The sequence below is a fragment of the Centropristis striata genome, chromosome 24 (assembly GCF_030273125.1).
Source record: "Centropristis striata isolate RG_2023a ecotype Rhode Island chromosome 24, C.striata_1.0, whole genome shotgun sequence".
Lineage (NCBI taxonomy): Eukaryota > Metazoa > Chordata > Actinopteri > Perciformes > Serranidae > Centropristis > Centropristis striata.
In genome coordinates this window covers 13,788,561-13,860,053 of record NC_081540.1, presented here as the reverse complement: position 1 = coordinate 13,860,053, position 71,493 = coordinate 13,788,561, and the positions used below count along the sequence as shown (strand labels likewise).

Below are 71,493 nucleotides of genomic sequence, written 5' to 3'. Positions count from 1 at the left end.
TGTTTAGTGTACGACCTTAGTCATGTTCACAAAGTAAAAGTTTAAATTTGAAATCGACAAAAACAACCACAAATAACTAAATCTGAGTGTTTTTGTTTATTTTGTTGGCATGCAACCAGTACCATCAAGTATTTTGAAGGAAAACAATCACACTGCAACATGAAAATACAAAAATCTGGTTGCTGTTCTGTTTTAATTCTACTTGACTATATTTTAAAATAATGGCCAGAAAAATCACACTAAAAATTTGCTTCTCTGCTGTTTTCTTTTCTACCTTACAGTAAACTGTATGTATGGTGTCCAACAAGACTCAGTGTTGGGGCCATTTTGGTTTGTGCTGATGACACTCTGTTGCATTCAGGGAAAAAGTTGTTCCATCTTTTGCAGAAAATGAGTACATACATTTTTTTGTTATTTATTTATTTTTTTTAATTAATTGTTATTAATGTAATAATTTTAATGTATTAGTCAGTGTCAGTCACTATTTCCACCATTTCTACAAACCAAACAATCACTAGATTAATAGATAGATTATTTAATAAACCTCTATGCTGATGAAAGCTGGTTGTAGATAAAAAAAAATCTTGTCCCATTTTCGAATGAGTGAGTTCGACTCAGATCTCACTGAAACAAAGAAAATTATGTAATCATAAACTTGAGCGACCATCGTACCTCCTTGGTGAGCGTGGTGTTCTCGTAGATATGTCGTATCTCGTCACTGCCGAAGACTCTGGAGCTGTCGGCGCTGCTGCAACTGCTGTACGGTGGGAAGTTGGCGCCGCCACCACTGCGGTTGTACCGGGGAACATCGTCATCATAACGACGGTAGTACTGGGCAGTGACCGGGTCGCTCTCAAACGTGGGGTTGAACTTGGCGGCGCGCTCTAGCGTCGGCATGCTGTCTCCCCGTCTGGAGGGCGAAACATTTAGATGTATTAATCAAAACAAGTGATCATTAAAAACTGGACATGATACTAAAATAAACCTCTATGCTGATGACACTCAGTGTTACATTAAAACAATTGGTCTTCGTCGCCCACCTCAGGGGGTCCTCTGTGTCCTCCCCATCATACTGCTCTCGTAGCGTCCTCGCCAGGAAGAAAATTATCCCAGCTGCCACCATGAGGAACCCGGCCACCGAGGCGATGGCAATGCCAACTACTAGCGGCTCAGAGACATATTCTTCACAGTGCTCGCCGCGATACCACCAGTTCTCTCCGACTCGACACCTGCAGCAGGTTCAACAATACAGGTTCATCTCAAAAAATTAGAATATCATCAAAAGTTCATTATTTTTTGTCAATCATTTAAGGAAGTGAAACTCGTGCATTATATAGATTCATTACTCATAGAGCGAATTATTTCAAGCCTGGTTTTCTTGTAATTTTGATTATTCTGGCTTAGAGATAATGAAATCCCAAAACTTAGTGTCTCAAAAAATTAGAATATTGTGAAAAAGTTCAGACGTCCTCCAACCTGCAGATGGCGCCCTTGCCGGGGATGACGTCACATTTGCCGTCGTTGAGGCAGAAGTCGGGTTGCACCTCGCAAACGCTCTGACACGGCAGGCCGTCCACGCTCAGGTACCCGGCGTCACACACACACTCGGCCTCGCCCGACCACCTGTTCACCATACACCTGGAGAAGTCATTGCACGCCTGGAACTTACAGGGGTCAGCCCGTTCGCCTGAGGAGGAAGGAGAGTTTATTTTAAGAGCAGTAAGACAATATGACAAAATTTACATAAAACAAGAAAAGCATCAAAAGCAACACAGTTAAAAGTTAAAAACAGAATACATTAACATGAATTATAAATAACAGAAAAAACTTCAGTTGCAGCAGCCCTGCAGTTTTCTGAAGAAATATGGTGCATAATGGAAACAGCAACAAATAGACAGAAGAAGAAGTCAATTAATTGGAAACTATTTTTTGTAATGGTCTGCTTTTATTTTGTGTGCACTTCCTGCTTTAATTTGTAGTTTTGGCTGACAGTCTCTGACACTGTCCTTAAGTGCTTTGACTTCTTTTGTTCATGCGAGCACCTCATGGTATATAACTATGTGCGGCAGAGAACAACCATGGTTTGGTCTTCTCTCCATGCTGCATGTCGTAAAGGTTTCTTATTCATCACACAAGTCCGTATTTATTTGGAGAACAAGCAATTTCGAGAATGAACAATTTCTTTCACATCTTGAGAGGCTTGTCCCAGGAGCTGCAGGACTAATCTGGACCAGTCAGGTGGTGATTACATCTTGGATGATGATTTAACTCGTCAGCATGCTGGAGTCTTCCTTATTATCAGAATTAAGCAGATAAGCTCAGCCACAATAAAAATCCTTCATATTGTTAGTGTGCAGATCTTTTTCTTTGATCTAGCGCCTGTCCTATTGGGCACACAGATTATTCTTTTTGTGCAATGGAAAGCTGCCTTCAGCGTGAAGTGGAGTGAAGTGATTAATGACTACAGTGAGTCACTGCTGTAGATTATCAGGCTGTCAGGAGCTCTGATTGGCTCAGACAGATTAAGGAGTTGCAGCTCAGCAGAGATGGAAGTGACAGTAAATCTCACGTTACAGTCGACAGAAATCATCCCACATTACTTCACCTCACTCAGCTGGAAATGTGCGGGTTGGACACATTAAAAAGGAAAAGTATGGAAAGTGAAAGTACTAAATGCAGAAAAAAAAATATCCCTCACATCTATTTCAGTCAGATTTAACTATTTTTTTGAAAGACAGTATCATCAGCATATAGTTTATTTTAATATTATAGAAGTAGAAGTATATACTGTAAATGAAATATATACGCTACAAAAAGTGTGACACATCTACGAGAACCCTGAGGTACAAAAAATGTTCATGAATGATTTTACTTTTTTCCTGATATTTCATCTTTCAAAGACGGGACATAGTTTTTTTGTACGTACAGCTGAGTGTCATAAGGTTTATTTTAATATGTTCACATAATCAAGACATTCAAAACAAAAGTAGTGCCAAAATTGAGCCTTGTGGGACACCACAAGTAAAACGTGAAAAAAAAGATGTAATATAAAATAAATTAAAATATTTTTTTATAAAATTATCAAAACAAAATAGCAAATTCAATTTAAATATAACTAAAGGTCAGATTTTATAAACTCTACTTCTTTTTTTATTTTTGTAAAATCTTCATTGTTAAAGTAACTGAAGCTGTCAGATAAATGTAGTGGAATACAAGTACAAATTAAAAGTACTTGACATTTGTACTTGAGTAGTTGTGCTTCTCTCAGACAGATAACCCTGCAGATATCAGAGTGAGTCAGTGTGTGTTCTCGACTCTGATCTAATACCTGAGATAATCTGTCTGAATGGATTCACCCACTGAGCATGAAATGTCTTCTGAATACAAACACAAACTTGTAATACTTCCTGGAGGACTTGTGACAGGAGGAGGTGTTCAAAATTCTAAATACAACAAGTAGTTCTCTTAAGTCAAGAAAATTAACTATTGATGACTGTTGGTGTGAGATGAAAACCCAGGATCCAGCCAGACCTCCTGAAATTCTTTAAAACAAGGTCACACAAATTCTAGGTTTACGACTCAAACAGCTGAGCAAACAAACAGTCAAGACCAAGTCAAGTTTACTTATTTAGCCCAAAATCACAAATCTGTCTGCACCTTAACCCTCTGAACCTCGACAAGCAGTTTCAGGGCTTTTTGGTCTTTGTTCAATTTACTCACCGTGGCCTTGTATTTATATAAAATCTCTAAGTCTTGTAGCTCTACAGAATCAGCACAATTATGGCTAGAAGTGGGAACAAAATGCCAAAAATGTATTTTGTGCAGAAACAGTTATAATCAGATAAATCTTTAAAAAAAAAAAAGAAAAAAAACACTAGTTGAGTTTCTCTGACAATTTTTCTTTTTTTTAAAGGATGGAATAAAATAACACTTTTCCATGTGCCAACCGGTGTCACAATTGTTGAGGCAAAAATGCTTGCCCCACATATTCTACATTTTGAACTATTTCCATTTTTCAGGACTCTCCCCTCTGCTCTGTGTAAACAGATTTTCAGTGAATATTTGTCATGTGGTCGTTCGTCTCAGCAGAATCAATCATGGCTTCAAAGTGTCATTGAAGAGTGCAGAATTTAAGACATTTAGAATAAAATGATGACGAGAGACAAACCACAATTTTAAGCCTTGTTTCGGTTGCTTTTTCTAACTGACCTTTATAACAGACTATCCCTTCAGGGACCATTGGAAAGTTTAAAATCCAACAATTTCTTGAAAGAAAACATACTTTTCAAACCCAACAAAGGGTTGGTGTGGTTCAAAAGGTTAATTTAGCAGCTCCAGCTCCAACAAGGTGGTCATATCTTGAACTTTTTAAAGGACGTCGGAGACACACATTAAACTGCAGAAGATCTAAAACTTTTACAAATTGTTCAATAATGGAAACCAGTTAAAAAAAACGTTCTCACTTTCAGTGATTTTTTTGTCTAAATGCATTTTGAAGGTTTTATTAATAAGGAAATCAATTTTCTGTTAATTTAACGGCACGTTAAAATTCTGTCTCAGTGTCAGGCCTTTAAAACTTGTCGAGTCCAATCCCCTACCTACTGAGCTTCAGTCCTACCTGATTCTACATCCAGCGAGTACTTGTCGATGGCCAGGTTCATGGTTTGGTAGGCGTTGTTGGCGAAGTCCTCCAGGATGAGGTAGACACTGTTGGTGACCCCTTTGGGAACCGGCTTACCAAACCTCATCCTGCTGTTCACCACAATGCTGCCGTTCCTGAAGTTGAGTATCTCCAGGTTCTGGAAGTTGTTCAGGTTGGACTGAAGGTAGGGGACCAGCTGCAAGGAAAAAAAAACAAGACAAGTGAGGAACCTTTCATATGAATATAAAAGTTTATTTGTCAGAGCCTTTGGGTTCTCACCAGTTGTAGGAAACGTTGCTCCAGGGCTTTGTACTCAGGGGAGCTCTTGTTGAAGAGATCCATGGAGAACGCCATGTTGGTCACCCTGAGGCTAAAGAAAACCATCAGGGCCCTGCCGGGTCGGCTCGCTAATGCTTCCAGGTCTGACCCCTGTGCCCCACTGGAAAAGCCGCTGCTGTCACCTTCAGTTGCAATGCCACCATACTGGAACACATCAAAGCTGACATCGATGGTTGGCACGTTGGAGAAACCGGGATCAAAGGGTTGGATTTCAGAAGAAGGGGTGCTGTCGTCGACTTCCTGAATCGAGGACGTTGTTGTTTTGAGGATATCGCTACTTAATTCACCTTCTGAAGTATTCATCAAGGTGGTTAACGAGTCTTCATCCTGAGCTGCTCCACCCTCTGTTTGGTTCAAAACCACCACCGATTGAGTCAAATGAGGGACATCTGGAATGCTCAGTGGAACTTCGTCAGCATCTTCATGGTTAGGATGTTCGTGGTTGACCGGTTCCTCGTCCTCCGGTGCAGAATCCGAAACTCGAGTGAATGGTGAGTCCTTCTCAGGTGAGAGTGCAATGCTGCTGCTGTGGTCTGAACTTTCAGAAACAACAAGGACCGGAGCTAAAGTCGTTGTGGTGACAACCATCACTTCGTCCACAATGAGATCCTCACCTTGGATACCAACCGTCGGTGCCGTTGTTGTCACAGGATCAATGGCACCAATGTATTGCTCCTCTATTATCTCTACCTCATCATGATCTTTGGTTTCTGGCAGCAGCAATTTTGGTTTTTCCGTGAATATTTCAAGTTCTGACGGCTCTTCAGTGATCCAATTAAAGCTGGATTCTGTGACTGTGATGTCCTGGACATCTCCAACAGTAGGTGACACTTCAGTGGAGGAAGTGTCAGTATCAGGGACTTCAGGCACATCAATAACTTTAACCTCCTCCTTCTTGGGAATATCCTCTGATCTAGACCCAACTGTAGCCACTGCTGCTTCAGGAGTTACTTCTTCAGTGGCTTCTGGAAGCCTGACTGCTAAATCAGTGGGCCCTGCGAAAGCGGGGGCCTCACGAGTCCAAACTTCAAGTTCAGGAGAATCTGTGACTGGCACCCCAAGGGTATGTGGTTCAGTCAAGGAGTAGTCATCATACAAGCCAGATGCCTCCACCTTTTTCACTGAAAGTTCGACAGTCAAGGTTCCTTTGGGCGAGAAAATGGGTGCTTCAGTGGTAGTTGAGTACCGAGGGACAGTGCTGATGTGTGGCGTAACCAGAACCTGGTCCAAGAAAGGATCCTCAACGCCTCTGTCAGGCAATAATTCCTCAAAAGCAGTGACTGTTGTTACATGCAAAGACGGAGCATTAGTGAACTCGACTTCCATTGCAATTAAATCCTCTTTTTCAGTGATTGGCAACTCTATGCCAGCGACCTCAACCTCCTCATCTTCATCGTCGGTCTCCTCTAGATCAGGTGGCGGCAGCACCTCCAGGCTGCCGTCCCCCTCATCTAGTCCAGTCTCGTCAGATGTTGCTGCTGGCTGCCAGGACCAGAGATCAGCTCCCTGGCCGTCTCCAGAGAAACCAGAGCCAGATCCTTCGTCCAGTGTGACCTCAGAGTCAGTTTGAGGTTTCACTGGCAGTGGAGGAGCAGCGGCAGTGGAGCCTCCCAGACCAGCCACATGGTCCCCTCGGGGGATGCTGCCATCATCCGTCGGAGCGTTACTGAGTAGGAATCCCTCATCTTCAATATTTCCATCATCTGTAAACCAAAGAAGCACATGGAGAGTTTTAATGGCTGGGATCTGCCTCAGAATCAGTAAGAGTTCTAAAGGTCTAGATAGGTCTTAAATGAATAAGAGAGACCCACATAGAGCCATTTCTGTCCTCTATTAGGGGGTAGAAGGTCCACAGTAGATATCAAAGTGTTCTAGTCATAAATATGAAACAAACATTCAATTTGATGCCTATTAAAATATAGAAAGTGTGTATAAAGTCATAGAACATTAGGATAAGAGTATATGAAGTCAATTTCCATGCTCATTTACATCTCATAAGTTGTTACAGCAATTTTGGGGTTGGTACCATTTGATCATATTTAGTGGTAACTTTAATCGTTTTTTTACTGGAGATTTAGTAAAAATGTTTAAAAATCCCTCCATAGTCCCATATTAGGACAGCAAGACCTTGGGGAACACCATAGAACCTGTGATTTGGTTTAAAAAACTTTTGACATTTTGTAGATTCCTGTATTTTGGGTGATTGTATGGCGAGCACTTGTATTGTGTTAACTGCTGAAGAACCCCTTTATTGTCAATATCTATCATCATCACACATTAATAAAATTGGGCTCATTGAATCAACAAGAGTCTCAGCTTTCCAGTCGTTACCGATTTATACAACTCACTGTTTAGGGACCCTAGTATGCAGGAATATCCACATAAAATAGGACAAAATAACACATTTTACTGCAGGAGAAAAGCAGCATGTTATTAGCATAAAGTGGGCATGTCTTTAAAAAGGAGTGTAGTAGACGTTTGCTCACTCTCCCTCTGCAGTTCAATAGTCTTCCTGGGGAACTCAGCGGCAGGTGGTGGACTTGTGCTCTCGTCAAACATGAAGACATCATTCTCGCTCAACGTGTCGCCCACGGAGCCTTTCCACTGGTCGAAGGAGTCAAACAGGAAGTCATCTTTGTTGAAGAAAGTGTTGCCACTGTCCGCCTCATGGCTCGGAGCGTCGGGAGGTTTCTCCGCAGCGAGGATGTTATCCTGAAAGGAGAGAGTTTACTGACATCTGATCGAGTCTTTGTTTATGAGATAGTTTGTTTTATGGCTCAATTCGACTCACCATGTTGTCCAAAGTGTCAGCTGTTTGGCTCGTAGGTTTCACGGTGGGTAACACGTTCTCTGCTGCAGAAAAGAGTTGTTAATAACTTTTTTTTATTGTTTTTGGACCCAAGGAAAGGAACTGGAAACATTTAAACATCTGAAGTGTGAGTTGTGGTGAGAAAAACATTTCTGAGAGTTAAAAATTCAAACAAGAAGAATATTTCATCCTCTTTTCAATAAACATAATTAAGAGAAGTGTCTTGTGTAAATAAAATAAAATGTTATGTATGTTTTTTTTAATTTTAGGATTCACAAATACCATTTTCTGGACACAAGTTAGTGATTTTTTTACTAAATAAAGAAGAAAACCTTTAAGTCTTTAACAGAAATGTATGATGAAATTTGTAGAACTTAACAAACCTGTAAGACTTTTACAATTAATGTATATTTATAATTATTTAAAAAATCACAAAGTTCTGTCAATGGATGAATCCTACCGTCCTCAGCCGGCAGCGTCTCTATGCTGCTGTTGGACAGGAAGTTGTCTTTGTGCAGCGCCTCGGTGATGTAATTGCGGAAGTCAGTGATGGTGTAGACAACAGTGGGCTGCTCGGCGGCGCCAGGGAAACTCTTCTCCACCAGGTTGTTCTGCAAAGAGATGAAGTCCAGCGTGTCGTTGGCAATGCCGCTGCTGCCATCCACCTCCAGCGTAATGGCGTAGTGTACCAGGACCACCAGACCCCTGACAAGGAAAGAGAAGCATCAGTGCACCATCCAAAACATACACAGAGAGCAAGACATCAAGAATAAACTATTCATCTACACCAAGGGTGGGCAATTTATTTTCCCAAGGGGCCACAAGAGATACTGGGAAGGTTGCCGACGGCCGGACCAATACTGTGAACTTAATTCTGCTCAAAATTAATTCCATTGCTTAAAAAATACAATATTATCTGGGTTTGAGCTGCTACTGGTAAGAATACATTTCATGATAAGACTGTTAATGTGGAGTAAGTCAAATATAGCAGTGAAAATGGCAAAAACTCAATTTATTAGTGTTCCAGATGTTTTTCAGTTATTTTTTCTTATTTTCGTGAGAAAGATCCAGTCCGTCTTGGGCTTAATGTCTTTGTTCTTTTTTTAACCGTGAGATGGAATTTCGGCAACAAGATAACTTAGTGTTTTTTGTTGAATGCATTTCTGTGCAGGTGCGATGCACGCACATACATAAATTGCCTTACAAAAATATAAGCACTGCGGTTGTATTGATCTTTCGCGGGCAGGACAGGGACAGCTGCCTAATGACCAGGTCTGATCTAATTGAAATCTGTAAATTATTATAATGGGACATTTCTATTATCTTTCTTTAAATGCATTTTTATTTATTTTTTAAATACATATATTTACTGTATATTATCAGAATTATTCAAGAAGTTATCTGTAAAATAAATTATGATTGTCTACTGTTATTTGTGTTGAGCTGAGCTAATTATCCGTTTATCCGTTCAGAAAACCAGAACCATGTGGACTTTCTCCTCCTGCAGCCTGACAGTCTGTCTGCAGAGTTCAGGTGAGTATAAGACTCTCTCTGGAGGAGGTGGGGTGGAGGGGACGGGACTTTCCTGGACAGCGGGTGGGGGGGCAGCGGACCCGTCGTAAACCTGTAATCCTGTGGTGACTGCAGGTGGCCGGCGGGCACTTATCCCACTTCAGATCCGATTGTTAAGGACATTAAGAGGAAATTAGAGCGGCAGAGTGATGGGCAGGTGAGAGGGGGCTTTGGAGGGGGGGTGAGGGTGAGGGGGGGGTATGTGAGGGCACAAAGAGCAGCCAGGACACAAAGATCAGTGAGGACAGCTCTCTTAACTCATTTACTCACAGTTGTTGCAGCAATTTTTATGTTTATACCATTTGTTACAGAGATTCGGTGCTAAATTCCACCTTTTATTTTAGTCATGAATGAGTAAAAAATGTCAATAACCCCTCCAGAATCCCACATTGAGACACCAAGACCTTGAGGAAAACCACAGAAAAAAAATCCATGTTGTGATATGGTCTCAAAAAGCTACATATTGAACTATTTCCATGTTTCCAGCCTATCCTGTCCTCTCCTCTCTGCTCTGTGTTAACATATTTTCAGTGAATATTTGTTCGTCTCAGCAGAATCAATCATGGCTTCACAGTGTTGCTGTGGAGCAGAATTCAATGTTTTAACAGGATCTGGTTAGTGCAAATTTGTAATTCTTGGACCAATTTTAAATGAGACATGTAGAATAAAAGGATTATGACAGAAATATCACGATTTCAAGCTTTTTTTGGTTTTGTTTGGTTTGATTTTCTCACAGAAACTTTTGTAGCTGATAATCCATTCAAGGAAACAACAGTGCCTGTTTTTATAGTTTCTTTCTATGGTAAACTGTTGACTTTTTAGAGAAAACATACTTTTCTCCGAGGTACAAAATGTTTTAACACAGAGATAAAACTGAGATAAAAATGAGAAAAGTTTGTGAAACTCACCTCTCCAGGTCCTTCTGTGGCCTGAGAACAGAAACAAAACATCACATGAATATAAAATAAAATAAATAATAAAGATATTATCTGCTTCACACATAAGGAACAAACCTGAACTCGATGATGTAGACGTTCTTGAAGCCAGGCAGCCTCTCGAAGGCGTCTTCAATCTGAAGTCACAAAAAGGAATGTCTTTCTTTGATATTTTACATTTAATGTTGATTTTATTTGATCATTTTGTTATTATATTATATTTTGTATATATTTTGATATTTTACGTCTGTTTATAATCTATTTGTGTTTTTTCCATAATGGATTCTTTGATGGTTTTCACATTTTCTTATATATTTTCTTTGATTATGTTTTATATACCTTTAAGTTGTAGTATAACTACTATTTTAATTTTATATATATATATATATATATATATATATATATATATATATATATATATAGGTGAGAGAGTCTCTGTCCCTGCTGCTGTCTCTATTAATCCTATTATCCACTGTATGTCCCCTCATTAGTGACCCTGACCTGGGCGCTCATAAACTGGCGTCCCAGCGTCCCCGGCAGTGGAGCAGAGCCTGAACCAGTCCCGGAGGAGCGGGAACACGTCGGCGCTCTGACTTTTCCTGGCACAGCAAGTTTTTCCAGAGTGAGTCACTGCTCGTGTTGTGTGTGGAGGCTTCCAGCTCTGGTTCTGCCTCAGCGTCAGAGAGATCGATTGCTGGCACAGCAGAGGAAACTCAAGCTTTAAAGCGTGAAGATTCTTAATGCGTGAAAAACAGGCGAGGCCTTTAAACCGGAGCCAGAGTCCTGAGTGTGCAGTTTGCAGGAAACCACGAGTCAGTAATGGACGTCAGAGAGACAACGACAGGAAAGAGTAAAGAGGAGGTCTGAGCAGAACCACAGAACCTGGCTGATGGACACATTACATCATCGCTTTCTCCAAAATACCACAATGACACTAGTGTGGTCCAAATACAGAAACACTGTGTGGACAAACACTGGTTAGCATAGTTAGTTAGTAATTAACTTTAGTTTCTGTGTTTAACTTAGAGATGTTTTATTTTCTACCTGTTGAATTTCATTTACCCATTTTTTATATCATTCAAACACAATATATGCTAAAGATGCAACATAATGAATGCTAAAACATTAGCTTAAGGTCTTACTTAACATAGAATATGCTAAATTGTTAGCTTGGAGCCTTTTTAAAAATATTGTATGCTAAAGTTTGAGTTTGAGTAAATATTTTTCATTCATATTTAAGTTTACCTTCTGTGTTCAACTTTAGAGATGCTAAGGTATTATCTTCTTTACTCATTTGCTTTTATATTTCAACAAAATAAGCTATAAGCTAAAGACTGAATATTATGTATGCAAAAAAAGGGAACTCATTTGCATGTTTTCTATATTTCAAAAGAATATATTCTAAAGATGTAACTTTCTTTTTTTAGTCAAGACTAATGTGTAAGCTTTGAATAAATAAAGTCCTCTCTTACCCTGCGTGTGAATTGTCTGGCCAGCTGCTGGTAGTGGAAGCTGCTTGGGTCTCTCAATGCGACGTTGTAGGTTTCTCCTCTCAGCTTGATGCTCAGCTCCACCACCTGGTCCTTCTGGGGTCTCGGGGGCCAAAGCAAGGTGTCGTCTATCTCGTTACCAATCTGCATGAACAAACAGGTTCAAGTTCCATGTCAAATCAACACTGGGACTGAAACGTATTGGTTATTAACAAGGCATGCTATAACTAATCCATATTTACTTACAGAGTTCTCATCCTCGAAACCAAAGTTGTTGTTGTCATCTACATCATAAGGCATCTCTGTTGGATCAGGGAAGTTTCCATTGTTGTACTCCACTACGTATTTGGCTGTCACCTCCAAAGGGGCACCAGGGGTGGCCTCCTCAGTAGCCTCCTCAGTAGCCTGCTCAGTGGCCTCCTCAGGAGCCTCTTCAGCGGCCTCCTCAGCGGCCTCCTCAGCAGCCTCCTCAGTAGCCTCCTCAGTGACCTCCTCAGTGGCCTCCTCAGCAGCATCCTCAGCGGTCTCCTCAGCAGCCTCCTCAGTCGCCTTCTCAGTGGCCTCCTCAGTGGTCTCCTCAGTGGCCTTCTCAGCGGCCTCCTCCACGGTCTCCTCAGCAGCTTCCTCGGTGGCCTCCTCAGTGGCCTCCTCAGTGGCCTCCTCAGCGGCCTCCTCAACAGTCTCCCCCTCAGTGGCCTCCTCAGTGGCCTCCAGAGTGGTCTCCTCAGTGGCTTCAACAGTCTCCTCAACAGTCTCCACAGTGGTGGCCTCCTCACTAGCAGCCACTGCGGTACCTTGGGTCGTCTTTGTCTCCGTGGGGGTTTTGGCGAGGGACTCAGATGTCACCTCTACTGGGGCCTTTGTTGTGATTTCCTCTGCATCTTCTGCTGTAATATCTGGGGAGATACTCTCAACTTCCTCAGCCTGAGCACTGTCCTCACTTGGGTCTTCCTGAGGTGCAACCTCGACGTCAGGTTCATCAGGAAACTCTTGGGTGTTCTCTTTAGCTTTGGTGGTTTCTTCCTCCGTGGTTGTCCCTGGATGGGCATGAGTCACAACTTCTGGGGGCGTTTCACTCGGAGGCTCTGGAACAATTTCTTTTTCAGGGAAGGATTCTGGAACTTCACTTGCAGGCTCAACCACCTGTGTAGGACTTGTGGTTTCTGCTGGTACTTCTGCCATATTGTCTCCCAGAAGTTCCACAGTCAATTCTGGTTCAGGTGTTTCCTCCACTTCAGTCCCGGGTGATAAACTCTCTGTGTCTTCGGGAACAAAAACAATAACTGGGGTGATCTCTTCATCAAACTCTGGTGGGGTTTCATCAGTCGTGTCTGGGATAACTTCCTCTTCAACTTCTGGTTCAGATTCTTCTGTTTCTGGTTCAATCACACTATCTTCTTCCTCCAATATCTCCTCAAAGGACTCAGAAGTAGCATCTTCTCTATCCTGCAAAGGTTCCCCTCCATCTACTTCTTGAGTTTTATCCTCATCAGTTACTACTTCAGGTTCTGCTGGTTGTGTAGTAGTAGTAGTAGTAGTAGCATCTTCTCTATCCTGCAAAGGTTCCCCTCCATCTACTTCTTGAGTTTTATCCTCATCAGTTACTACTTCAGGTTCTGCTGGTTGTGTAGTTCCTTCTGTAGCTTCCTTTTCTTCTGCAATTTCTTCTACAAGTTCTGCTTCTTGTGCTGGTTCTCTGGTGGTTTCTATCTCGGCTTGAGTTTCTGGATCCTCGATGAGTTCTGTCTCTTCTGCCATTTCTTCTAGAGGTTCCATTTCTTCTGCTGGCCCTTCTGTGGGTTTTGTCTCTTCAGCAGCTTCGACTACAGGTTCGTCTTCTTCTGCACCATCTCCTGTAGGCACTACCCATTCGATAGTTTCTTCTGTAGGTTCTGCTTCTTTGGTCTCCACTGGTTCTATAGGTGCCTTAAGTGTTTCGACACCTTCAATTGGTTTTTCTGTAACCTTAACTGCTCCTTCTTCTTTAGTAGTCTCATCTGTTTCAATTGTAGTTTCCGGTTCTTCTTCTACTGTGACATGTACCGGAGGTTCTACTGTGTTCTCTTTGGTAACTGTTACCTCGTCCATTTCCTCTGGTAGTTTTTGTTCTGGTGTTTTGACCATTTCTCCTTCTGCCACAGTGACATATTCTGTTTCAACTACTGGTTGTTCTTCTGCTGTTTCACCAGTGTCAATTAGCTCTGTTGCACCACTCTCTGTTGTTATAACTTCAGCTGACTCTACTTCAACAGCAGCTTCAGTTGTTTCATCCTTAACAACAACAGAAGCTTCTTCATGTTTAACCTCTACTTTTTCCTTTTCTTCTGTTGTCTCTACGATCAAATCAACAGACTCAGGACTAATCCCAACTGCTTCTGCTATCTTGTCGGTTGTTGTCAGAATAGAGGCGTGGGAAGGAACCTCTGTTTCCATGTTCGAAACAGATTCTTGCTCTGGAGACATATTTATAAATATTTTAGCTTCTTCCTCTGACTCTGAGTCTATTAGAAATATAGTTGGAATGGCATCTGTGCTGACTTCGGTTTCATCATGGCTAACTTCTATGATGGCTTCTGAAGGATCTTCGACAGGTGATTTGTGTATGTCACCTTCAGATTCTTCAAGAATTGCCACCTCAACTAATTCAGGCGCACCTGGTACTGTTTCATCTGCTGAATCCTCAGTTTGTTGCACTACAACCTGCTCAGCTACATTTGGGGTGACATCCCAATAACTTTCTGGAAATTCTTCAACTTCTGGCCCCACAACAACCTTGAAAGTTGTCTCAGGGATATGCTCCATCAAAACTTCTGATGGAGCCTCAGCAGCAGGCCCCGGGGGTAGTTCCTGCCCAGATACATCCAGCAGGGAAGCTTCTGTAGCTAGTATTGTGGTGGGATTTGTAAGAGCCACAATAGTTGCTTCTGTGAGGCCCTCTTCAGCCATGATTTCTGAGGGCGGCTCCTCACCTTCTGGGCTAACTTCCTGAATCACCTCAGAATCAGGTACATCCACATCTTCAGGAATTATCTCATCTTCTGCTACAGCCTCCTCTTCTGTTGTGTCTGGGCCAGTTTTGTCTTCCTCCACTTCCTGAACAGTCCCATCAAAGGGCTTATGGGTAACAGAGTCAGCAACCTCCAAAGTACCCTCTGCAGTGTCCTCAACATCTACTTCTTCAGACTCTAGAGTGTCCGTGATGACCAAAGGTGGACTTTCTGTCTTTCTATCTTCCACATCATCAGCCGTGGCAACAACCACAGGCTCAGAGGTCGTATCCAAAGGAACCACGGTCCGGGATGTTGGCTCCACTTGTTCCAACCCTTTGATTTCAGAGAGCGGAGTAACCTCAAAGTCCGGAAGGTCGTCTTGGTCACTTGCGATTGTTTCCGATCTAATGATATCTTCCTCTGTCAAATGAAAATATTGATAAAATGACAAATTAGGATGATATAAAGTAAATTGAAGGATTTGCAAAATGCCAAATTATACATGTATACAGGAGCCGGAAGCTCCAGACCAGAGAAAGAGTTGTAATGCCCAACATTAGTTCTATAGAGATGATGTTCTTTAATACTTCCTGAGAGGTTTGAACATCAAAATCCATCACACCTAATGTTACATGAACTGGAACTATACAGGTCCTTAAAATCCCAGAAATAAATCAATGGTTTTGGGGCATTTGGAATCTCTGCCAGAACCCTGATTCCAAAAAAAGGTGTCACTATAAAACATAAATAAAAACAGAATGCATCCATGAAATTGTGCATTTACAAAAACAAAAGTTTATCAGTTTAAACAGTAAATATATTTTCTTTGTACAGTCTTCAATTGAATATTTGTCATAAAGGATCAGCAAATAATTGCATCCTGTTTTATTTACATTTCAGACTATCCCAACCTTTTGGGAATGAGGATTGTAAAATTGGCAACATTTTTCAATACTACATCTGTGTAATGTAAGCTAACAGGACTTTATACTATATACTGAATCGCATGCTTTTTGAATTATTCAATCTTTTTTCATGTGTTGTTGTTGTTGCTGCGGGGTGGTAAAGTTACAACTGTAACACTTCAGATAGTGTCCGACCCTGGAGAAGCTGAAAGGTGCCTTTATAGGGGTCAGATGTTGCTTGAGTTTTCATCTTTTGAGATTTTTTTCTCTTCTCCATGAACATCGGAAGAAGATGAAATTGAAAGACCTTAAATAAAACAGTTAAAACAAGCTGGATGAATTGTGCCTGCAGCTCCAAGTTGGCTTGAATACAAACAGCATCTCCACCTATAGCTGTGATCTCACTAACCCCGATACCTGTACTGCAGTAACTCTGTCACGTCTACACCTCTGGTGCTCTGCTCAGCCTCCCTCCATTGACCAGACTGCTGTCCGTAAATAAGCTTACAAATCTATTCTGAGAGGAGAGCCTGTGACAGGAATCAGGCCTCCTACACCCACTCCTCCCTCACATGACCTCAGAACAGGCTTTTAAATCCAATGGACATTTAAGTTCAGACAAACATTGCTTTTAACAGTCTGGTTCCCTGCCTGTCTCAGGGTCCTTAAAGGCATTCAGTGGTGCACCAATAAGACAGGACCAACCACCTGCCAGCTTTCTGCTACTTTCAGGTTAAATTAACCAAAGGTCATGTCATGAAATTCATTGAACATCTTGTAATTCCACTCCAAATACTTTAATAGGTATGATTATTTTAAGATTGGCCCTCAGAGCTACAGTTCAATATATGTCACAAAGTCCCAAATTTCTTGGAATCAGAGTTGAATATAAATGACTCATTAAGTAACTTATGCGATGCCAATATGTCATCAAATGTATGAAAAATAACAGTATATACACTATATAATTTATTTTATCACAGTTATCACAGTTGTTATTAAAAACTATTCATTTAATAAGCATTGATTGATTAATTAATACATGTATTTATTTATTTTTAAATTAATTTATTTATTTGGATGTATTTTTTTATTCATTATTTTCTCTTCCACATACCTTTTTTAATTCTGTCCCCAAACCAAATTTCTTTTTAAAATAACCCCCCAAAAATAATGTAAAAAACATTTTTAAAATGACCAAAAATGAAATCAATGAATAAGTCAAAAGGGACAATTAAGTATGAAATTAAATAATTGATATAAAGTTAAATAAATAAAGAAGTAAATATAAAAAATAATAATATTTATGTCAAATTATGCATTTTAACCCTCCTGTTATGTTCATTTTTCAGGAACAGCAACAATGTTTTGGCTCAATTCAACCCTGGGCCTTATCCAACAGTGTCAGAAAGTAAAAAGTCCCAATAAACATTGTTCATATTTCATTAATAACTCCATTACTAACCATTTCAATCAATATTTAGTGCAATGGTGTTCTTTACCTCTCGTAGATCATGGTTCAATGAGGATAATTCACTCATTTGTCCTTAAAAAAATGCATGTTAAAACTTTTTTTAAGGACATTGAAAAGACCTACATATAAAAATACAAGAGTTTTTCAATACATTAAATTTTATTTTACATTTTGTTTTGTTTTTTATGAAGAAATACTTTTAACTATTATTTGTAGATTTTTAAACTTTGAAATGGGTCGAATTGATCCGCAACATAACAGGAGGGTAAAATTAAGTTGTTACACAAAAAAAACATTGATTTAAGCTTCATTAGTACTTGTTTTAACCCAAAAAGAAAAAACATGTGTCGCCCATGAATTAAAGGTTAGTAAGTCTCCTAATCTCAGACTGAGCGGATTCACAGAATGAGCATCAGGTGAGTGTTTACCTGCTGGAGAAGCGATGCTCGTTGTGTCAGAGCTGCAGGACAGACGGAGACACAGAGACATTTAGGCAAACAACCAAAAGTAACAGTGACAGATTTGAAATATTCTGAATATGTGACAAAACCTGAATCAGGCAGGTTATTAACTGTAACTGTGAACAAATTATGACTAGAGAACATATATTTACAGCCTGAACTGTAGGAATATTAAGAAAGACAGCTTCACATTTAGTCGATCGAGCATTTAAGCAATCCACTAAAAAAGCAAATGAAAAGTTTCTACTGAAAAGCAGCAATGATTGATTATTGATATATTAAATTCAACAATAAACACCTAAAACTGTGTCCAAAAAAAACATTGTTACAAAAACATCAGTAAAATGAGCAACAGCAGACTTTTAAAGGGGAATTTTCACATGTTAATATGGATTTTTTTTGTATGCTTTTGCTATTTCCAGAACAGTTCAGTTTGTTTCTCATCTTGAAAACCTAATAATCGGTTATTATCAACATTTACTAAGAGTTTGGTGTGACCAAACATCTGTGAACTCTTAAAATAGCTGGCATTCCCCTTTAAATCCATTAAAGTGCAGCACAGCTGGACAGTGAGGTTTAAGAGAAACCACACGACTGTAAAAAGTGCAACAAGCCAAACAAACACAACAAGCAAGCATCTGGACCCAGCACAAGACCATTAAAACTCTTTTATACACGTCTTATATTCTTACTGCGGTTTGTCTCAAAGTTTAAAAACAAAACCATTAAAATATATATATTTGTTGCGTGTGTATATTTAGAAACTGTGTGTGTGTGTGTGTATGTGACATATATAATGATATATATATATATATATATATATACTTACTTCAACATTTGTTAATATACTTGTGCATAATTTATACACTTATTTGTAAAAAAAAAATGCACATATATATTTTAGATATTTACTTATGTGTAACATACTTATTTGAAATTTACATATACTTTTGTGTTATATAAATATAATTATTTGTAAAAATTTACAGCTATACTTGATCATTTAACTTAAGTGTAATTGACATATATTCATTTGAAAAATTACATCTATTTTTGTATAATTTAAATTTATACTTTTGCAATGTAAATAGATTTATTTGTAAAAAGAAAAATCCATACATACTTAAGCTATGTACTTGTGTGTAATTTATATAAATATATTTTAATATTTGATAATGTACTTGTGCATAATTTATACAGTTATTTGTTTAAAAAATGCACATATATATTTTAGACATTTAGTTATGTGTAATTTATATACATATATTTTATTTTAATTGAAATTAACATGTGTTAGTACAATGTATACTTGTTTTGCAACTCACTTTTTTTTTTTTTACATATATGCATTTGAAATTTACATTACTTTTGTGTCATTTAAATATATAGTTACTTCGAAAAATGTATATGTATCCTTATTATTAAATATATATATATATATATATATATATATATATATATATATATATATATAATAAGGATACAGCAATTTACATATATTCTTGTAATTTATATATATATATTTACTTGTGATATTACATATATACATACATATCATGTATGTATATTTGTGTCATAAAGTTCTAATACAAATTTATTTGAAATTTCAGCTCTGTAAGTCTGTAGGCCTACCTGCATGGAGGTGGACCTGAGGTGATGGGCACACTGCAGCAGGTGATGAAACACAGCACAGGTGTCAATACACAACCCTGTCAGTTATAATGCTTCAGGTCTGTGAGTCGTATTCTCAGGAAAACACGAAAAAAATACGTCTCTTGTAAAGAGGTTGAGAAGATTCTTCTAAACCGGTTACAATTCAATCAGATTCTAAGGCACTCTTGTCTTCAGTGTACGTTGCAAAAACGAATCTCTTCTTTCTATAACTGAGCCCAAAAATATTATTTTCTTCCAACAAGTGAACAAATGTGTCTGTGAGGACATTTTAACCAGTTTGTTTCACAACTCTTTTTACAAATTAGTAAAAATTCAAGTTCGTATGTAAAGACATGGAATGGCTGCACCACAAGAATCAATATTTGCTTGAAACAAGCTGTTTTGACAGAGATCTTGGTAAGAATAAGTTTGTTTGGGAAATCTGCACATAAGAAAGCTTCAATCAAATGTTAAAGATCAGAGTCTCATCCTTCTGGCTCAGTTTGTTGTCATGGATTAAAAAAAACAACAAATACTGTAAAACAGAAGACTTTGTGCCGTAAACTCACCTGTTTAACTCTGCGGCCATGGCAACTCTCTGAAAGACAGAAACAGATTTTCAGCAAAGAAAAGTATCTGAGTTTTAAATAATTTTTTAGCTTTTTGTGGCCTCACATTTAATCTTTGCAACATTTTTTGAGGTTTTATGATGGGCTGAGTGGATTTATATGGCAAAAATACTGAAATAATTTTGCAGCTTTAGTGAAAATGTTCACCTCTGTTTATAGTTTGTTAAAATGTATTCGTGAAACTTCTGAAAATAACAGTTTGCTAGTATTAGTACACAGTAATTTGACATTAAACACTCACACTCCTGATGAGGGTGATGTGTTCCTCTGATTGGCTGAAGTAGCGGCCGATGTCCATGACGCTGACAGAGCCATGCATGCAGCGACCGACCCAGTCCTGGTACTCTTCCCGCTCCGGCAGCCGGTCCCAGAAGATCTTGAAAGCTTCCCACACAGTCTCCTGACACACTGCAAGGAAAAACTTTCAGATGAAGCAAAATACAACCTGAAATAAACTTAAACCCCCGAACCGCGGGGCTACGACTATGTACTGATGAACAGCGGGGCTACGACTACGTACTGATAAACAGCAGGGCTAGGACTGTGTGCTTATAAACAGCGAGGCTATGACTACGTATTGATAAACAGCAGATTTAATATTAGTCATTAAGAACACATTAAGTCATGTTGTCTACAAACTTATATTAGGTTTATGAAAGTACTCCCTACTTCAGCCATTATTGTGCAGTTTTCATATCTATATTTTACATATATTACAGGTGCATCTCAATAAATTAGAATATCATAGAAAAGTTTATTTATGTCAATAATTCAATTCAAAAAGTGGAAATAACACATTATATAGATCCATTACACACAAAATGAAACATTTCATGTCTTAATATATTTAATTTCTTGTAATTATAATGATTATTAGCTTACATTTAATGAAGACCAAAAATTCAGTGTCTCAAAAAAAATTATACCAATTTTAAAAGACCAATTTTAAAAAGCATGTTTAATATGGAAATGTTGGTTTCTGAAAAGTATGTCCATCTATATGACTCAATACTTGGTTGGAGCTGTTTGACTTGAACTACTGGAAATGGACTTTTCATCATATTCTAATTTATTGAGATGCACCTGTATATAGATAAATTACTCATGCAATATATATATATATATGTATATATATATGCAACATATATATATATATGCAACATATATATATATTAAACATACATTTTACATATTGCAGTGAAAACGAGGACAAAACAGGAAGTTGGTTTCTCTATGACTCATTAGGAAGGTCGTGTTTTCTCAGCTGGCTGTGCGTGACCTCTGACCTCTGTGGGATCGGCTGCCTTTAATGACGGCAGACTCTGAGATTAGGCTCGTAAATCAGTTTGGATTAGAGCTTCAGTGAAACGCCTCAAGTGTTAAAGTAAAAAGGGACTTCCTGCAGGTCTGACTGACTCTCAGAGACCACAACCGGAACCAGTAAACCTGAACACCAGGGCCCACACACACACCTCTGAGGTGGAAGTAGTTGAGATGGTTGGCGATGGCCTCGTCTACTGTCTCCTGAGTGCAGAGTTTGACTCCGCTGGGAAACAAGATGTTCCTTTTTCTCCGAGTCACAGCGGCATGTCGTCTGTATAGAAGCTGATCCGAGTCCAGGTTGCTCAAATATCCACCACGCTCCTCCGAGTCCACTGGCTGCCCCCCAACCACACCTGCAGGAAAACCACAAAGTAACAGAGTACATTTAGTACTTCTATCTATACCGCTACACTCTACTGCACTACAATTATCTGAAAGCTACTTTACTTTTACTACATGGTGTTGAGAATACTTCTGTACTTTTACTACAGGAAGCTGAGAATAGTTCTATACTTTTACTACAGGAAGCTGAGAATACTTCTGTACTTTTACTACAGGAAGCTGGGAATACTTCTGTACTTTTACTACAGGAATCTGAGAATACTTCTGTACTTTTACTACAGGAAGCTGGGAATACTTCTGTGCTTTTACTACAGGAAGCTGGGAATTGTTCTATACTTTTACTACAGGAAGCTGAGAATAGTTCTATACTTTTACTACAGGAAGCTGAGAATACTTCTGTACTTTTACTACAGGAAGCTGAGAATAGTTCTATACTTTTACTACAGGAAGCTGAGAATACTTCTATACTTTTACTACAGGAAGCTGAGAATGCTTCTGTAATTCTACTACAGGAAGCTGAGAATACTACAGGAAGCTGAAAATGCTTCTGTAATTTTACTACAGGAAGCTGAGAATAGTTTTATACTATACTACAGGAAGCTGATATTATTTCTGTACTTTTACTACATGAAGCTGAGAATACTTCTATACTTTTATTAAAGAAAAGCTGAGAATACTTCTATACTTTTATTAAAGGAAAGCTGAGAACACCCCTGTAATTTTACTATATGAAGCTGAGAATAGTTCAATACTTTTACTACAGGAAATCTGAGACTACTTCTATACCTTTACTACAGGAAAGCTCAGAATACTCCTATACTTTTACTACATGTAGCTGAGAATACTTAGTACTACTGCTGCAGATACATACAGCTATAGAAGTTTGTGCATTAAAACTGAATGAGGACATGCAATGCAGGACTTTAACATGTATTTAAAAGTATTTTTCACTTGTGTATTTGTACAAGTACACAAATTAAAACGACCAAAAAAGTACGCACCTGTCTCAGAGTAGATGTACCCTGACAGAAGTGTCACCCCAAACATCCACAGCAGCAGCCTCGCACACTTTCCTGCCATCTCTCGATAAATCTAAACGTCCAGCCGGACTCTGCGTCTCAAGTTGGCTTCCTCAGCTCATCAGCTCCCGTCTTGCAGTCGTCCATCCACCACGTCCAATCTAACAGGAAACTGGAGGTCGAGCACCTTCCAGCGTCGCCGCGCCGCTCGCTGCTCTTTCAGGTGAGCAGATGGGAGGTTTTTTCTCTTTGCTCTAATCCTATTTGTTAAGCTGCTGGAGTGGATGAGTGTCAGAGGCGGTGCAACAGGTCAGTGTTGTTCAAAGGAAATCAAACAAACACGCAGGGTGCTACTTTATATAAACATCACAATTAATAAACAACTTAAACTCATCAGGCAGGACGGACGTGGTTCATTACCCATGATTCCCCTGTGACACTGATGCTTTTAACACGTAGGACTCCAAAAACAGGTTAAACCGAAGCTGCTGTCTTCAAAGTCTTCAAACCTAAAACATGCAATAAAATTTTTTTTATACTAACATAGCAAATCTCAGTGTGTAATTAAACTGTAATAAAAGTTTTTATTACAATGTAACAGATCTCAATGTGTAATTAACATGTAATAAGTCTTTTATTATAACATAGCAAATCTCAGTGTGTAATTAAACTGTAATAAACGTTTTTATTACAATGTAACAGATCTCAATGTGTAATTAACATGTAATAAGTCTTTTATTATAACATAGCAAATCTCAGTGTGTAATAAATGGTTTTATTATAATGTAGCAGATCTCATTGCGTAATTAACATGTAATAAACGCTTTTTATAATAACGTAGTGATCTCAGTGTGTAATAAATGGTTTTATTATAATGTAGCAGATCTCATTGTGTAATTAACATGTAATAAAAATAAATATTATAATGTAGCAAATCTCAGTGTGTAACTAACCTGTATTAAAAGGTTTTATTACAATGTAACAGATCTCAATGTGTAATTAACATGTAATAAAAGTTTTTATAATACATAGAAAATCTGTGTGTAATTAACATGTAATAAAAGCCTTTTATAATAACGTGGAAGATCTCAGTGTGTAAATAACATGTAATAAAATGTTTTTATTATATTGCAGCAGATCTATGTGTAATTAGACACAGTGGTCATAATATAAATCATGTCTTTACAAATGCACTAAAATGCTAACCAGAATCCATCCAGAACTCAGCCTTGATAAAACCAGAATCCAGCCGGAATCTAACTGGAACCAAACCAGAATCCAACCAGTATCCAGCCAAAATCTAAGCAGAACTCAGCAAGGATCTATCCAGAATCAAGCTGGTATCTAACCAGAATCCAGCCGGACTGAAGCCAGAATCCACCCAGAACTCAGCTGGGATCACAGTCAGAGCCAAAGAGGTAGTTAACAGCCAGGTGGTCGTTCGGCAGACTGATCTGTGGATTACCTGAACTCTCTGCAAAGTCAGATTAAGCATTGAGGTCAAAGGTGATCATGGGCCGCTGGCTTTCCCCTGACTCGTTTTCACTAAACCAGTTTAATAATCTGGTTTGACAAAACTCAAGTGAGTAAATAACAAAAAACACAGACTAAAGGACTTGCTTGAGTATTTTAGCTTTTAAAACTTAAAAAAAAATGGTTTTTAAACTACTAACATGTTAAAACATTTGTATAAGCTTGTAACTTTAACTGATATTAATAAAAACAATAAGATGATGAGCTGTGACTGAATCCTCAGATGAAGGAAACATGAGACGCTGACTGTGGACTCACAGCAGACAAACCAGACTCTATAATTAGACTTGTCCAGACTGTTACCCCCCGCTGCATCACAGTCAACAATGGCGGACGTCTTTTATTGGATAATGGGATTAACGAGAGGAGACAAGGAGGTGAAGGGAAACAAAGAGCGTCTCAAACCCTCATGTGACGTGTTTTCAATCACGTATACAGTCATTACTGTTGTTTACGGTGTTTTTGCTATAAAACTGTTGACATGTGATGGGACACTGTTCCTGGGACAGACCTGGTTCTGTTCTGGAGTCCAGCAGAGAATCAGGATCAGTTTTCAATCTTCACTCAGATAATTTTTTGGAAGCAGGACAGAGACTTCAGGAGGTCCTAAATCTGTCTAATCTGAACCTCCCGTCGCTCAGATTAGCCCTTGCTACGCTGCATGAGCAGACCAGAGCCACTACAAGGCTACACAAGGGCCAAACCAGGGCCAGACCAGGGCTACACAAGGGTCAGACCAGGCAGCAACCTCCGGGTCTGAGCAGGGAGGCAATATGCCTTAAACCTGTATTCCCTCTCGCTCCTCCACAGTCCAAATATGGTCTGCTCCCCGTATCAGAAACAAGATGGCGACGAGTGTAACGCTGAACTCGATGCTTCCAACGGGCCACAAACCAATGGGTGACATCATGGTCACTACGTCCATTTATACAGTCTATGGGCCAGACCAGGGCTATACAAGGGCCAGACCAGGCCGAAACTCTGCCACACCAGTGTCAGATCAGAGCCAATCCAGAACTTCAAGGGTTACACCAGGGCCAGATCAGGGGCACAACAGGGTCTGACCAGAACTCGCATATTGTGATAAAACACTTTGCAGTTTACTTTAAAAAACTTGACGAAACTAGAAAACTTCTCCTGTACGATATAAATTACACACACCACAGTGTTATAAAACTTTTACTATTAAAAAAAACATAATTAACCATTAAAACAATATATGTATACTAACGTTTTAATATAATAAACTCTTTATAGATCAGTTATGGTTTTTAAGACTTTATACTGAGTTATAAATGATTTATTAGTGATACTGAGTTATCTGTTGTTTTGTCTCTAACTCCCCCTCTGATCCAGTTAATGAGCTGTAAGCTGATTGGTGCTCAGCAGGAGGGGGGCCCCATGCTAAAACCCCGAGATTACTACACACACACACACGCATAGTAGCCCAGTGACCTCGATGATCATCAGCACTAACCCATCATTAATAATCATTAGAAATATTAACAATAATAAGCAATATAATGTCACTTTAATTTTATTTTATTATTTATTTAAAAAATAATTAGACATTTAAAAATGCTTAAAAAATTAAAGGCAAATAAAGATGAAAATGAAATAGGATAGTACATAAATAGGGAAATAATACAGTTAAAAACAAAGAGAAACAAAATAAATATTTTATGAATTAATTAATGTCTATTTTTTATACAATTTTTGGTCAATTTTATTTTGGCAGCTTCCATCCACCATAAAAGATAGATGTATTTATTTGAAATAAACAAAAAAATCAATGTAAAAGTTTATAAACAAATTACAAATAATTATTTTACATGTTTTATAACAAATAAAAGTAAATTCAATAACAAATGGAAAATGTATTTTAATCAAAAAAATGAATTTATTAAGTACGAAGTGAATAATTATTTTGAAAACAGAAATAATTTATCGCACATTATATTCATTTTTTAATGTCTCGATATACTTGAATCCCCCCCACACACACACACACACTTGATGATGCATGAATTTATTAATCAAATCATGTTTGATTTTGGAAATGCAAAGGGGAAATATAGAATTAAAAGCTGAACTAAGAGCAAATTCAAGGAAAGTAAATAAAATGTGGAATAATTAAAGGTAAATAAATAAAGCGTAAAATAAAAATATTTTATTCATTAATGCCTCTTTTAACATAATTTTGGGTACAATTATTGGAATATTATGTTTATTATTGTACTTTTTTTAACTGACAGAAGATGTGTGCCTCAATATGTAAATAAATAGAAATAAATGTTTTATAAAACAAAATTACTGCGGGTTATTAAAAAGCACATTATTAATGATGCAGTTTACAATCTACTGGAATAGGTTTGACCGCAGTTGAAATCCTGTTTTAAGTCAGTTTCAGAATAAAACCTTTGACAAATTGGAATAAAAACAGTTTTATTTTATAAAACAGGAAGTCATTTCTGAAGTATGAAATTATTTACATGCACACAACATGATTTGATTAAAACTTTTATTTAACAAACATCTTCTGGACATCAAAGTCAAATTAACAACGTAGAAAAAATATAAATAATTTATTGCACAGGTGAATTATAAGATGGAGTATTTCAAGTGAAATAAGAAATGAAAACAGGGAAATATTAGATTAAAGTTGTAAGTTTGCAAGAAAAAAAAGTCAGAGTTTTTCCTTCAAAATTTGCTTCTTTAATGTTAGAGAATATTTGAGATTTTTTTCTCTGAATATTAATAATAAAAATAATAACTATAATTATTTTACCTGCAGTAGCCCTATTAATGGCTCGGTGTGCTTTGTTTTTTGGTTTCTTTGTTCTGACTCTGGTGCATCCTCACGATCACAGTTTGTATCTCCTTGCGCTTCTGCCGCACACGCTGCCGTGGAAACCAGTGGTCCAACCGTAACGGGAGGTCAAAGTTCACCACAGGGTCCTTGGGAGCCAAATACACACGACATTTTACAGGGTTTTTCTTGGAGTTTTTTTCTATTGCAAATGCTATACGGTTAATTTCTTCACAATGGAAGTTGAAATCTGTAAAATAATATATTATACAATTATAATAGAATATTTTTTACAGTATGATTCAATTGCTTAATGATCTTGAATGTTAAATAATGTAAAAAAAAAAAAAGTTCTAAAAGTGTACAAAGAAATTGCAAAAAAAGGTAAAAGGTCTGGCAGCAAAAGTTGTCAAACACTAAGTCATATTAAAGTAAAAAAAACAACTTATTCTACAGATATAAATTTTTAAAAACAGATATTTACTATATTTTATCCAAATTTCATAATATATTAATTGTAAAATGAGGTAGTTACAGTAGTTTGGCAACTTTTGCTGCCAGACTTTTACTGGGGTTTTTTAAGATTTATTTTTTCCTTTTCAGAACAAAGTGAAGATGCAATGATGCAGTGTTTGTGTACCTGCAGGAAGCTCTCTGCGTACTGCAGCAGGTACAGGCCACAGTCGCTGCTGTTGTCCTGCTGAGGGACTCTGCAGTTAGAGCTCCTCATGCGGTCCGATGTGAAGAGACGCGGTGTCCCCCTGCGGACCTCCCACTCCACCTGCAGGTAGCTGAGACAAACCCATGAGCACTCAATGAAAAAGCAGAAACTTTTATTTGTGTTTCAGCAGCGACAGAAGAGAAACTTACTCTCTGACGAGTCTGCAGACGTTCTCGTGGTCCGAAAGCTTCAGTGAGTTCATCACCAGGATGCACGGCCTGCAGAGGAGGGAAGCTTCAATCATTCACTAATTAAATTAATCTGAATAAAACAAGCAGTTTTGTTATTTTTGCTCACTGTGGCCTTGTATTTCACTGCAATATTTACAATCTATAAGTCCTACAGCTCTATAGAAACAGCATTGTCATGGCTAGAAATGGAAAAAACTCAAACATGTCTTTTGTGCAGCATAAAATTTACATACAGATGCAACTCAATACATTAGAATATGATAAAAAGTCAATTTCCAGTAGTTCAAGTCAAATAGTCATGGCTTCAGTGTCGCTGAAGAGCAGAATTCAATGATTTAAACGAGATCTGGTTAGTTTGAAATGACAGATGTAGAATAAAGTGATTGACAGAAATATCAAAATTTTAAGCTTTGTTTTGGTTAGTTTTTCTAAAAGAAATGTTCGGAACAGTAGATCAAGGACGGGTGTAAAGTTGAAACTGAGGATAATGCCGGTTTTTAGTTTCATTTTAATGACAAATGGTGGATTTTTGGAGGTCCTTTAAAGAAACCGTACTTTTAAAGAGGGTTGAATGCAAACATTTAGAAACTCTTCCATATTTGACGCATCAAGGCGGAACAAAATTCCTCCGATTAGTTTCTTCATTGACGACTCACCGCTTTAACACCGTGTCGCCCCGCCAGCTCTGCTGAGTGCACTCCTACAAAACACAGAATTCAGATTTACGTTTTATTTTATACAGAAAACAACCAACAATCTCATTCTAATGAAGATACGCTATCAATTAGAAAATGATTAAATCATGTTTTTTTTTGCTCTTTGTACAAAAACTAGCAAACTCTTAATGTTTAAATTATTGTTTTATTAAAATCCAAGTTAATCTTAATTTACTGAACTCAGTTGTTCAAATATAAATGAATAAATATCTGTAATTATCTGATAACATCAGTAAAGAAAAGCCAAACCTGCAACACAAACACCAGAAAAATGTCACAATAATAAACAAAAAAGGCAAAAATGTGCAAACAGGGACAAAATGTTACAAAAAAAAACCCCAACTCATATGTTGCAAAAAAAGCAAAACATTTATGAAAATGGGACAGAAATGTAAAAAAAATAATAAATAATAATAGCAAATAATAAATGAAATCACAATTAACCCTAACATGACCTATATTTTGGGAAAAAGAGCTAATAATGAAATGTGGGGGAAAAATGTCACAATAGAAAAATTAATATTTTAATTTTTTAAAGAAAAATAACACAAGACATAAAAGAGAAGTTATTTGTTTTGTTTTGAAAGGGAAGAAAATGGCAGAAAGAGAAGCTGCGAAACATACATTAATAAAAAAACACAATAAAAATAACAGGATGGTTCTTGACTTTTATGTTTAATTAAATAATGCTTTTGTTTCCTGTACAGGTGATAAAAGATAATTATTTACCGGTCGCTGCTGCGATCTCAGACTGAAAGATGAACTTTGACCCGCCGCTCGATGCGATCCACCTGAGACACAAACAACCCGAAACCTCTTTTTCACAACACTTCAGTATTCAGCAGATTCCTTCTCCGAAAACGTATTTATAAAAACAAAGATAGACTCAGACGTCTCAAACACGTTCTGGAACATTTAATGTTTTAATTACTGTGGCCAAACACCAAAAACTGACTGAGGTCATCAGAAAGAGCAGCTCACCTGTCGCACTGTGGAACGGCTCGTACTGAACCTCCTCCAGACCCGGGAAGCAGACCACCAGCAGGTACCAGTGAGCGCTGTCAACACATCATACAGCATCAGCAACAAGAGCAGGCAAGCAAAAAGGAGTTTTAAATGTTTCTAGTGCCGTTTTGATGTTTGACTAAAGTCAAGTAGACATGGATGTTGCATGTACTGCACAAAAAATTAAATACAAAAACAACTAAGAAATGACTAATTATAGCACAAACGCGGCCCAATATTCATTTCTACAACATGGAATCAATGTGTGATCTTACTCTTGATTGACAGGCACAAACAGGAAGTCTTTGGTGAAGATGTCGACGTGGCGGGTCCACCTCTTCACCCGCCGATGCCTCACGTGACGATCACTGAGGAAATGGCAGATTTTATGAATAAAACAATAAATAACTAATTACGTTCTGTAAACTGGAAAATAATAAGCATTTGGCTGCGTGAAGTAACAACCTTAAGAGTTTTTACAGTGAAAAGAAATGAAGATAATGAGTAATAATTGCAACAAAATACAAGAAACCACTATGTTTTTATTTGGGACTAAAGTTACTAATCAACAGTCAGTTTGTAGATTTATTTTACGGCTGTGGTCGGTCCCGTTAAAGATGGATCCAGCCTTCGTTTTTAATGTTTCAATAACAATGTCGATTTTTTTTTTCATGGAACAACAGCGGCCAAATCAAAACCACAAAAATGGTATTGAAGTGCTACAAATATTACACTTAAGTAACATTTTTGCACAAAAGTTGCAAAAAATAGAGCAGCCGACTTCATGATTGACTGACTCGTGTTCTTTATGTTTCAGCGTTGATCTTACGGGACAGAGGGGGCGTCGGCCTCTCCGGCGGCTCGCCGTCTGCTTAGCTGTGTGTAGAAGAAGCTGCTGAAGACGTAACTACTCTGGGCCACGGCGCCCCCCACACCCTCCAGGAGGAGATACCTGCAGGAGGACCGGGACATGGGTCAGGACACCTCCTGCTGGTGACTGACAGGAACTACATCACACCTTCACTTCATTAAAGCTTTCAATCTAAAATCTTTCTCATCTGACAGACTGACTTGAGGTAGAAGTCGATGAGGACATCGTTAAGGAACTCGCCACTGCCCAGACGGGCCAGATCTTCCTTCGTCACAGTGATCCGGCCTTTAGAGGGGGCAGCCGGGTACCGGATCAACCTGAAGACCACATAGAGAGAGAGAGGTTTAAACAGGCGGCAACCTCCGGGTCTGAGCAGGGAGGCCAACCAGGAAGTGCCTTAAGCTGCATTCTACCAAAAATTCCAGCAGGGGGCGCTAAGTGTGGCTGCAAAAACAATTCTGTCTATTAATTTCAATGCAAAATGAGAAAACTTGATTACCTCAGAATTTTTTTTAGGACAACACTATGGTCTCAATCACTAGTAAAAAATCTTCAAGACAATTTCATGTCAATAGTTCAAATAATGGCCCCATTTAGAAGAAAATCTAAGATAAAGAATCGTATGATTTGGGGCGTGGCAACCTTTGATTGACAGGTCACTAACAAGGTGAGCCATTATCAGGAGAGAAGCAGAACAATGCGTATCCAACGTGTAACGTGTCAAAGTTATATATAACGTTATATAGATTAAAAAAGGACATTTAGCAGCTTGGTCTCATAACTTTGACCCTTTTACTGTATTTTCTTTTAATGACAGTTTATTTGAACATTTTGTTCATTAAAATGTCTTGTTCAGCATTTGGTTGGACTAATAGACGCTCCAAGGAGTCGCTGCTCAGTTTTCTGAGGTAAGTAACATAAGTTTTATTTTTATTTTTTGCCAAAACTAACATCCCAGTTAATGCTCCAGTAAATGCTAACATGAATGAGCAGCAGCTTCTCTCAGTCTGGTTGAGGTGTAGAGAGGCTGTAGTCAGTGATCAGATCCCTCTCCTCCTCCACAGTCCAAATATGGTCTGCTCCCCGTATCGGCAACAAGTTAGCGACGAGTGTAACGCTGAACTCGATGCTTCCAACGGGCCACAAACCAATGGGGGACGTCATGGTCACTACGTCCATGATCTATATACAGTCTATGAGTTTAACCTATGTTACCTGGTCGATGTGGAGTTACCTGGTGGGAAGCTGCTGCAGACCAGACGAGTTCTGGTCGGACTTGGTGTTCTCCTGCTTCTTTTTCACCTGCAAGAAAACAGATTTGTTTGTTTGTTTCAGAGTCTGAGACTGACTGTACCACCTCCAGGAGGAGTCTTACCTTGGACTGTTGCTGAAGGCCCAGCAGCCCCAGGAGGTGCTGATCCAGAGGAGGAGGACAGCTGTGGAGGAGAAGCAGCCCGTCGGTCCACTCCAGAGGGGAGGTTGGACCACCGGAGGAGAAGCCGCTCCTGTACTCCTCCATGTCCAGGATGGAGGCCAGCAGGGCGGCCTGGAGCTCCTGCAGTTGCTCCTTCAGTACCAGCAGGAGGAGGGAACACGGCGGGCCTGAAGGACCAGGAGGACACGTTAACACAACTGACCCATCAGCCGGCTTTTCATGCACATAGTGGACAGAGAATAGTCACCAGTTTACCCAGTCTCTGGCTGTAAATATTGCTTTCTTTTATTGTTATTAGTTTTTCTTTTCATTTCATTTAAAATGAATAACAGAATTATAATAATTTATTGTAAATATTGCTTTCCTTATCTTGTTATCTTTTTTTCTGATGCTTGCTTTGGCAATATATACATTGTTACGTCATGCCAATAAAGCCAATTGAATTGAATTGAATTGAATTGAAAGATAAAAACAAGGATGGCATCTAAGGAAACTGAAACACTTGCAAAAGGCTCTGGTAAAGAGGAGGGTTTTTAGAAGTGTCCACAGGCTGCGGTGCCCTCAGGTGGTCATGGAGCGCATTACACAGACTGGGAGCTGTGGAGCAGAAGACCTGGGGCCACATGTATCAAAGAGTTAGTAGCTTTCTTACTGAAAGATGGCGTACTCCCAAAACAAGAAAAGTATGTACGCAAACTCACCTCCACATGTATCAAACTGTGCTTACGGCAGGTTCTGCACACCTTCCCTTGATACATCCCAATCACTGTGAATTGAGCGCACATGCACGAGCCCCCAGCCACGCCCGGCTCCTCCCGCAGATCAATACGCAGATGACATGCAAATGACTACAAATCGACGGCATGCCGGCTGGTTATCGAAAAAAAACAATGGCAAATCAATGTGCTGCCACTGCGTGAGAGGTGGACGTGGTGAAAATGAGCTTTTTGGTGCCTCGGCTCTGGGATCAGCAACAATGTGTCACTGTGGCTGTTAACGCACATTCTCACAGCAAGTTCACTTTTCATACATTTGGTTTTTGCTGGAAAAACAGCGTATGTAATGTTTATATGCATACGCAGCGTTAATACAGGGTTTTGATTGACTGATGGGTGACAGACACTCTGCTGAGCATAGACACACAACGCAAAATAACTTTATATTATGAGTAGTGTAAATATACTTTCAGTAGCTTGAAATATGGCGTTAGCGCAGCCTCTGAAAGGCCGCCACAGTCGAGGTAATTAATGGGAAACTCTGAGGATGCTTGTGATGTGTTTTGTAAGAACATTTATTTTCTGAGTGAGAGAACCATGTTTTTCCTGCTCTGTGTGGAAACAGTGTGATGATGGAAACTACAGAGAGTTTTTCGGACTGTTTCAGCACCTTGTTTCTGTGTTCAGGCTGAAACAGAAATTTCAGATCACCTGCTGCGGTGCCGGCGGTCTGAATGGCCGTCAGCTCCCTCTGCAGCAGGTTGGCCTGAGCGTCAGTCACCCACAGGAAGATCAGCGAGGGGGCGGGGCCTTTCCAGCCAGCCAGCAGGGCGCCGCCCCGAGCCACGCCCCCGTCCCACACACCATAACCCCGAAGCTGCGACGCCACCACGCTGACCTCCCCCTCGTCAGCTCCTGAAAGAGTTCACAAACGTTCAGTTTGTTTTAAATGTAAACTCACATTAGCTTTCAAAGAAACATTGTAATATTTTTGTTTTAAAAATGTGGCTTAATGTGGTTAACATAAAATATTATGTCTTGCCAAAAACGTGTAATATTTCAAGTCATAACAAAAATATTTTAAGATTTTGAAAAGAAAAAATACTGTAGCACTTTACAAAAAATAAAGTTATATATTAAGAAAAAATATGGTTATACTATTTTTCTTAAAATGCTACATCTTTTCTTAAAATATAGCAAAAGTTGTTATATTTTCAGAAGTTCAAAGAATAAAAAATACTGTTTTATTTAAAGAAAAGAAATTAAGAAAAAGTTGTAATATTTTAGGAAAAAATAGTCATGATTTAAGCAACAGTTAAGAAAAACCTAATATATTTGCAAGTAAAAATATTGTAATATTTAAAATATAATACTAATATTTCCAGATGCAACCAGTATTCAAGTAATAAAGTAATAAGTGTGTGTTGTTACCTCTCAGAGGAAGAGTGATGCCGCTTCCAGTGATCTAAACAACAAAACACAAACATTTAAAATCATTAAATATGAATCTGATGGAGGCTGTCGATTAATATTTCTGTAGTACTCACAGTCATCTTCCCGTTGCCATCAGCGTGCACGAGGCCGGCGTGAAGTGAGGCGAAGTCCAGCTGCAGGAAGGAAGGAGGCGGCAGCAGATTGTATTCTTGTTCTTCAGCTTCAGAAGAAGAAACCTGTTGAGACAATCGGACAATATTTTAATAAATAAATGAAAATTATTTTAAGGTAAAAGTTGCAATAATTTAAGAAAGACTCATGATATTTTAATACGTAAAAATATTGAAATATTTTAAGAAAACATTTGAATTTTAAATAAAAGAAAAAATATACAAAAATGAATTTGGAAAAACATTTGTTAATATACAGTCAGGTCCATGAATATTACTTAGTTCACAACAAACTTTTTCATTAGATAATATGCTTTTTATGATTGTTTTTGTGTTTGAAACAATATTTTTTTCTAGTTTGAGGGAGGGAGAAATCATGTGGGCGGGCCTAAACAGATACGTACCCGTATCTGAGTGGATACATTCACCCGACAACGAGACTTCCTCTGTCCTCCGTCTCCTTCGTCTCCTCCGTCTCCTTCGTCTTCACCCTCCTCTTCACTCGACAGCACAACTGAGGGAGAACAAGAAGCCGACATCTTAAATATATTTGTTTCTGATTCAGATGATTAATTCTGCTGCGGCAATAATTAATAAAACAATCAATAGCTTTTAGTAAGTTAGAACACTGCGGTTAACAGGTTTGACATCATGTCTATATTTCTCAGAACATTAAGACTTTTTCTCAGAATATTACAACTATATTCTCATACAATTGCAAATGTTTTTCTCAAGACATTACGACTCCTTACTCATAAAATTGTGATTCTTTTCTCTAGAGGTAATGACTTTCTTGTCCTTCATGATTGATCGTATTCTTCAAATTAAACTCACTGGGTTCTGTCGCAGTCCGTTTGGGTTTCGGCAGTGTCCTCTTTGACATCACAGAGGGTTTGTTTCTGGCTCTAGGCGGAAACACAAAGTCGTCTTCTGATGTCTGGTCTGCACTGGAGGGAGGCGAGTAGTTCTTCTTCTCACCCTGAAACAAAAACATCAAATTCAAGTTACATTTTTTTCATTTCGTTTGTAAAACTTCAGATTTAAATAGATTTATAAAGTGCTCACTTTTTTAATAATTGCGTTTTAAAGTTGTAGTTTCTGTTCATTTTTGCCAAAAATGTTTAAACATTTTTATTTATCAAGTCACAACATGACATCATGAAACCGCTTTCACCCTGCTGATGACCTTTGACCTTTACCTTTCCCTCAGCAGCGTCCACTCTCCTCCACGTTCTCCCACCCAGTGTCGAAGAACTCAAACTGCGAGGATGCTTGTCACCTCTCAGCTCTGCCAGAGAATCCAGTGACTCCACAGAGATGCTTTGATTCGTCGAGCCTGATGTTTCAAGATCAATCTATATGAATATGTGAAATAAAACATTTACAGAGTTCCGACTTTTCAAATATATAAACATTTTACCAGTGAAGTCTCTCTTCTTCTGTGGTGGAGACGGACACCCTGAAGTCACGTCAGGCTGCAGCAGACGGTCTGACGCTCTCTTAGGACGCCATCTGGTGGTTAAAACAAGGAACGACAACTCACTGCAGTGAACTGCATTAGAAAAAAAAAAAGACCTTTATAAAAAGCTCTTTGTTCATGTTTATCTTTTGGGCTCTCATAATAAAAATAAAAACAATAAAATTAACTTATAATGAAAATACATTTAGTAAAAGTAACATTTTTCCATTATAAAAAAAACAAAAACAAACTAAGCCAAAATCATAAATAAATACAGAGATGTAGTACAATTGTTTTTTTACCTTTTGGGATCTCAAAATAAAACAATAAAAACATCTAATAATAAAAATAAATACAAAAATTAAACCAATTAAATAAATAAAAATTATATATATATATATATATATATATATATATATAAAATAAAAAATAAATAAATCATATTCCCTTTAATTGTCATTTATATGCACAGCATGGACTTAAAATAATACCCTTGTCCTAGGCAAAACAAAGGCATGAAGTTCAACATTTAGTGCAATGATGATATTAATAAATATAATACATAAAATTAAAAAAAGCAATACAAATAAAAATTGCAATGATGTAATGTAATTGGGGTTTTTTTACCTTTTGGGCTCTCAAAATAAATATAAAATAAATAAAATTACCATTATAGCAATTTATATTTTGGTATCAAAACTTCCTGTTTTTAACTCACCCATTTGAAAAACAGGCGGAGGACGATGAAGCTCTCTGTCCACGCTGTGGTTGTCTGCTCCAGCCTTCACTGTGATTGGCTGCTGATGCTCCAGTTCGATTGGCTGCCGATGCTCCTCTGTTTGGGCTGTTTCAGATTCATTTTAGAAGAGTTACCTTTTATAATGTACTCTGCAGCCTGTAGTGGGCTCTTTACTAACCTGTGTGTGCTCCCACCATGCATCCTGTCGGCTCCGTCTCTGCTGGACCGATCCCCATAACTCTATTCAGACAAAACCAATTGGACTGATTACAACGTATTCATTAAAATACTTTGTATTTAAACTGATTACATTTATCTGATCAAATTCCCAACAAATATACCACCCTAAAATGTAGGTACAACACCTGCATGACAACTCAGATCAGTAATACCACCTTAAAAAGGTCAACCAAACCACAAAACGTGAGAGACATGAAGCACTTTCATTTTGCTGTTCCATGCAGTGACATTTACAGCTCTGTAACGTCTCGCCTGCACTATGAAAGTGCCAGAAGTGGGATGCAGGGATCAAGTGATCCCACCAATTGTACGCCTTCAGAGGTAGTCACAGCGACACTTATGCAATACCGCCTTAAAATAATCCAACACATCAGATCTGTGAGAAGACTCTGAGATCAGTAATAGCACCTAAATTACAGTATAGTTAAACCACTTAAAGAGAGTCCCACACACGGACATAACTTTGGGGGACAGGGGACATGTCCCCTGCACTTTTTCAAAAGGCCATTTTTGTCCCCTGCAGTTTTTACCGTCCAAAAGAGAAACGTCAGGCACTAGGACCAAGCGGTACAGGGCCGCTCAAGCTGAAACCTTGGATTACAAATGCAGTTTTATACATCCATACTCATAATAATTGTAAAACTTAAGTTTTTTCCTCTATAACCGTATCATCAAAATTGATGATTGTTACACAGCAAATTGTCACACTGTTCATGTCATGCATCAATATATTTTTGTCAGGTGACGGATAGTAGAGATGTAGAAGGAGATACAAGAGGAGAGGCTGGAGGATGTAGAGGAGGAGAAGTTGGAGGAGAAGCTGGAGGAGGTAGAGGAGGAGAAGTTGGAGGAGATGGAGGAGAAGAGGCTGGAGGAGATGGAGGAGGAGAGGCTGGAGGTTACATGCTCTACAAAAGGTCAAATCAAAAAGGGAAAAGTAAACTTAAAAGTAACAACAGAAAACTAGAAGAACTACTAGAAAACACAGTGAACTGAATAGATACCTGTGTGTCCCCGCACCTCTGAAATCAAAATTTCGTCATTGGCCCCACATATTACTATGCTATTTTAAATAAATAAACAGATAAAATAGATCCGCAGAGTAACTATTTACAGGTGAGTAAAACTACCTTAACCTCGAGGGCGGAGCTCTGGAGGCGGGACAGTGGTGACGCATGTAGCGGGGCGGAGTCAGAGCCTGCTGGATGTTTCTTCTTTGGGATTTTGAACGAAGACACCATGCTGAAGACAGAACAAACTCAGACCCGACCTCTAACAAAAAACACACTAAACTACCGCCACAGTCCCATCCGGCTGGTGTTTGGAGATCATGCAACATGAGGAGGTTACATACCAAACTCGATTCAGAAATATGGGATTTAAAATAAATGATGGCTGGGCTTGCAAGTTATTTATAAAAGTAGATATTTTAGCTTTGTAAATGACAGTCGGTGAATTATTAGAATGCCGAGTTTACCAGAACACCCCAATGCTTCATAAAAAATTAATCATTTTATTGTACTGCCGATGTACGTTCAAATTTAAGCAGTAAAAATTAAAATAGTACTAATTGTTGAGCTGGAACCTGCTGGAGGTTTGAGCTCTCAGAACAATTAGCAGGTTTTCTGTGACATAGGTTTAGTCTTGAATTCACAAAAAATAAACACTTTATGTAAACCTAGTTGAAAACTGTACTTCTTTTCTTCAGTTCACCCACTGAAATATATAATGCAAGCTTACATAGACCAGATGGAAGTGCAAACTATAAAAGTACATATTTTTGATTTGTAAATTACAGTTGGAACATTATTTGTTTGCCGTATTTACCACAACACCCCACTGCTTCTAGAAAAAGTAATTATTTTATTGTGCCGCGTATGTAGGTTTACATTTAAGCCGTATACATTAAAATGGCACTAATTGTCAGCGGGGAACAGGATGCTAAAGCTAAGTTTACCAACCTAACGCCAGCTTGTGGAGCTCCGTTAGCTTCTGTCTGACTTGTGGTTCTGGTTGTTAAATGTTGAACATTGTGGCCAGCTCATGTGGGTCACAGTTTGTTCTGTCCGCAGCGTAAAAATAAATAAAACGGGTTTAGACTCATTTCTGTCCACCGCCGGTCCGAACACAAGCTGCAACAACAGACATGAAAACATCCGGGACGTCATGGGCGGGGCCGGCTTCGGCCTACGTCATTACGTCACCGATAACGTTCCACTGACAGTCCTCCAGACATATACTGTATATTCAGAACAAATAGAATAAAGGAATATCTTATCACACACAAAAAAAAAAAACACAGGCATTGGTTATCTAATTATTTATTTTCCTTTTTAATTTGATGCATGATCCATTTACTTTTGTATTAATTCCCCTTGAGTATTTAGTTTCCCCATTCATCTTTTGTTTTGTTTTTCCATTAATTTCTTTTTATTTTAATTAAACATTATAAGGCAGTAAATTACATAATAAAATAGAAAATGTTAAATAAAATAGGTTACATTGACCAGCATACAAAATAATGAATTAACAATAATATAAGACTATATAAAAAATAAAATGTCTGCATAAATCATTAATAAAATGTAAGATTAATAGATATTTCTGTTTTACTTTACTGCTTGATGTATTCACTTTGTATCAATTCACCTCATTTGGTTTCCTATTTAATTTTCTCATTTATTTATTTTATGTTAATTATTTTTCATTTGTTTTGGGGGAAATACAAATGGAGTAAATAAAGGGCAAGTAATGGAAAATAAACAACCACAAAATGTATTTACTTTTGTAAAATTAGACAAGTTAATAAATAACAGGATTAATATAAAGGTAAATTAATAATGAAGTAAAGGTTATCATCATTAAGTTAATAGCCTACTTATTTATTTTTTATACTATTTCATTTTTTTAGTCATTTATTTAAGTTTGATCTCCACCTGTATGTTGTGCTACAGTCTCTCCAACAAATGGAGACAAACCTGTTTGTAAATTTAAAATAAAATCTAATTATAAAACTATGTTATGATACATACCAGACTCCATTGACAAAAACGCTGATTTTACCTCACAAAATACAGGACTTGCTGGTTTATCTCTGCCTCCATCAGTTAGTCTGTAGGTTTGTTTTGCTTTTGCTGAACTGTATTGAATCACAAAGGTCAAAGTCACACAATAACACGAACACACTAACGTAGTGTGGTATGTTTGATGCGAGCATAGATTCCTGTAACGGCTTCATTTTCCGGTAAAAGGCTGTCACATGGCGAAAATATTCAAAATATAGCGTACACTTAATCTGAAAAAAAAAACAAAAAAAAAAAAACAAACACGAGCAGCAACGAAAAAACAAAAATGAAATACACGGCAGATGTGAAGAAAAATAAATAGGAAACACAGCATTGAGGTAGTTCACCACAGCCAGGTGATTCAAAAGGTTAATCTCTTAGTTTTAATAAACTTACTTTTGTTTTCCTCTCTGTGGTTGGACACCTACAGACAGGTGAGCAGCTCGTGCCTGCTCCACCTGGTTCTACTCACAGCATAACGCTCTGCCTGAGTCATCAGGCAGGTAATTGGGCCCAGCTGGACAGGTGAGGTCATGTGGGAGGAGTTACAGCTGCGTAACCCGCCCCTTCCACTGGAATAACAAAAATAGTATAAGTCTGCACAGAGTTACCGGTTACCTGTTTCGCAAAAACTTCTTGTAAATTATTAAAACAATTTTTATTTTCATTTATTATATTAAACATGGACAAACTGATGATTTCACACCATGTTTAGATTTAGGTTCTTACAGATATTTCTCTGTAATTTTTTTATATTGTTCAGGGGTTTTTTCAGCATTTGTTTTGTTGAAAATGAGCAGAAATAGAAGCAAAGTCTCTATAAATTACATTTATTTGTGATTCTTATGATTATTACAGAAAACACCTGCTGTCACCTTCATTACATGTGAACTATAAATAGATAAACGTGTTGTAACAGATCTGCCAATACTGAAAATAAGTAACTGAAGTAACTACCACCCAGTGTGAAAAGTGCTATATATTCTGAAGTCATTAAGTGAAAAATTACTCGTTTGTAATTCCTGATTGTGTCGTTTCCCGCTTTATTTCTGAAGGGAAATGATAGGAAGTTTGTGTTGTTTAACAAATATATAAACACAAACAAACAAATGTCAACATCTAAACAAAGTGCCAAGGTATCAGTTGGTGTTGAAAATTCCCACGCTCCAAAGCTGCCACTTAATGCACCACTGAACCATTTCATATAAAGAAGAAAAATGTAAAAAGTTTTATTATTAGAATTACATTTTTTTTTAAATTTGGTTTTGACGTTAGTTTGTGTAAATGGTGTTTTTTGGAAATAAATTAAATTAAAGTTAACTAAGAGTCTGACAGATTCTAATAATTCTGCTGCAACTCTTTTACTGATACAATCTTAATATTGGTGATTAAATTGATTCATTTACAGTTTTATTAATAATCAGAGTTTCCCAAAACTAATTGTCCTCCGGCTCCATAGAGAGTGTCGCCCAGTTGCAGTTCGTCCATCCGACCACAGAGGGCGGGGTCAGTACGTGACGAAGTTGGCGGGGAAGATCCCGACACGCCCATCATCCAGGCGCCCCTCCCACCAGTCATACTGGGAGTCGGTCTTGGTGACGACAGTGATTCGGTCACCGGGGACAAAACTCAGGTCGCCAGGCTGTTGCCCAGTGAATGGGTGGCTCGCTGTGACGACCAGCTGGCTGCCGGCCCCGCCCACTGATGACCCAGCAGCTGGAGGAAGAAAAATAGTTTTAAATAATCAATAAAAATAGAAAGAGTAAATAAACTTAACTAAATATATTTCCATGTATATTTGGAAAATAATAATGCTAATAATAATAATAAAATACTACTAATAAATACATTTTAGATTTTTTTATTAAAATAATGTCATAACAACAAAAATAGCTTAATTTAAAAAAAAAGGACCATAGTATTATTGTAAGTATAACATGAATATAATAATAACAAATACATAATTATATTATTGTTATTATCATCGTTATTATTATTATTATTATTATTATTGTTATTGTTATTATTATTATTATTCATAGACTTTGGGTACATTCAAAGACAGATTACAATGTCAAACATAACAACACATTTCTAAATACATGTCTAAAAAAGTATATATATATATATATATATATTATTCAAGCATATTCATATAACTACAAAATACAATAATAACAATATTAATAATAATAATATTGGTTTTTATTGTTATTATTTTTATTATTATTATAATATTTTGGGAATTTTAAAGAAATATTTATACTGAAAAAGTAAAAATCTGTTTAATTGATGATGAAAACAGGTTTATAGTCAACATGCTGTTTTATAAAAGTAAATAAACCTAACAAAATAATTATCATCATCCTATTGTCATCAGTATTATTATCATTATTATAAATATACTTTAAAGAGATATTTTAAACCCCAAAAATTATGATTAAGTGATGAAGAAAATAATCAATCAGGTTACCATCAAAGTTACTTTGAATATCCTTATTATTTTTTTAAAAAAATCTTCCTTTTCCCTTCTTACAGAATCTTGTTATTTGCAGGCATCGTATATTAATGGCTGATGCTATGACCAGCAGAGGGCGCTGCAGCATCAAAACCGAAACATTCATAAAAAACTAAAAAGGTTTCTGTTAATAGAAAGGAGGTAGTGAAGGAAATAAGGGATGTAAAGAGGTAGGAGAGGAGGTGAAAAAGGAAAGGAGGAGTCAAGGAGGGAAATGAAACTAAGTGGGTAGGAAAGAAGGAAAGAAGGCAAAGAAAAGACTGGAGAATGAAACAAAGAAGCTAACGAGGTGTGAGTGAGGAATAAGTAAAGAAGAGGAAGTAAAGAAAAACAAAGAGAAGAAAAGTTGAGGGAAAGAAGTTAGACAGAGTAAAGGAAGGAAGGAAAGGAGTCGAAAATGAAGGAAATTAGCTGAGAGGAAAGAAGGTGACAGTGAAGGAACAAAGGTAACAAGGAGGTAGTGAAGGAAAATAGGTATAAGGGAAGAAAATAAAAGAAAGAAAGAGGAGTAGATAAGGAAAGGGAGGTGAAAAGGGTTTATGAGGTAGAGGTGAAGGGAATTACAAAAGGAAGATGTAGTAGTAGGATATAGGAAAGGAAAGGATTGGATAAAGTAGTAGGTAAGGAAGGAAGTTGTAAGGAGGTAGAGAATGTAACAAAAACAAGAAAGAAAGAAAGAAAGAAAGAAAGAAAGAAAGAAAGAAAGAAAGAAAGAAAGAAAGAAAGGAATCCTAGGAAGGAAAGGAGGCAGGAGGAGGGATAAAAGGACACAAGGAGGTGAAACTTACCTGAGGTTTCAGATTTATACACAGAGATGCTCGGGTACAGTTTTTTATCACCAGTATGGGTCATCGGCGGCTGGTAACGAGTTGGCGGCTGCTGGTAATTAGTCGGCGGCGGCTGCTGGTAATTAGTCGGCGGCGGCTGCTGGTAATTAGTCGGCGGCGGCTGGTAACTGGTCGGCGGTCTCTGCTGAGAAGGTGCCGGGGGTCTGGATGGACGAACGGACTAAAGGCAGCAAGAAAAGCATACAAAGGTTATTTCTTACTATAATTCATGACTGACAAGTTTTACTTTTAATTGTTCTCGCTAAGCCCCGCCCTCTCGAATGCAGACTGGCCAATCAGTGTCTTCAAACGCTACTGCTGCTTCTTAAAGTGAATCAAATAAAGGGAACTTTTTGTTGAAGAGTCTAAATTAACAAAAAAACAAATACCCCAGATTCCATTGACAAAAAGAGTAATTTACCGTGCTGTAAAACACAATTAATCCAAAGTCGAAAGAAACTAAAATAAATTCACAAGGAGGTAAATTAATGTTTTCTTTTGACCAAACCAGGGTTGATATCGCCGTCAGACACTGGAATAACAATGTATTATCTGTAAAGTTTTCAGATGGAAAAGTCAAACTATCAAATTCTGTTTTATACAATGTCACTTAATTTTGGATTCTCTGTTGTACTAAAAAATAAATATTAAATGTATTATTATTATTATTATTATTATTATAATTCAAGTCATTTATTTACCTTCGGATGAATGTTCTTGCCCATCCAGTCTGCGTTGTAGGCCTCTGTGTAGGCTTCCAGGATGTGGTAAAGGTCGTAGCATTCCGACGGAGGCTCCACGTCGCCATTTAAAATGGCCGATGCACGGATTTCTCGTGAGTAAAACCTGCAGACAATTTGAACAAAGAAACTTTGAGTGCTGGCGGATTTTCAGCACTCAGTCAGGTCGATGGTTACTGGACGTACTTGCGGTTGGTGTCTTTGCGTTCGATCAGGCCGGATCCCTCCAGAGAAATACCAGCAAACAAACCTCTGGACCGACAGTAAGTGAAGACCGCCGCCGGGCTGCGGATCGCCACGTCAGCCTCCACGTTCCTGAACAACAAGAAAGAACATCATCATCATCTCTGTGGAACAATAAAGAACATCCAACACTTATCCAACTGATGTGGACTCCATTAACAAAAACAGTAATTTCACCTTACAGAACATGGGAGCAGCTGGTCTACCACTGCATCGAGCAGTTAGTTAGTTTGTGTTATTGTGTAAATTTCAAAAGATGTCTGGAAAGAAAAATAACTAACAAACTAACTGGTTGAGGCAGATATAAACCAGTAACTCTCCTGTTTAGCCAAAAAAAAATAATGTTTTTGCCATTGGAGTCTGTTGGCTTTGAAGAGAGCAGAGACAAAAGCTTCAGTTCCCTGTTGTTAAGTTCCAACAAGATGAAGCGATGAAAATATTCAAAATATAGCACATACTTTAAGGTTCCTGTTTTTAGGGTGGTTTAAATACATTTCCTCCTGCCTAGTTCTTCAAACAGGTAGCGTACTGGCTGCCATTTCTCTACAGCCTGTAGCAACAGAGTCCATAAATGTAGTTAAATATGTTTGTGTTTGTTATCTGAGGCCAGTTATTCAGGTTGTCCTCCAAGGTTTGATCACTTGATCCTTTTTGAATGTTTTCATGTTTTATTTTCAAGTTGCTCTTTCAAAGAGAATTATTGAATGTTCTTTTTGTTTATAATAGTTTCTCGTTTATTTTTTGTACTCTGTGGTATTCCGCAGGGCAGCGTCGTTGGTCCTCTGTTGTTTTGTGTATAAACCTAAAGAGGCATCTCTCATTGAGGGTTTTTTTAATAGGTTATCCATTTAATAATGACACTTTTTTTCTGTCTACATATTTTCAGGTAAATATGTATCTACTAATCAAAAATAACAGTTTTATAGACACGGGGAGACTGAATCCAAAGCTTTTCTGTCTGTAGCGCATTTTTACAGCTATCCTGATGTCAGCTTTTACCTGTGAGCCAAATACCTGGCCACACCCACCCATACACGCGCCAAAAACCTGTCAAGCTGCCCTGAAACAACGGCCACCCTGTTCTGAAATTAACTTCACAGACATAAATCACATCTGATGTTGTAACAAACATTTAACGTTTCTGCTTCAGGCCTAGAAACATGACGACTGTCATTAAACGTGTCAGGAATCTGGAGGTGAAATAAAACATTAAAACTATCATTTACACCAGAAGTAATAATTAGAGGAAATTAGAAGACAGACAGACGGAGTGAGAGTACAGGTGCGCACCTGCCCACAGGTCCCACGGCGACGGTGCAGTTCCCACCCAGTGTCAGGTTGCCGCCCTTTGTGAACGCCTCGACGGCTCTCCGTTGGTTCAGGATGATCACCAGGTCGGACACCTGAGGGAAAACCAATTAGTTTATTTCAAAGAGCTTTCATCAGCTGATGTCTTCTTTCCTTCAGTAATCTATAAAAATTATTTCCATTTATAGTTTTGGCCCCTCCCAAAAAATTATCAAATAATTCAAACTACCAATTACAGGCACAGATTTTCCCCTGAGGATCTTCAAAGCTCAATCTGATTTTAAATCAGATTTTATGAGAAAATATAATAGTAGAATTTGTATGTGATCACTCACCTCCACCCCGATCTCGAAGCCTCCTCCCAGACCAGCGATGCCGATGGCAGATGGGGCTGACCAGCCTGAATACAGATACAAAGATTATTTAGTTTTTGTATTATCTTTCATTTTCTGGTTATATTTACCTCATTGTAGGTCTGAAATGATTTAATCCTGGTTCAATAATGTAATCCTCTATTATTATTATTATTATTATTATTATTATTATTATTATTATTATTATTATTATAAAACATATTACACTGTTGCATTTCTAGATTGATACATGGATGTATGTGCAGGACGGGAAACCTGCAGATACAGTATGTAAAGGGGGGGAATTTAAATAAATATACCTTCATTCTTCATACTTCACTATAAATAGTGAATTTTTTGGATGCCATCAGACTCTTCAATGAAAACAAAGACTGTATCTGTGCTGCCTTTATTCACACTGATTAAATCTGAACAACAAAAAAAATTCAAATATCCATTCCTCTTGTTGTTATTGATTTAGTGGAACTACTCCTTCAATCTGAAAAACCCCAAAACCAACAAAAAGCCCTGTAGAGGAGGCGAGGCTGGTCCGTGTGATCCTGAAAACATTCTGCACCACCGGATGAGTAAATGAACATCAATAATCAGACGCATCAGATGACTGCACGCCGTGGGGTAATCTGAGGGAACTGTTGTCATCGTTACCACAGCAATGCAAGATGTCCCAAAAAATAAATGAAGGAAAACCATAAACAAGAATAAATCTCTGCCTGATACTGAGCTCCTGAAAATAAATCATTAGAACCACCTCGTGGACGACTAGAACAAATCAAAGACAAATTTGATCTGTTTTGTAGGCAGTCTTGAAAAGGTGGGTTTTAAGTTGACTTTTGAAAGAGTGGAGTTAGTCTGAATTTTGGATGTTTTGAGGGAGGGAGTTCCAGAGGGTTGGGGTAGCTGTGGCAAAGGATCTTTCCCTCATGGTGTGGTGTCCCCAAATAACCAATAGAAGATCAAATAGACTATACATGACAACTGGAACGTCATAAAAGATCAATGGAAATTCCTCTTCAACCACAAAAACTTCCTTGTAGACAACATCCTCTTTAAAGCCAGAACCTCCTCAAAGACTAAAATAAACCTTGAAATTCTGAAGGTGTTTGTGTGACAGGCACACAGGGCCTCACGTCTGTCAGCCAGCCTGGCGATGACGATGCCGCTGCCTCCTCTGGCTGTGATCATGAAGCCGGCCTTGATGACGGAGATGATGGCCAGACCCTCCGCCTTCGCTATCACATGAGCTGCAACACACGTGAAACACAGTCATTATTACAATTTCACTAGATACTATCATTTAATGCTTTTTCCAGATGGCGTGATGAAGGAAGGGGCAGTTGGTTACCAGGGATGAGTTTGTCCGTCGGTCCATTCCTGTTGGAGATTTCAGTGAAGTCTCTCAGGATCTTTGCGGCCTTCTTTGCCTCTGACTTCAGATTGGAGGGAATAGGGTTACTCACTGCAAAACACACAAATTTTACGGTTAAATTATTAAAACATCACAGCATTCAAAATTAATTTGACCTTTTCTGTAATTCTTTTTTAGCCACATATAAAACTCAAACTTTTGCAGCACAAAGAGAGGAGTCACAGCACTCGTCAATGACCTCCTTGTTGTCTAAAAGTCATCTTATCTTATCTACATCTTAGCCAAAAGATCAGCAAACTGTTTTTTTGAAAGCTCTGATTGTGAGGGTTTTTTTTATTGGTGAAACCAACAGAGCTGTATGACCGGACTGTGAGCTAGTTCATTTATTCTTATTGATTACCAAAGAAGAGTCCAGGATGAGGTCTTCAAATGCGAGCAACCGACAGTCAAAAACCTACAAGGATTTGGTTTCCACTCATAGACAACTGAGATAACCAGCAAAGATTTACATTTAATAGGCTGGAACCAGTGAATCAATCGATTGTCAAAATAGTTACGGATTCATTTTGTTTTCATCAACTAACCACTGAATGGGTGCATCTCTACAAAAGGCTGAAGCTAAAAAAACACAGCCAATTCATATCATTTTAAGCAAAAATAACAACAATTAGTGGAAATATTTGTAAATGACAGATGCTCTTTGGATGGACAAAAGTGTTTTAGCCCTTCTCAACACTCTTCTCACCATTCAGCTCCACCAAAGCAGCACTGTACTTTGCCTAAATTACATTATGTATGTATGTGTGTGTGTGTGTGTGTGTGTGTGTGTGTGTAGACACATTAAATTCGTCTTACTATTCTGATATTCTGCATCCTGACTGTTCCTCTGTGCTGCTGGAGTTGACAGCTGACTGTTAGCGTGTTGTAGCTCAACTGAGGATGTTGTTGTGTCATGTGTTAGGAATGTGCTGCTGCTGCAGATGGCATGTTGGCACACTGGTCTCGGCTGTATGACTCTGCTGCACAGAGGTTCTGTTTCCTGTTGCATTTGTTTGCTTGTTTGTATGTATCTCGGCCATGTTAGCAGCTTTCAGCTACATGCTACCTATATTTCTATTGGTCTCTGAAGAGGTCTAGTGGTTATTGGGTTGGTTCTGGTGGTCTCCGAGTATGTTTGAGTACTTCGTCTATGTGGAAGCTCTAAATGTGAGAAATGATCACTAAAAACCTCTTAATCACTAAAGCATAAAAGACCAATGGAAATTAAAACCTCCTTGTAGACAAGTGAATCATCCTCAAAGACAAATAGTCTGTAAATGATCACTAGAACGTCATCAAGGACCAATGGAAAATCCTCTTAGACCACTAAAACCATCCTCCATAAGAGGTACATTACGTATGTATGAACGTTATTGAGATGGTTCCAGTGGTCTTTGAGTAAGTTTGAGCTGTCTTTGAGGAGGTTCTAGCAACCTTAGCAGTCTATTCATCTTTGATGAGGTTCCCATTTTCTAGGTGTGTTGTGTTCATCTATTTTTTCTGTTTGCTATGTTTCAGAAGGTTCCAGTGGTCATTGAAGAGGTTCTAGAGTTTACTGACAGGTTCTAAAGGTCTTTAAGTACATCTAGTTCTCTAAAAGGAGATGTAGCTGGTCTGACTCAGTCATGAAGCAGCTGATGGGCTGACTGAAAGGTGAATCAAGTTTCATGAAGTCATTAAAACCGGTTTAATTAAATGTAATTAAAAGGAAAACACAAATGAATCCAGCTGCTGACTCGCAGCTTGTCCTATATATGTGGAACTACCTGTTCACTGTTTTTCCAAGTATAATCCAAAAAAACACCGGCATAGGGAACCAAAAGCACCTGAACATCCCAGATATTGCAAGAACCTTCTCATATTTTACTAGAAATTAAAACACAACAAGAACCTACGACACAGACACCAGAACCTCTTCATAGATGACTTAAAAATAGCCAACCATAGTGACCACCTTCAGGCAAACCAGAACCTCCTTAAAAACCAACAGAACCTATATGCAAATGACGAGATCCTTCGGGCCACAGAATAATATAACATCCAACTATGACCTCCTTGCAAAAAGAACAAATCCATCTTAAAAACCACCAGAATCTCACCAGACTTCTAGAAGCTAAAAAGACCATGAGAAGAGTGTTTAAAGGCACTTAAAAAAAACAAAAGACTAACCAAACTTTCTCTTCGATGACAAGAACCTGAAAAAGCACTAGAACCACCGCAGCCAACCAACAGATACCTCATAAAACTCCACTTCGAAAACCTGAATTATCCCTCAATATATCTGAGGTTTTAAAACAAGAAAGCAAAATTTGATCAATTGAGGGCAAATTACTTTCTTCGTTAGCAGTTAGCCACCATGGCTAGTCACTGGAGCTACTTCTGCGAACTCACTGGAAGTTATACCAAGAATACATTTAGTGAGAAATGTTAATATTAATACCAGCAGTGAAGAAAGAAACCCCAAATAAAATAAATAGTTTCTAAATAAATACATTTAAAATAAATACATTTTAAAAACAGCAGCAGTAGTAGTGATGTGGTTCACCACAGCACACTTCCATCATTTGTTATCTATTTATTGCAATGTCTAGTGTTTGTTTTTATTTATTTTAGGACGTTATTTTTTTGTTTTGTCTTGGGGTTTTTTAATCTTTGCTCCCCCACCAGGACCTGAGTTCATCATTTTGTTCCTTTCATGTACAATCCTTGAATTTGACATTTAAATACAAAACACTTTAAAAAGACATGCGCTAGGTAAAGTAATACAACTGTAAATAGTAATGCAAAGTAATGAAAATGTACATAGTAATGTAAGGTATCTTCTATTTGGGTAGCCTTCATTTTCCATAGTAAATGTCTCTGTATCTTGTTGAACTGAAAACTGCAGCTAGACCTGATTCTCCAATTACACCAGACTCCATTGACAAAAACAGTATTTTTGCCATGTCATAAAACACATTTTACTTCAGACAGACAGGTAGATAGAACAGGTAGAGACAGACAGGTAGAGACAAAACAGGTAGACAGAACAGGTAGAGACAGAACAGGTAGACACAACAGGTAGAGACACAACAGGTAGACACAACAGGTAGACAGAACAGGTAGAGACAGACAGGTGGAGATAAACACAACAGGTGATTCAACAGGGGAATGTTTTTAATAAACTTACTTTTCTTTCCCACTTGGTGGTTGGACACCTGCGGACAGGTGAGGTGCTCGTGCCTCTCTGGTCGCTTTCACTTCCGCCTTACCTGACCCTCGTCACAGCCTCGCGCTCCGCCGGAAACAACCGGAAACCGTTTTCAGGGAGACGAGCGCCGCTCGGGAACAGCTGGGCGCGCTCCCGTGCGCGTTCCTGACGCTGAGCTCTGTTCCTTCATTAATTACTGACCTTTGTTTATTAACTTTCCTATCTAATTTTTCTTTTTATTTACTCTTTAAGAGGTGTTTTTTGTTTTTATTAATTTCAATTATTTATTTTTGCACACATTTATTTCACATATTTAAAAATAGTTTTGAGATGTATATATTTGTTTTTATATTATTTTGCCTTTGCATTACACAGACTTGTTTATTTCTATATTCTTTTCTCCTTTATACATTTCTTCATTATTGTAGAAAAATAAAAAATACGTTTTTAAATAAATAAATGAAGTGATCAATTAAATAAATAACCAACTAACGTGAAAAATACATTTACATGCCATTCATTAATTTTTTTTTCTTAATTATTATTATTTTCCTATCTAATTTCACTTTTTAAAATTCAATTTATTTTTCATATATTTTAAATGTATTTATAGATTTTTAAAAATGTATTATTTTGCCTTTGCATTTCTCCAAATAAATAAATAATACATAATAAATGGGAATATTAAAATAAAACGTAAATAGATAGGGGAAGTAATATAGGGAAATAAATAAATTAAAACAGAAATATTTATTTATTTATGTGACTTTATCAATTAATAAATGCCAAAATTGATTTTCATTAATATTCATGGTCCATTTAATGCCATATTTTTGTATTGGAGTTTTTTATTTATTTATTATTTTTGATGACACTACAGGTGAACCATGACACTTCCCCACTTAATTACTGACATTAAGACAATCTTTTTTTTGTATTATTAAACATAGTGATTATTATGTAATTATTCAACTTTTAGTGAATTCAGGAGAAATCTACAGACACAAAGAAAGTTTTTCCCTAACCACTCAAAAAGAAGAAAAATTGGAGACATTTCTAAATATTTAAATAAATACATTCATCAGGTTTGAAGGTGGAAACTTTCCCACGGTTAATGTGATGAAGTAAATCCATCTGCAGGGGGATAGAGGTCAGAGGTCAAACACTGGATCATTCCTTCAAAATAAAACAAAATGATTAGAATAACAACAATAATTGCTGTGAGCAATTTAGAGCCAGCTCACTTCAGTCATGTGATGCTCCTTCAGTGGCGTTATATAAGAATAATTAGAATAAATGTTGTTCATACATTCTGCTCTATATGGTTGAAACAGGAATATAAAATCAGACATTTAAAACAGTACAAGATCAAATGTTTGGGAAAATTGAAGCTGCCAAATAAATAAATAAATTAATTAATTAATTAATTAATAAATGAATGACTTGATGGAGAAAAGGAACTTTCATAAAATGTAGCATTAACTAATTAAAACAATGTGATATAGATTTTTTTTGTTTTGATTAGTTTAAAAAAAATTTTTTAAATACATTCTAAAATAATAGGACATTATAGATTTGGATGGATTATTCAGTTGCTTAATGGTGAGGGATGTTTAATTACAGTGAATTCTATGTAAAGAAAAAACATATTGCTGAATGTACAATTAGGGCAGTAAAACCTGTAATAACACATTTTTTAAGTTATTTTACAGATAGACATATGGTATTTTTTTTAAATACAGAGTTTATACAGATATAAACTACAATTGAAATTGTGGGATGATAACAAGCTTTTGCAGATAAAAACATTAAAGTATCCAGTAGAATAAAGCGGAAATGGGTTTATTTAACACATTTTTTTCCCAGGTCTGGGTTGATTATCAGCAGTGTGGCACCTGGAGTGTGGTGACCCTGCGTTCCGAGGCCGGGGACTTCCGTGGTTACACATTAACATGAACTTTATTACATCTGAACACAGAAGATCTCCATCAGTCACAGCTGACATTTAACTAACGACGCCAGCAGGATGAAAATCTGATTTGTCTCAGGATGCATCCGTCTGGTTCCAACTGCCCGAGGAAATATCAGTGTTTATCTCATCTCTCCGTGTCATAACAGTTAGCAGGATTTCAGCTAATTAAAGTAGAACCAAAAATCACGTGTTCTCACTGGCCATTTGTTTCAAGCTTTGATTTAATATTTATATATAATATAATTATAAAATTTCATGGTCGTTTCGGTTTCAAGTAATCAAGAATTCTTAAAATGATGGAGTGGGGCTGCTGGAATGCAAAATACACCAACAAACAAATCACTCACTACATAAATCAATATGACAGTAAATCAATAATATATGAAAATGAATATGAAATATATAATATTATAATATTTTCATTTAATTAGCTTGTTTTACTTTCAATCTGGAAAATATTTATTTTTTTAAATTTCTTTAGCATTTTTTTGTTCTAATGATTAAAATATATTATTAACCTCTTAGCACCCTGACAGGCCACAGACTTTTTGACACCTTTTTTCTTTTAGAGGCTGTAGTGGGCTCAGTTTTAAGCTATAACTTTTAAACTGACATAGCCATTTCCAAAGGTGTCCCTTGACCTTGGACCACAGAATATCTAAACGAAAATGGGTTTTATGGATTCCCACAAGTCTCTTCTTTACAGACATGCCCACTTTATGCTAGTCCCATACATGTTTGGCCAACCACAAAATAGTTATTCTTATTCAGCACAAATATGTAATTTTTCGCTTACTGAAGTGGATTATTTCAGTATTTTCGGGCCCTTAAACAGAGTTGGAATTGCATAAATTGGGTATGACTGGAAAGCTGAGACTCTTGTGGATTCAATGAAACAATTTTTACTAAAGTGTGGTGATTTTAGTCTCCCTAGACACACTCAAATTAATCTTTAGATGAGATTATTTAGATGAGATACAACTTCTATTGACTATTGACCTGCTATCTCCCCCTAAAAATCCTTTGTCCCCCACCCCCAATTCTCTATAAAGGGGGACAGAATGGTAAGGGGTTAAATGTATTTACTTAATCCTGTATTACTGTACTCTTTGCATTTTCTCAGCTTATCATTTCTGTTTTATTTGATTTATACATATCTTTTTCGTTCGCATATTAGTTTTGTTGGACTTGTTATTGAAAATGTGTCATAGGGTCAACTTTCTGCCTTTTGGTAATACATTGTAAATTTAAAAAGAAATGCAAAAAATTAAACACATTTATCATTTAATAAACAAACAAATAAATAAATTGAAAATTACTAGAACAGCAATGTTATTATCATTATCATTTTATCAAATATTTAGGTATTTATTTATGAAGTATATATAATATGTCGTTTTTATTTGGGCAGCCTCCATCCTCCATATCAAACACTGTCTTGGTATCTGCTTTTTTAATTAGAAAATGCAGTTACATTACATGTAGCAAATACACCGACTCCATTGATGAGCAATTTCCAATTCAAAGTCAATCAAAACAACATAAAACTAATAAGGCTGTGAATTAAGTGTTTATTCGACAAAACCACAGTTGGAGCAGTAGAGAGACTAACAAAGATGGTTTTGTGAGTTGCATTTTGTTGAAAGTCACTTTGAATTAATGTGTTAGTGTGTTTTGTGTTGCTGTAATTTTTTTGTCAATGGAATCTAGTGTTGGTGAGTGTGACACAGCTGCTGTTAAACAAAATTGATTTTATTCTTTAAAAATGTCCATGTAGAATCTGCAGTAAGTACACAGTATGCTTTATAGATTTCAGTGTGAAGAAGTATTCACTGTTCTGCTCTTTCAGTTTCCTGATCTTTATCTTCTCTCTCTCTGTCCCTCTGTTTCACACACACACTTTCTCTCTCTGTTCTTTTCTTTCTCTTCTTCTTTATCGTCTCTTCGATCGCTCCTCACATTAATCCTGTCCTCCTCTTTAAATAGCCGGCTGGATAAACATCAGTCTCACTGCAACAATTTGTCTTCTTAATGTGTTTCCACTGAGAGAGAGAGAGAGAGAGAGAGGGAGGGAGAGAGAGACAGATGGACAAACAGACAGACAGACAGACAGAGTGTGTGTGTGTGTGTGTCAGGTCACAACAGATCCAAAAGCCACTTCAGGCCTCCCAGTCCTTCAGTCCACAATAAGTGTTCTTTCAAGTCCTCTAGTCCACTATAAGTCTTTTCCAAAGTCCTTCCAGTGATCTGCGGATCCTCGTCCTCCACACTTAGAAGCCTTTTTAAAGTCTGCATGTCACCCACTTCTTCCAGGTCCCTGTGAGTTCTTTCAATCAAATCCTCAAGTCCTTTGTCAAGTACCCATGTCCACTACAAGTCATCTCTCAGGTCATTCACTTTCTTTGGAATCCCTTTGAAGAACACAAAATAAGCAGCAGATCCTGCAGACTGCCGAACATCCTGTAGTTTACTATGAAATATCCTTTTAGTCATCTTGTTTTTCTGTCAGTCCCTCAAAAATGTTTCTCCAAGTCCTCAAGTCGTTTCCCTAGATCTCCCAGTCCTCTGCAAATCTCAACATTCAGAAGCCCCCTTTAAGTCCTCCAGTCTGCACATCAAGTCTTCCAGCTACCTAAGGTTTTTTAGTTCTTTGTAATTTCTTGTAATCTACTTTGACTCAAACACAATCAAATTATTTGACGAATCCACTGACAGTCATCCACCAAGTCATTCTAGTCCACCAATTCTCTACAAGTCTTTCAGTTCCTCACAGGTCCCTTGAAATTTCTCTGGTCCACCAAAGAACCAAAACATTTTCTGCACACTATCGATGACTTGTTCTAACTTTCCATGATTATGATTTTCTAAAATGTATGTCCTATAGTCCTCAAGTCCACAAGTTATTATTCTACTCCTTCTGTTCCATAAGAGTAATATTTCAAGTCATCCAGTCCTCTACAAATCTTTCCCTAAGAAAAAGAACTAAGAATCCTCCATCAAGTCCTTTAGTCTCCACCTGTCTTTTCCTAAGTCCTTCCAGGCTTCTACAAGTCATTTACTCGGACCTGCAGCTCGGAAGTCCCTTTTTGAGTCCTCCAGTCCTTTTTTAGTCATCTTCTAAGTCCTCAGGTTCCTGACAAGCTTCCTTGGTCAAGTCTTCTTTCAGTGTACAAGTTGTCCTCCAAGAAGTCCTCCAAGTAATCCAGTTCCTTTTGGGTCCTTTTAGTCCTATATGAGCTGCCTTCAAGTCACCCAGTTTTGTAGAGACCCTTTTCAAGTCCACCTGACCTCCACAAATCCTACTCCAAGTCCTTCATTCCTCTATAAGTCATTTTATCTTTCCAGTCCTCCATTGCTCTACAAATTATGCTCTTGTCCTCTATGGACAACAATTATGTTCTAATTAACACTGAACGTAAGATGCAAGCTAGCTAACGCTAGCCCAGTAACGCTAACCCGGTAATGCAAGCCCATATCAATCACATTGCAGTTTAATAAATACAATATTAACAAGACCAACTAAAATGTGTGTCACATTTTAGTTGGTCTTGTTGGTCTGGATAATCCTGTCCCCAGCTACTGAGGTAAATGGTTTGGGGTTCAAGACCTGCAAAGAGTTGGTGCCGCTCTGGAAGATGTTTTCCTGGTTGGGGCCTGTTCTTTGGCAGTTGAAAAGTGACTCCCAACCGGCTGGGAACTGCCTTGGTCGAAAAGGGGTATAAGAGCCCAAGTCCATGATGAGTTTTCTTCCAAGTCCTCGCATTCTCTATGGTTGTTATTTAAAGTTCTCTAGTATCGAACAGGTTGTAGTTTTCCGCATAAGAAAAAAGATCAAATATGGCATTGACGAATGTTTCCAATGGTGTCAGTGACAACATCTCACACAAACAGAAACCACAGCGTTACCTGTCACTGCTCCGGTCTGCCCCCAAGCTGTCAATCAAACATCTCCTCCCAGTTACGTGAGATATGTGATGTGTGCATGTTCCTGTGGATTAAAGTATGTTTATTTAAAGTCCATGTGAAAGTCCATGTGAAAGTGGATGTGCGTGTGCATGTGTGTGTGTGTGTGTGTGTTGGGATGTAGACAGTAGCAGACCTGGCAGAGCTTCAGGTGTAATTCATCACTGATTAGTCATTACCTGCCACAGCTGTTAGTCACCTCGTTCTGCTTCTCCTCCTTCACTGCCTCTATTGTCTCTACTGCACTTTTACATAACTTCATTAAAACCAGTATCCACACCAAAGAAACACTGTTCCAGTGTTGACATTATATAATATATTACCCAACTCTTTAAAACTTATTTTTAATTATACAATGAATTAAGAAATAATTATGACCTTAAAAAAGTGTTCAGGCATAAGGTGGCACCATTGGTCAACACTGCAATATTTTCAGCCAGTAAGTCCATAAAGCTCGTAATGTTTGCTAAAGTTAGCATTCATGTCTTGAAATCAGTCTAAAGTTAGCAGACAGTAATGTTTTTTCTTCTTAATCAATGGCTCTGGCAAATGACTGACTGCTAGGTTAAGGCTATAATATAAACTGACATTTGCTTAAAATATTTTCCACAAAGTCCATATATTGTAGTCATTGTTCGGCTAGCATTATCGTATGTAAATATTCAATATATTGCTTTATTGTTGTATTATCAATAATCCAAAAACACAAATAAAAATGCTAAAGTAGGCATTCAGCCCAATATCTGAGGCTATCAATAGCAGCATTAGCTCATGTTAGCCAATGTTAGCATTCAGGAACAAAGTGACTTACATTTTTTTAGTGAAGCTCTATTATGTTAGCTAATGATAGCAACCATCCATCAACAAAAAATAAAATTCTAAAGTTAGCATGAGGACAAATACTTAGGTTGACAGTAGTTTTAGGCTTAAATAAGCTCTCATTTTGTTACTGAATGCCAACATTAGTTGGATGGATTCTAATATTTGAATATGCAATACAGCTCTACTAACAGATTAGTATCGTCAGTAGAGTAGGAGTCTATATTATTGACCCAGATTATGTTATTTGTTGCCATTATTGTGCAGGTTTATTCTTTAATTTTTGTTCTGTTTCATCATCTTTTATCAACATATGACCCTGAGTAATGAAAAAAAAAGTCGTCATGAAGACCATTACAATCCCAATTTTTCTCAGTGATTTTGTCTAATTACATAAATGTAATAACAACTGTTGCTATGAATACAAATTACTCAAACTGACATCTTTTAGTTCAAAAATAGAAATTTAAGACAAGAGTCCAATTGATGAGATAAAAAAAGGAACCACGCTGAAAAAAGCAGGTTAAAAGAAAAAAAGATTCTGGCCCCTGAGCAGTCATGTGGACTGTGGGAAGTCAGGATTTATTCCTCTGATATCATGTGAAAGCAGACTGGTTTTATTCCCAAACCTCCACTGAACTCTGTCGCACAGAAACACATCCATCAAAAGCAAATCAGCTGTTTATGGGATACAAGCTGCTAACAGGACAGCTGAGGGCTAGTGAAATGTGTTTGGGACATTTTGTCATTTCTTTTTTACTGGTGCATGTCTACGATACAAACAAAACAAGAACGCACTAATGAAAAAGCTCCAGAGAAGAACTGGACCTGTTAAAGCAAAAAAAAACTACTTTATTATCATGAGAGAATTAACTCTCAGTTCATTGTTTTTGTTTCAAAGTTTGCCTTAGTTTTAGTGCATTAATAGTGATTTCCAATTTTTTTCATAGTTCTTGGACAATCATACTCCTATATTTTATTAGTTAATTGCAATTTCATAAACCAACATTAGCTATTGTTATAAATGTATACGGCATTATATTCAGTGAAGTCAATAAACTTGTTAATAAGGATGGAGATGACTCATATTGCTCATATTCATATAATATCAAATAAAAGCAATTGACCAACAACAAAAACTACAAATGCTAAAGTAAGCATTTAGCCAAATATCTATTTGAAGATAATGGGCTAAAGAAAAATCTACCATCAACTCATAAATTGTTATTGAATGCTAACATAAGCTGACATTACCATCAATTTCACGAATATCTGCTAAAATTAACGTTCAGCCACATATGAATTGTCCATACTGTAGTGATTGTTTGGCTAACATTAGCTCTTGTGTATCTTTTCTGTTATACTTTACATTCAAAACTACTAGCTACATTAGACTACAAATTCAACTGCACTAGATTCACAATGTTAGCTAAAAAATCTGAACTTTCTGTGGCTACCAACATTGTGTCGATGTCAGCGAACTCTTGATCAATAACAAAACTGCATTATGTGTTCATCTTCGCTATTAACAATGTTGGCTAATGTTGGCAATCATCCAACAACAAAAACTACAAATGTTGCTGTTAGCATTCAGCCACATACTGAGGTTGATAGTTTAGATAATTTTTGGCTAAAATAAGATAAGCTAAGCCAAGTCTTTTGAAATGTCCTGGACAACAGTTTCTTTTCTTTTTGTTATTGTTGGAATAAATCTGAATCTACAGTAGTTAAGTTGAATTTAAGAAGCTGTGTGGTTGGTTTGTTATCTGTCAGCAGCTTGTCTCTGACAGGGTGAACCACATTGCACTTCTGTTGACTTTGGCTGCTGCTGATCAGTTTCCCCTGCTATAAAAAAACCCAAACGTGTTGCAGAGCTGATCTCTGTTTGGGGAATGTGTATAAACATATAAGATTTAACATAATTCCATATGATTGAATATTGCAACAACTAAAACTTTGCTATCTTCAGCAGTTAAAGAAAGCAGATGTAACGTATATATATTACATTCAGCCACACATTTTTTAAAAACCTTTTAAAGCAGTTTGAGATGAAACGCCAGTTAAGAAAGTCCATTGGCAACCACACACCTCTGTAATAAAAGCCACGGCGTAATTAGACAGATTTCCTTTTGACTACAGTCCGTCTGTCTATCTGTCTGTCTGTCTTTTTGATCTTAGGCTTGATGTTCCTAAAATATCGCTTACAGTCATTTTATAGTAATTAGTTTTAACTGTCACAGGTGTGTGTGTGTGTGTGTGTGTGTGTGTGTGTGTGTGATTAAGTGGAAGTTGTTGCCAAAACTGCAGCCAAGCTGGTTGGACTGCAAACACACACCTTTGGCAGTTCACCTAAAAAGCTAATCTTAGCTGAACTTAACTACAATATAAACTTATGGCTGATGCTAATTTTAGCAGCTAATTACCAAACAGCACACTGTTAGCGTGACAATAACTACAGTAACCTATAAATCTAAAATCATGTATATGTCTGAATGGTATTGTAAGCAGCTAATTACCATTAACAAACTATTAGCTACGTCAGCTAATGTTATCCTAACAATAACTATGTAACAATGTAAATCTAAAACCAAATAGGGCTGAATGCTAGTAATAACATTCATTTTTCATGATTGCTAGCTAACATTGTGGACATAATGCATATAAACTTAAAATTGCTAAGATGATTGGCTAATTCTAACTTTAATAATAAAGTAACATTAGCTAATATTAGTTTAACAATAACTACTGTACTGTAGTCTCAAAAATTAAATTATCATTAGCTGTGAAGCGAAGAAACAGCAAAAAAGAGGTCTTAAATTGGTAAAATATATATGAAACGTGTGTCTTTATTCCTCCTTCAGTATGTACATATTGCACACTGGGCAGCATCTTAAACAATATAAATATAGTGGAATATTATTACTGTAATTATTATTATTGTTATTTTGCATTATGTTACATAAAACACATTCAGCATTTCAGATTTTGTTGCACATGATGTCAAATCAGAGGGTTTGTCCATTTATTTCCTCTGAAGGCTTCAAAATGTTCAGGAATCCAAAATCACACCAAAAATCTGAAAAAGACATTGGTCCCGGATTTTAAAAAGTGTCCAGATCCAATCTGACATTTTTCTTGATTTCAAAGCAGCGATCCGCCTACTTTCAGCCAGAAAAAGAAATCCTGCTGCTTTAATAGGAACCAGTAGAATCACCTCAAACTCTCAGTTGAACTTTCTCTTCAGAAAAATAGAAATCCTTTTTCATTCGTATTGTAGAGGTTGAAGATTGGTGGAGTCCAGCAGAGTAGAGTCCGGTAGAACACAGCCGCTGAGTCCGCTGCCTGATATTACATTTTAATTTTAATATTAAGCCAGGTCTGTTGGGCAGAGAGTTGAATAAAAAACATCCTGGTCAGAGGTGCCTCAGAGGAGTTTCTATTGGCTGGAGAACTCTGCCGGCTCGTCAGTGGATGGACAACAGAGAGGCTGTTACAAAAGAAGAAACAAGTACTTCAAAATCACGCACTGAAGACTGCATTTCCCATGATGCAAATCAGTAGTTTCTACTCTTGACTACAATTTTAAAGAGATGTCAGGTTGTACAGACTCCAAACTCTTCAGGTTTTTGAAATTACATGTTCTAAAGATTTTATAAAATCTTCAAGTTCCAAATATTACGGTTCTTTTGGTTCTTCCAATTAAATAGACAACTTATACCCTGCAGGTTGTAGAGTCTCAAGGGTCTAGCTACAAGGCCATGTCATACAAACACTCTATTCCTTACAGGTTCTACTAACATCAGGCGCCCCATGTTTTGCAGACTGAATGTTTCACAGGTTATAATGGCACCATGCTCTATGTTCTCTTGACTAAGCTTTTACAGATATGTTCAGGGCTCTATAAATCTGAAGATATGACATGGTATAATACAGTGAGCGAGGAAGGGTCTGCGCAGGTGTGCATTGCACTGTTTCTTGTATACTGTGTATATGTTATATGTGGCCTGTGTTGTATTGTCTGTACCTGTACTGTTATTACTGTAAAGCAGCTTTCACATGTTCTATACACTCTACAGTCCACAACCTTTATGGGTTGAAAAGACTTGAAGTTCTACAGGCATTATACACTCTGCATGGTCAACTGTATTTAAGATACTACAGGTTCCAAGGAATCTACAAGTTCCAAAGATTCAGGATCTCTTGGTTCTAGCAGTAATACAGTCAATATATATTTACCCCTTCAGGTTTCTCTGGACTAGCTTCAAGTTTCACAATAGAAAGAGATTCTAGAAATACTGGTTGTAAGATGTTCTACACATATGGACTCATACTGATGATGCAGACTCTGTATGTTCTACCTTAGAACCTGTAGAGCATAGACCTTAACAGGTTATATGGACACAACCATTAACCATTCTATACACTGTAGGCTCTGCAGGTTCTCGAGACTCTGTGGCACATGTAAACCTGCAGACCCAGGACAAACTTTTGGTCACAGGTGTATAATTGTAGCAGTTCTACAGACTGGATGTTCTACTGATCCTACGGACTCTATTTCAACTTGTACTGACTTCAGGTTCCAAGTGTTATTGATTTTAAGAACAAAAACTCAGATTGTTGATTGTTTCAGATGTACGTTATTACCTGTTTCCAGTCTCGCCGTGTGTTTATCTCTCGGTACAGCGAGGGCTGCTGGCCAGTCGAGTCAGCAGACGAGCGCATCTTTTATAATCTGAAAACATCAGAGACTTTTTATCTGCGGTTCAAAAACAGAAACATGTTTAACTTCATAAAAACAGTCACAAGGCTCAGGATGTATCTCGATTAGAGGCCAAACTGCCCGCCTGCAGCTAAAGGTTGAGAAAAGGATCATGTGGTTTAGGCTAGTGATTCTCAAAGTGGGATCTGGGGACATTTGACTTTTATCAATTATTACTTATTTACAAAATGTCTTTGTTTCTTAAAAAAAATACTTGTATATAATATTCTAAAGACCCAGGCTAGGCCTTGTTTTTAATGTAATTTTTGGTATTTTATATTATTTATATATTAGACATAGTATTTTTAATTATCTTTATTTCATGTATTTTATTGTATGTTATTTAAAAAAATAAAAAAATAATTATCATATTCAAGCCCCAGGTTACACATAATATAAAAACACATATATACATATATATATATATATATATATATATATAAAATATGCGTAACCTGGGGCTTGAATATGATAATTATTTTACATTATATATACACATATATTATTTTTATTTCTTTGTCTTATTTTAACTTACATATGATATATATTTATTTAAGAATACGATAAATAATTAAATACATGTAAACATGCCTTGGAAAAAAATAGCTGTCAAAGTATTTAAAACAATAAAAAAAAAATGTAATATCAATACTTAGATAAGTATAAAACTGTTTCTGTGTCATGTTGCCACAGGAGTTCGTTTGAGATAAAAGACAAAAACAGGACAAGACTTGTTTTAACACTCACACAAACACACACGCACGCACACATACGCGCACACACACACACACACCCCCGCGCGCGCGCGCACACACACAACACACACTCTCTCTCCGGGATAAACAAAGCACTGCACGCATGATTTAAGATCACAAGAGCTGGTGCTGTTCTGACATGATCATTGACTGATAACAGTGTGTTAGTGTTTGTGTGTGTGTATGTGTGTGTTTGTGCACTCACAGGCAGGTATGGTGCAGTCTCTGGTGTTGTGGTAAAGTCTGTGGAAGTGTTTCCTGCACTTTGGGTTGATGTAAAGAGGGCCTGAGGACAGAAAGAACATGTGTCAGAATGCAGCTCTCTGATTGGACAAAAGCCTGTGGCATTACATCTTATTAGCATTTTCATATAAACTCAGAATTCTGTCGTCAACGCTTCATCAATGTTGGGAAAAATACAAAAAGTTGCAAGCTCTTCATAAGCACTGAAAACTCATAATAGTTTTGGGGCGTGGCACTCGCTCAAACCCATGCTGAGTTATGAATAAGAAGAGAAACAATCAATACTTTTATTTCAACGACATTATCATACTCCATGTTATGGAGGACAGAAGCTCACAAAAATAATAAATGACGCAAGAAATGAACTAATACGCTATTAAATGTACGAAAAAAAATTATCATATTAAAATGTAAATTTATTTTTTAACCTATTTAATTTCACTTTTACATTTTTTTCAAATGTCTCTTTGTTAAATTTGTAAAATATTAATTATTGCTGCATTTGTTGAATTTAAAAAAATATGTATTTGTATTATTATTTCCCTATGCATTCTTCCCCCTTTTTTACTCTTTTCAAACGTATTTTCTGTACTATTAATTTATACGTTTCCCCTTCATTATGAAAATGAAAGTCCATATTGCCTAAAAATAACATTTCAATAAAAAGGAAATTATTAAAAAAATGCCAAAAATAAACTTAGAAATTAGAAAATTAGAAAGTAAACAATTAAAAGGGATTAATGAAAAGGTAAGTAAAATAATTAAAACAGAAAAATCAATTCATGTATTTTTTTAAATATTTTCATTTTCCTTTGATTTTTTGTTTTTGTCATTCCTTAATTTATTTCCTATTTGATTTTCCCTTGAATTTTGTTATTTTTTATTAATTTAAAAATGCATTTATTTTCAAATTTTTAATTATTTTTTGTTCATTTAATTCAAACACACAAATACATTTTATTTAATGTATTACCAACAGGCGGAAAGTTGACCCTATGACACAAACCCCGAATTTGCATAATGAAGAAGAAATGTAACAAATACAGAATTAAATAAGTAGGGAGAAATAAAGAGGGAAAAATGCAAGGAAAAGTAATACAATAAGAAAAAAAGAATTTCTTAATAATTATATACAAAATTTAAATTAATAAATATATAATATATAAAATAAATAGGGGAAATGGAGCAAAGGCTTTTCAGCAAATTAAGACACAAACATCAAATGTGATATTTTATCAATTAATTAATGCACACATTAATTTTCAATGTAATTTTTGGTACATGGAATGGCAAATTAATTAATTAATTAATTAATCATATGTATTAGCACTTTTGCTACAGTAAAGAATCTGGATACTAGTTCCTTTCAGGTATGAAAAATAGATTTTCTACAGGTGGTCGCAGGGAAAAACATCTTTTTTTAAACATGCCGTGTTATTCACAGGAAGCACGTGGCACGGTGTTCGTACCTGTCAGGTGTATGATGTACTTGTCTTTGTGATGTGGATCTGAAATAAAAGCAAAATATTGCAGAAGTGTTAAAAATTGTCGGTGGCAATGGAAGGAAGGAAGAATGGAAGGGTCAGGACCAGGTTTTCAAAGTCTCCCAGATAATCAGTCTTTAATTTGTGGAACTACACTTCCCATAATGCTTTGTGCACCATAAATAGTACCCAGAATGATCTGTTAGCAGCTGCTGTTAGCAGTGTAGTAATAAGCCTATTTATGTACAATCATTTTTAATTTCTGCTTTCTTTAAATCAATTCATTCATTTTTGCATTATTGATTTATTTATTTTTTTACATATACTTAACATGTATTTATTTATTTTAGATTTTCACCAAAAAGTTGATCCCAGGACACACCTCACATGATAATGAAAAAAAAAAAAAAAAAGAAAAAAAAAAATGTTTGTGCAAATAAATAGGAAAAATGCTTAGGGGAAATCAAGATTTAAAAAAAATAATAATAATGCAACAATGCAATATGGAAAAATAGGTAAATAATGGCCATGGGATCAACTTTTCAACGGTTGATAAATTATTAAAACATAATGCCAATAATTCAGAATGCATAACTAATACATGTATAAATGAATCAAAAATGAATTAATAAATATAAGGAAAATGTCATTATTATAGTAAAAGTAAACGTAGTAAAAAAATTTTTTTAAATAATAAGAATTTTAAAATATGTAAAATTCAATGAAAAGTTAATGAAAAAGCAAACAAATACACAACAAAAATAAACTAATAAAATTAAATTAAAAGGAAAATAAATAAATTAAGTAATCAATAAAAAGGAAAATTTAAGTATAAGTAATTGATGCAGTACTAGTAGTATAAGTAGTACTGACCTGGTACCTGCAGTGACCGGCTCTCTCTCTGCAGCGTTTTGACTCTGTGTCCGGACGGTTCCTCTGCTGCCTCCGTCCTCGTCTTCAGGTCGCGGCGAACCAGCTCCAGTGCACCACTGCGTCCATCCAGGCGCCAATCCACCCGGGTACCAGAGCCCGGGAGCAAGGCTGCCGCGGTGCAGCGTCCGGCAGCCAGCAGCAGGACGAGGAGCGTTGACAGGACCGTGAGCCACGGCAGCAGCATCACTGCGGACCTAAAGAAAAAAATTTAAAAATTATTTTTTGGTTTAAATTATTTATTATTTTGCCTTTACAAAATAATGCAAAATGTAAAAAAAAAAAAAATAACATTTATAAATGTATAAAAAAAAAATAAAAAAAAATGGGGAAATAAATGTAAAAAAAAATTGGGAATAGGAAAATTTAAAAAAAAAATCAAATTATGCCACATTTTCATTCATTATTTTCCCTTTAAATAGATACATAAAAAAATCAAAAACATAAATTTCAAAAATGAATCCCATCTATAAATTAATAAAAAATATATATACAATCTAATTCAATTAATTTAATCAATTAATGAGTCCTCCATAATAGTTATTATAATAATTAATATAATAAAATAAATATAATAATAATTAAAAAAATTAAAACCTACATTCATTTTTAATATATTTTTTAGTAAATTTAACAAAATGTTGGCAGCTTCCAATCTCCATAAACGTTTTTTATTCCCGGTAATAAATCTAAAAATAACAGTTTAAAGAGATGAAAGAATAATGATGCAAAATGGAAAAAAGATCAATAAATAGATGAATAAATGTCTAAATGAATAAAATATAAAGAAAAATATTAAACAGGACAGTACATAAAACGAGGTAGATATACAAAGATAAATAAAAACAAAAGCATAATAAAAGGAAAAGAAAATTGTCTTCTATAATAGGGAAATAAACAAAGGTAAATAATTACATTAAAAATATATACCACATTTATCAATTAATTAATGCCTACATTAATGTTTTATAATATTTTAAGTTTGTTTAATTGAAATTATATTTATCTAACTAATGTATGTATTTTGGCAGCTTCTGTCCTCCATAATAGGGAATTATTAAAACATTTAAATACCACAATAAATCTAAAAATAACAGTTTAAAGAGATAAAAGAATAATGATGCAAAACGGAAAAAAGATAAAAATATAAAATAAAACGAGGTAGTAATACAAAGATAAACAAAAACAAAAGCATAATAAAAGGAAAAGAAAATTGTCTTCTATAATAGGGAATTAAACAAAGGTAAATAAATACATTAAAAATATATACCACATTTATCAATTAATTAATGCCTACATTAATGTTTCATATTATTTTAAGTTTGTTTAATTGAAATTATATTTATCTAATTAATTATGTATTTTGGCAGCTTCTGTCCTCCATAATAGGGAATTATTAAAACATTTAAATGCCACATTTGATCAATTAATGAATACCTACATCCATTTTAATAATTTTTTGAGTATATTTAATAGGAATTTAATTTATTTATCGAGTAATTAATTAATTAATTAATTAATGCATTTATTTTGTCAGCTACTGTCCTCCATAATGGGGAAGCATTTCAAAGCTTAAAATAAATAAATAAAAACAAAATTATTATGCCACATTTGATCAATTAATTAATGCCTTTACATTTAATAGAAATCCAATATATTAATGGAGCCTTCTTTTAATTTATTTTTTTCACTTTTCCATACTAGGGAATTAATTCCAAGGTTAAATAAATAATACAAAATTATGCCACAATTTATCTTATAATTAAAGCCTAAGGTCTTTTTCAAGATTATTTTAGTACATTTAATAGAAATGTAATGTATTAACCCTCTGGAGTTCATCTATTTATTGAAAATACACGTTTTATTTACAGTAATAACTTTATTTATATATGATATGTAGACAAGCTGAGAAAGCCAGTTGAAAGTGCAATCATAGGAGCTTTCACAGTGTCCCATTTATGTTTGTAAACCATTTTAAAATGTGAATTTTCTTTCTACAATGAAAACTATTACTATTTTGAATTAACATGCAAATAGACTGTTTTGTGGTTTTATTATTTATTATTTTTTTCCTGCTGTTTTTGGGTGTATAAATGGTTTTTAAAAAATGGTAAATTTCCATAGAAATGTGTCTTTTGTTTGTATTTTCAGTTCCTGGCAGCTTTATACTTTGTTAATTAAAATAAAATGAAAAATCAGACTGATATCCAAGTTTGTGTGGAGAAAAAGGAGCCATGCATGTGATGTAAGAACAGACTGGAAGATGCTAAACAGAGACAGAAATGAATGCATAGGAAGTTGACAAATTTGAACCAAAATCTCCTGAACTTCAGAGGTTTGATTAATTATGTATACTGGCAGTTTCTATTCTCCATAATAGGGAATTGATACAAAGGTAAATAATAAAAGAAGAAATCAATACGGGATGAGTTTCCATAAAGTTTCCAGGCGGTGAGTTTACCTGTGTGTCTCCGGCTCGTCCCTCCGGGCTGGTCCCGGACCGCTGGCGGAGCTGGTTCCTGCCTGTATTGGACTTCTCTGCCTCTTCGTGTTTTGTTATCCCGGGCTGTTGTGGATCCGAGGCGCGTGCGGAGCCCCGGGGCCCGGTGGCATCTTATTATGAAACCGGCTGGTGGAGCTGGTGGAGCCGAACCTTCATCCTCCCCCTCCTCCTCCTCTGGTCCGTCAGGGAGCAGGGCTCATGTGAGCCGGACTCATGGCTCTGCTCCGTGGACCTGGACGCCTCGTGAGACCACCTGCACCTCCTCTACTGATCAGCTGATCAGGTGTGTTTGCAGCGCGCGCTCCTGCTCCTGCTCCTCCTCTGCCCGCTCAACTAATAACCATCTGCCTAATCTTCTTCTTCTCCTCCTCCTGCTTCTTCTTCTCCTTCTCCTTCTTCTCTGCACACTTAAACCAACCTAATGACGGAAATACACGAGGAGGAGGGTGCACGCGTGCATGTGCAAGCGGACAGCTCACGCGCACCCCGATACGTTAAAAGGCGGCTGAGCGGTGCAGCACCCCCCCTCAGTGGAAACAAGTAGAAGTATTCTCAAGTTTACTGCAGTAAAAGTTCTAATACTTCACTGTGAAAATACTCCAGGAAAAAGTTTTAATATCTAATGTTACTGCTGTTGTACTGTTGTAAGGAGGACAGAAGGTGCCAAAACCAAAAAATAAATTAATGAATAAATGCCTTGACAAATAAATTGAATGTTCCAAAAATAGTATCAAAAATAAACTTTAGCATTAATTTATGAATAAAATGTGACATAAATTGATATATATATATATATATATATATATATATATATACACATACATACACACACACACACACCTTTGTGTTAATTCCTCTATTTTTTTATTGTTTCTTAAATGTATTTATGTTTTACAGAAGAGGATAAGGGCCACACATGAAAAAAATATTTGAGTTCAGACTTTATTTTCAGAATTCTGAGTTTATTCTCAGAATTTTTTACTTTAAAGTCAAAATTCTGAGAAAACAGACAGAATACTGACTTTTCTGGCTTCTCGGAGTTCTGGAACTCTAGAACTCTAGAATTCTAGAACTCTAGAATTCTGAGTTTATTCTCAGAATGCTAGAATTCTGAGTTCATTCTTAGAATTCTAGAATTCAGAATTCTAGAATTCTGAGTTTATTCTTAGAATTCTAGAAGTCAGAATTCTAGAATTCTGAGTTTATTCTTAGAATTCTAGAATTCTGAATTCTAGAATTCTGAATTCTGAGAAGCCAGAGAAGTCATTCAGACTTCTAGAATTCTGAGTTTATTATTATTGAGTTTACTCTCAGAATTTTGACTTTAAAATCTATGAATACTTCTTGCATTTTTGCAACTTTTTTTATTGATTAAGGAAAGAAGAAATCTAAAAGTAAATTTCTGACTAAATGATTTGCTAAATAAAATATTATGCATTTTTGCAATTAAGATTTTTTTATTGATTTAAAAAATTATTTTTGGATGCATTACCTACATGCAAAACATTTTTAGAGGTCAGAAGCTGCAAAAATCTAAAAAATTAATCAATGAACAAATGACCTGATAAATAAATTAATGCCATTAAATGTTTCAACATGTGTTAATTGATTGATTTCTGATAATCTATTTTCAGCTTTATTACCAATAGGCAAAACATTTAAAGAGGACAGAAGCTGCCAAAATCTTAAAAAGAATTCATGAATAACTGCAATGATAAATTTATTAATATACCATAAAGTGTAAATAGAATTAAAAATAAATGTAAGTTAGGTTTAGGTTTAGGTGTGGGTTTGTGTTAATGACTATATTTAAATGAATTAATACATTATTTATAATAATGTATTAATAATGTAATTAATTGATAGTGACATAAATTAATATTTTGGTTTTATTAGCTTATTTTTAATTTACCTGTGTGTAAATTCCTCTGGTAAATTTCCTGTTTAATTTTGCAATGTTTCTCTCTTTATTTTTTTTTTACTAATGTGCATTGATCTATTTCTTTAAAATGTACTTTTAGATTTACAATCAATTGGCAAAAACATTTATGGAAGACAGAACCTGGTAAAATAAATAAATGAATAAATGTACAAAAATGTTCCTTTTTCATGCATTTACCTTTGTATAAATTGTTTACTTATGTTATTTTATTTTTGAATTGTATGTAAAAAAAACAAAAAAAAAAACAACAACACATGAATAAATATTTTTGGGAAAATTAAAATGCAATAAGAAAATAATAATTACATTTTAATACTTAAAAAATAAGGCTAAATTAAATGTTTACATTTATTTTTTTATTATTGCAGATGAAGGGTCTGTCTTTCTGTCAACTTTTCACACCTTTGTAAATAAATAAGAAAATAAATAAAAAATCAAAAAATGAATATTTTAAAATTAAAATGAACAAATAAATAAAAAGATAAGGGGAGAATAATGAAATAGGACAATAAATAAATTGACGCATTAATATAAAGGTCAATAAATAACTTAAAACATAAATGTAAATGTGTTGCCTAATTTTATCAATATAATTAATTTTTTTAAATAATATATTTGGTTTATTTTTTGTTTTAGCAGCTTACCCCTCCATACATTTAAACTACATCAATGGGTTATATTTTTATTCGTAACGTACCTTTGAATTGTCCAGGTTCTAGATGACCAGCAGACGTTGCTTCAGTTGGCTCATGGGGAAGAGTTCTCTAGAGATTCTTGAAATGTAGTTTTTGAGAGTTTCAATGGGAGTCTGGGATCCACGAGGGCCTCGTGAGAGGTTCTTGGAGTCTACATGAGGAGAGTCAAGTGGTCTGTGAGGAGGTTGTTGGGGTCTGTAGAGCCTTTTTAGCTACAAACCATTAAGAGGACCCCCAGGAATCACCAATACCCTACAAAACATTAAGAGGCCCACCCCTAGGAATCACTGATACCTTACAAACTATTAGGAGGGCCCCAAGGAATCACCAATACCCTTCACACCATTTAGAGGACCCCCAGAATCACTGATACTATACAAACCATTACGAGGGCCCCCAGGAATCACAGATACCTGACAAACCTTCCAAGACATCATCCGCTCTTGCAAAGCTCAAGAATATGAAACGCCCACATCGGTTAGCACTTGAAGTCCTGGAAAAGTTGCTGTTCTTTGGTTCCAGTTTCTGAACCAAATTCTCTGAACAGTTCAAAATTGGGTGTGCGAACCAGAACAGAACAATTCCATGTTGGTGTTGATGTTCCAATGGTAGTTCAAAAGGTATTAGATGTTCAACAAGACGTTCCTAACATTTCTGGTTATGAGGAATTCCTAAGGTTTCATGTGCTCCTATGCAGATTTTTAGAGTTTTTTAAAAGAATTCTGGGGGCTTCTTTAACATTTTGATTGATTGAAGAAGAAGTTATTTAGTTTCAGGGACTTCTTAGGAGGATTTGGGGGTCTGCAAAGAGCCTGATTGGAGGTTCCGATGATCTCTGACAAGGTTTGTACATGATTACAAACATGGAAGTCTTTAAAATGAACAGATCAAAACACAAAATGTGCACAAGATAACGAACACAATAGTGAAGACTGGGAACGAGCTGAACTGTCAATAGTTCACACGACTCTGTTCTCATAGTTACACCCTTATTTGTTCATCTGCTCAGATATGAAATCACTCAGCTGCTCTCAATGTGTGTGTGTTGGCCTGCATATGTAAACACATTAGTACAGTTTGTGTGTCAGAGTGGTGATTTAACAGGAATCAGGATTTATCAGGAATGCATGTGGGTT

General features: G+C 36.6%; 4 protein-coding genes across 7 annotated transcripts in view; all 4 read right to left on the bottom strand.

Moving 5' to 3' along the window:
- LOC131962639 (interphotoreceptor matrix proteoglycan 2-like) overlaps positions 1-12,112 on the bottom strand; it is a 14,309-nt gene extending 2,197 nt beyond the window's left edge. Inside the window, exons 1-12 of the mRNA XM_059327609.1 lie at positions 12,034-12,112; positions 11,770-11,931; positions 10,376-10,434; positions 10,271-10,291; positions 8,251-8,495; positions 7,773-7,834; positions 7,468-7,693; positions 4,922-6,684; positions 4,619-4,838; positions 1,477-1,687; positions 1,041-1,229; positions 673-910 (exon numbers count right to left, since the gene is read on the bottom strand). Of these exons, the coding sequence (XP_059183592.1) occupies positions 673-910; positions 1,041-1,229; positions 1,477-1,687; positions 4,619-4,838; positions 4,922-6,684; positions 7,468-7,693; positions 7,773-7,834; positions 8,251-8,495; positions 10,271-10,291; positions 10,376-10,434; positions 11,770-11,931; positions 12,034-12,087 (3,450 nt within the window). The 5' untranslated portion in view covers positions 12,088-12,112. The remainder of the gene's footprint in view (positions 1-672; positions 911-1,040; positions 1,230-1,476; positions 1,688-4,618; positions 4,839-4,921; positions 6,685-7,467; positions 7,694-7,772; positions 7,835-8,250; positions 8,496-10,270; positions 10,292-10,375; positions 10,435-11,769; positions 11,932-12,033) is intronic.
- Positions 12,113-26,623: 14,511 nt separating this feature from the next.
- On the bottom strand, positions 26,624-40,163 carry LOC131963115 (sentrin-specific protease 6-like). 3 transcript variants are annotated; one of them, XM_059328254.1, is made up of 22 exons: positions 38,584-38,878; positions 37,753-37,864; positions 36,561-36,622; positions 36,362-36,487; positions 35,605-35,696; positions 35,384-35,520; positions 35,019-35,163; positions 34,589-34,698; positions 34,128-34,250; positions 34,012-34,045; positions 33,292-33,495; positions 31,805-32,031; positions 31,664-31,731; positions 30,630-30,746; positions 30,388-30,510; positions 29,834-29,926; positions 29,535-29,611; positions 29,283-29,344; positions 28,494-28,537; positions 27,796-27,864; positions 27,566-27,716; positions 26,624-27,074 (listed from the first exon to the last, which is right to left on the bottom strand). In XM_059328254.1, the coding sequence occupies exons 2-22, from the start codon at positions 37,861-37,863 to the stop codon at positions 26,919-26,921; spliced, it is 2,331 nt and encodes a 776-aa protein (XP_059184237.1). In that variant the 5' UTR covers position 37,864; positions 38,584-38,878; the 3' UTR covers positions 26,624-26,918. The 3 variants fall into 3 exon arrangements, with proteins under 3 accessions (XP_059184237.1, XP_059184240.1, XP_059184239.1); XM_059328257.1 differs by lacking the exons at positions 37,753-37,864; positions 38,584-38,878 and adding an exon at positions 40,084-40,163; XM_059328256.1 differs by having other exon boundaries at positions 37,759-38,879.
- A 338-nt stretch (positions 40,164-40,501) lies between these two features.
- Positions 40,502-50,380, bottom strand: sh3yl1 (SH3 and SYLF domain containing 1). Of its 2 annotated transcripts, XM_059328012.1 has the most exons (10): positions 50,272-50,380; positions 47,040-47,153; positions 46,825-46,938; positions 45,659-45,723; positions 45,306-45,418; positions 43,959-44,087; positions 43,734-43,878; positions 43,157-43,213; positions 42,994-43,108; positions 40,502-41,403 (listed from the first exon to the last, which is right to left on the bottom strand). In XM_059328012.1, coding segments are annotated over exons 1-10 (1,062 nt in total). In that variant the 5' UTR covers positions 50,273-50,380; the 3' UTR covers positions 40,502-41,194. The 2 variants fall into 2 exon arrangements, with proteins under 2 accessions (XP_059183995.1, XP_059183994.1); XM_059328011.1 differs by having other exon boundaries at positions 42,994-43,213.
- A 9,494-nt stretch (positions 50,381-59,874) lies between these two features.
- Positions 59,875-68,261, bottom strand: LOC131962935 (ALK and LTK ligand 2-like). Its single transcript, XM_059328048.1, has 6 exons — positions 67,679-68,261; positions 65,161-65,414; positions 64,273-64,311; positions 62,766-62,846; positions 61,691-61,778; positions 59,875-60,533 (listed from the first exon to the last, which is right to left on the bottom strand). The coding sequence occupies exons 2-5, from the start codon at positions 65,402-65,404 to the stop codon at positions 61,714-61,716; spliced, it is 429 nt and encodes a 142-aa protein (XP_059184031.1). The 5' UTR covers positions 65,405-65,414; positions 67,679-68,261; the 3' UTR covers positions 59,875-60,533; positions 61,691-61,713.
- Positions 68,262-71,493: the final 3,232 nt, after the last annotated feature.

Coding starts and splice junctions, on each gene's coding strand:
- LOC131962935 (XM_059328048.1), bottom strand. CDS start 65,404: ATGCTGCTGCCGTGGCTCACGGTCCTGTCAACGCTCCTCGTCCTGCTG. Junction 62,847..64,272: donor GTACATCATACACCTGACAG/GTACGAACACCG, acceptor TTCTGTCCTCAG/GCCCTCTTTACATCAACCCA. Junction 61,779..62,765: donor AGACTGCACCATACCTGCCT/GTGAGTGCACAA, acceptor TGATGTTTTCAG/ATTATAAAAGATGCGCTCGT.
- sh3yl1 (XM_059328011.1), bottom strand. Junction 45,724..46,824: donor CGCCAGGCTGGCTGACAGAC/GTGAGGCCCTGT, acceptor ATCTGTATTCAG/GCTGGTCAGCCCCATCTGCC. Junction 44,088..45,305: donor GCCGTGGGACCTGTGGGCAG/GTGCGCACCTGT, acceptor CTTGTTGTTCAG/GAACGTGGAGGCTGACGTGG.
- LOC131963115 (XM_059328254.1), bottom strand. CDS start 37,863: ATGGTGTCTTCGTTCAAAATCCCAAAGAAGAAACATCCAGCAGGCTCT. Junction 36,488..36,560: donor CATGGTGGGAGCACACACAG/GTTAGTAAAGAG, acceptor AATCTGAAACAG/CCCAAACAGAGGAGCATCGG. Junction 27,075..27,565: donor ACGCAGAGAGCTTCCTGCAG/GTACACAAACAC, acceptor TTGGCTCCCAAG/GACCCTGTGGTGAACTTTGA.